Source organism: Lissotriton helveticus, chromosome 6, assembly GCF_964261635.1.
Source record: "Lissotriton helveticus chromosome 6, aLisHel1.1, whole genome shotgun sequence".
Lineage (NCBI taxonomy): Eukaryota > Metazoa > Chordata > Amphibia > Caudata > Salamandridae > Lissotriton > Lissotriton helveticus.
In genome coordinates, this window is record NC_136067.1 from 175,066,592 (window position 1) to 175,138,680 (window position 72,089).

The following is a 72,089-nucleotide window of genomic DNA, read 5'->3' on the forward strand; positions in this document are numbered from 1 at the left end:
CTAATTCCTAACTATATATGGTCTATAACCTATGGTTTTTTCAGTGAATTTCAATGGTTTTTTAATAGCAAATATCATAAGCTGTCGAATGTCAAGTACGTGGTAAGTGAAAACATTTTCGTGTTTATGCACACTGATCTGCTTTGAATGGTGCCCCCCCCCTCATTTCTATTAGGAGTACTCTCTCTTTGCAGATAGTGAAAGGTAGTTAACGCAGGCCTTTGCCCCCGTTGTAATCCGTCGTGCCTGCTTCTCTCTCCATTTGATTGATTGTTATCCAAGTATTTACTGTTTTAGAATTAGTTCTCTTTGGTTCATTCTCTATTTACAAACAAACACAGAGTCGCAATACTCTGTTTAGTCTTTGCAGATAACGAAAAATCGTGTAAAAAAAAAGAAAAGGAATCGAGCAAAATCAGTAGGCCACTAATGGGATCTCTTTTTGACCTCGCTAAAATAGAAACATTAGGAACAACCCCTCATGACAAATACAAAACTAGTGAGATGAACTGAACTCCACACAATGATGGCTGCAAAACAGCTCGGCTCCGCCACCCACCCCGCCCAAAATAACGATAAAGAGCGGCTGCCATGATTGGTTGCGGAATGGCCACGACGGAGCTACGAAATGGTGCTGCTCTCATGCTAACCCCAGCTTCAGTCTGAAACATCCAGAAACACTGTAGACTACCAATTCGATCAGTTCCGGTAGCGCCCCAATGTAACCCGGTAGAGAAGAACTAGCCCTCCCCTCTTTGACTGATGGTTCTTGTTGCCTGTCCCTTCTGTTGTCATTTAACAGAACTATTTAGCCTGCTGAAAGGGGTTGTGTTCCGACCGCTGGTTGGTGGAGACATTTTGACTATATTCTGGACCTGCGTTGTCGCGTAATGCGTCATATGACGCGCCGCGTTAGCGCATCCGGAAGTCATCCGGGGCGCGCAGCGCGTAACGTAAGCATAACAAGTCATGTGACTTGTTAATAAAACTTTTCATTGGTTCATTTTACTTTTCTTATTGTAATGATGAAAGGCTTGGTCATATGACCTAAAAATTACGCTTTTCATTACTTCCGAACATTATTTTTTCTTAAATATATGTTATAATGTTCCAGGCTAATGTACTTTCCCGGAAATTTTACAACTGTCCTGCAAGTAAAATATATTCTTTTTTCGAGAAAAAGAGCGTTTCTTCGTCCCATGACGGAGCCGTTGAGCAAAAGAGGGTCGACCTGCTGTCTTAGTCGCCGATACGCCTGAATATGAGATTCTTATCGATCACTTTATGTTGCAGGAATAGAAAACACAACAGCCCTTGACCATTTATCTTTACTGCGTTCCTTCGTATTATACCTTTTACCCTTCATGTAATTGGTCTGCTTTATTTCACTTGCCTTTTAATGATTCTAAAACAGTCACTATTATTAAAAACTTTACCAATGTATATACTACTACCATGTTTTCTTTTAAAAACCTTTATTGTGAAAATTTCATTATACAAATACGAGCCTATAACCACGTGGGCCTGCCACGGAGCAAACTGTAATCGTATATGATGAATAGACATTTACACTGTAGAGGAACGTAACGGGCGGGCCATTAGGTTGCAAGAACTAAGGTGTCTAACAGTTACGGAATCGGTGGACGTACATTTTATAATTAAAATACGACAGGGCCAGTTACAATAAAATTATCTAGATATACATTTGCGGGCAAGTACCATGGGTGACGTTAATTCGAACTTTCAACAGTACAGTAATCAATAACACATCAGAACTTAATATCAATAGGGATGTCGAAATATTCAATCAATTCTCGTCCCCGCCCGCCATGTGCTTCAAAACTGCATACGTATCTCGTGATTTCAAGGTTCTGCAACCAGTACACAACAAGGAGTTACGAGTCCCATTTATTCCGGCGCCATTTTGGGCGAGGACGGGCAGGTCCAGGATATAGTCAAAATGTCTCTACCAACCATCGACTATGATCATGTTCATATGCTGTATTTATTAGAGTAACACTCATCTGTCCACATGAAATTAATTTGCCACAATCTAAACATGTCATTTTAATCTTTCCAAAGTTCTTCTAAACATTTGGGACCGTTTCCCTTGCCTCTGAAGCTCTCAGTGCCACTTCTTTGATGAATGTACTAGCAGGTCAGGGGTTCTCCTCCAAATCTCTCTTTTATGCAGCACTATAATTAATTGGTGCCACCTCTCCATATGACGATGCATGGTATAGTTACCACAACTATATTTTTTTTCGGTTCCTCTGGAGAGTTCATCGTGGCAGATGAAGCGTGTAACGTACCGGGCATTTACCTTTTTTTGCATGTACAGGAAAGGAAAAAAAAATCGAGCGTCCGAGTTCTAAGGTGTCCCAGGGCCATTTTAGTGGACCAGGCCCAAATCCAAAGAACAGGCCGCCATTTTGAGAGTCCTCTTGCAGCCGCCTGTCGCTGTAGCATCAAGAGCAGCCGAAACTCAGCTGAATGGCAACTGAAACGGTAAAGGGGTGCCCCACTACAGCAGACGAGCCTCCACCTAGGAAGGCCCATTCACGCCGGCTCCCCCCCCCCCCTTCGGGCACCCCACGCCGTTATTCGGAGCAGTATTGTAGGATGGCCACACCAGTGCGGCAACTTGCTAGACATCACCTCGGTGGTAACCGAATCTCAACGCCTTGTGGTGTCTTCTATTCAGAAAACATTGTTGTGCTGCCTTCGACCTATTCGCCGCAAGTGCGCACACAACTCAACTGCATAGCTTGCTAGACACCACCTTGGTGCCATCCGGATCTTGGAATGTCAGCGCCTTTTGGTGTCTTCTCTTCAGAAAATATTGTTGCGCTGCCTTTGACCCCATTCGCACATCAGTCCGCTACTGACGCCATCTCACAGGCTAATGGGGCGCCCCACGCCGACTTTCAGCATTGTAGAATGACCACACCAGTACAGCAACTTGCTAGACATCACCTCGGTGCCATCCGGATCTCGACGCCCCACTGCAGATGAAGTGCCTCTCAACTATGAAACCACCACGGTGACATCCGGATCTTGGCGCGTTGTGCTGCCTTCGGCCTATTCGCACATCGGTCTGCTACTGACGCCATCTCACAGGCTAATGGGGCGACCCACGCCGAGTTTCAGCATTGTAGGATGACCACACCAGTACAGCAACTTGCTAGACATCACCTCGGTGCCATCCGAATCTTGGCATCTCAACGCCTAGTGGTATCTTCCATAGAAAAAATATTGTTACGCTGCCTTTGGCCCCATTCGCACATCAGTCCGCAACTTAGACATCACCTCGGTGCCATCCGGATCTTGGCATCTCAGCGCCTTGTGGTGTCAGTCAGAAAATATTGTTGCGCTGCCTTTGGCCCCATTCGCATATCAGTCCGCTACTGACACCATCTCACAGGCCAACAGGGCGCCCCACGCCGACTTTTACCATTGTACGATGGCCACACCAGTGCCACAACTTGCTAGACACCACCTCGGTGCCATCCGGATCTTGGCATCTCAGCGCCTTGTGGTGTCTTCAAATCAGAAAATATTGTTGCGCTGCCTTTGGCCCCATTCGCACATCGGTCCGCTACTGACGCCATCTCACAGGCCAACGGGGCGCCCCACGCCGACTTTCAACATTGTAGGATGGCCACAGAAGTGCGACAACTTACTAGACACCACCTCGGTGCCATCCGGATCTTGGCGCGTTGTGCTGCCTTCGGCCTATTCGCACATCGGTCCGCTACTGACGCAAACTCACAGGCCAACGGGGCGCCCCACGCCGACTTTCAGCATTGTAGGATGGCCACCCCAGTACACCTTACTAGACACCACCTCGGTGCCATCCGGATCTTGACGCGTAGTGAAGCTGCAGCAGCTGCAAATAAGCTTCAGACAGTGTTACAACCGCTGCTCAGAACTCTCAACTATGACACCACCTCGGTGCCATCCGGATCTTGGCATCTCAGCGCCTTGTGGTGTCAGTCAGAAACTATTGTTGCGCTGCCTTTGGCCCCATTCGCACATCGGTCCGCTACTGACGCAAACTCACAGGCCAACGGGGCGCCCCACGCCGACTTTCAGCATTGTAGGATGGCCACACCAGTGCGGCAACTTGCTACACACCACCTCGGTGCCATCCGGATCTTTGCATCTCAGCGCCTAGTGGTGTCTTCTATTCCGAAAATATTGTTGCACTGCCTTCGGCCCCATTCACACATCGGTCCGCTACTGACGCCATCTCACAGGCCAACGGGGCGCCCCACGCCGACTTTCAGCATTGTAGGATGGCCACACCAGTGCGGCAACTTACTAGACACCACCTCGGTGCCATCCGGATCTTGGCGCGTTGTGCTGCCTTCGGCCTATTCGCACATCGGTCCGCTACTGACGCAAACTCACAGGCCAACGGGGCGCCCCACGCCGACTTTCAGCATTGTTGGATGGCCACACCAGTGCGGCAACTTACTAGACACCACCTCGGTGCCATCCGGATCTTGGCGCGTTGTGCTGCCTTCGGCCTATTCGCACATCGGTCCGCTACTGACGCGAACTCACAGGCCAACGGGGCGCCCCACGCCGACTTTCAGCATTGTAGGATGGCCACACCAGTGCTGCAACTTGCTGGACACCACCTCGGTGCCATCCGGATCTTGGCGCGTTGTATTGCCTTCGGCCTATTCGCACATCGGTCCGCTACTGACGCCGCCTCACGTGCCAACGTATTTTCTCCGCATTTTATACCCTATGCCGCATAACAGGTCATGTGACTTGTTTATAAAACTTTTCATTGGTTCATTTTACTTTTGGTTTCCTAATGATGGAAGGCTTGATCATATGACCTAAAAACAACACTTTTCATTGGATGAAAACTTTTTTTTTTTCCCAAACGATGAAAGCCCCACCTTGTTTCTGGATGTTTCAGACTGAAGCTGGCGTCAGCATGAGAGCACCACCATCTCGTAGCTCCGTCTTGGTCATTCCGCGAGCAATCATGGCAGCCGCTCCCCACCAGAAGCCTGCAGGAGTCGGGGCCCCCAAAACTTTTGATGAATTCTCAAGGCGGAGGGGACGCTTTCGAGAATGGGGTCCAAGACCTAGCAGACAAGCGTCCGATTTCCAAGGTGTCCCAGGGCCATTTCAGTGGACCAGGCCCAAAAAGGAAAGAGCCTGCCGCCATTTTGAGAGTCCTGTGACAGCCGCCTATCGCTGCACCGCAAGAGTGGGCGCAACTCAGCTGAATTGCGGCTTTTGACACAGTGGACCAAAAACGGACGGAATGGCAACTGAAACGGTAAAGGGGCGCCCCGCTACAACAGATGACACTCCACCTGGAGAGGCCCGTTCACGCCACCTCCCCCGGGGCGCCCCACGCCGTTATTCGGAGCAGCATTGTAGGATACCAAAACCAGTGCGGCAACTTACTGGACATCACCTTGGTGCCATCGTTCTGCTGCCTTGGAACTATTCGCACAACAGTTTGCTACTGATGACCCACCCCCCGCGACGCCCCACGCCGTTATTTGCTGGGTGGCAACTTACTAGACATCACTTTCGTGTCATCTAGATTTCGGCGCGTTCTGCTGCCTTGGAACTATTCGCACAACAGTTTGCTACTGATGACCCACCCCCCGCGACGCCCCACGCCGGAAATCTGGACGTTGTGCTGCGTTGGGACTATTCGCACAGCCGACCGCTACTTCGTTGTTTTTCCCTAAAAATGTTTATATGTTATTACTATTTTTGTTTTCTTGTATATATTTATAAATTATTAAAGTTTTATAATCTTACTACTTTGTCGGAGTGCTATATATTTTTAATGTGACACATAATTGTAAAAACTTTGATGTACAAAGAGTCATCCCTAGAATCTTCCGCTTCACGCTCGGTCCCCTCCCCAATCACAATACAGGATGGTTTTCAGATAATAGCAACGCTTCTGCTGTGACGGATCTCATCGAGTGTGGGCCTTGATCTACTATAACTCCTTTGAAGAGGGGTGATTCTTTACAGCTGTGGCCATAAACTACATCTGCAGGGCTAGCTGATACCCTAGGACCAGCCTGGACAATCGGACACAGAGGAAAAGGAGTGTCAGAGGGTGCGGTAGTGAATAGGGCGAAAGGGAGGTGTCGGGCGGGCACAGGGTGTGATTCTCAGGGAAGAGCAGCGCAGATGGGGGGAGGTTTATTACCCATGCATAAGACAGAGAGCGGGGGTGACCACTGCCTGGGTGAGATGCTTGCGAGGGTGGGGAGCCATGCTAAGGATCGACAGCGTGCACAGAGTGGGTCTGGTCAAGGCATCTAAAATGGCTGCCGTGCACGACAAAAGTGTGGCATTTGAAAAAAGACAAGATGGCGCAGACAATGTTTTTCAACACTTCCTGATTTCCTTCGAATCGAACGTTAACAGACGTTGGGGCATATTACCAAAGTTAAGCGATATTTATCCCTAACGATGCATTGCAAAGATTTTTTTACCGTCAGAAATTATCGCAGATAAACCTTGCTATTATCAAGGTTTATCGCAAATACGATAAAAAACGACCGCAATGCATTAATATCGCTGAAAACTCAGCGATATTCATGCATTACCGAGCTAATGCTCTTAGCCATGTTATCCACCTCCCATTGGATAACATGGCTAAGAACTGCTCAGGGCAGCTGTTACTTTTTGGAGATATTCGAGCTTATCTCGAATATTTCCAAAAGTTGATAATAGGAGATAGCGATGTTAGCGACTGTTTCCAGTCGCTAACATCTTGGCATGCCCACTTTGCATGTCATTAGTGATAAATATCACTCACATGCAAAGTGGGGCCCAAGATGGTCGCTATCTCCTACTAGCCGTCGCTAACTGGTGTTAGCAACAGCTAGGTAATACAGATATAATTTTATCTCAGCGAAGCGGAGCGCTGTTACAGATATATATCTTGTTTTTGAACGTTAATTTCTCAAAATGCACTGAAGCACATATATTGAGACCTAGCAAAGGCACATCGGGCTACCAGTCCCTAATATTTTACCAAGTTTCGTGCAAATCCATTCAGCCGTTCGATTATTATTATTATTTATTTTTTTTTGCCCTGCGGGGCCCTTTTAAAACCTCCACATCAAACCTAGGGGGTCAGCGAGGATCTACTATGCCCCCTTATAGTCATTTGCCCCTTCGCTTTGGCCTCCTCTTGTCTCTCGATCCTACCGAGAGACAAGATGGCGGCCGCTACGGACTGTTTGGAATGTTTACAGACACCGGAGAGCCAATCAGCTTCGCTTCGCAAAGCTCCGTAACGCGAAAAGTACGCGAAGCGGTGCGCTGTTACAGATATATATCTTTTTTTGAACGTTAATTTCTCAAAATCCACTGAAGCACATATATTCAGACCTAGCAAAGGCACATCGGGCTACCAGTCCCTACAATTTTGCCAAGTTTCGTGCAAATCCATTCAGCCGTTCGATTATTATTATTATTTTTTTTGTTTGCCCCGCGGGGCCCTTTTAAAACCTCCACATCAAACCTAGGGGGTCAGCGAGGATCTACTATTCCCCCTTATGGTCATTTGCCCCTTCGCTTTGGCCTCCTCTTGTCTCTCGATCCTACCGAGAGACAAGATGGCGGCCGCTATGGACTGTTTGGAATGTTGACAGACGCCGGAGAACCAATCAGCTTCGCTTCACAAAGCTCCGTTGCGCGAAAAGTACGCGTCCTGGAGCGCTGCCCGGTCCGCTGTTACAGATATATATCTTTTTTTAAACGTTAATTTCTCAAAATCCACTGTAGCACATATATTGAGACCTACAAAAGGCACATCGGGCTACCAGTCCCTACAATTTTGCCAAGTTTCGTGCAAATCCATTCAGCCGTTCGATTATTATTATTATTATTTTTTTTTGCCCCGCGGGGCCCTTTTAAAACCTCCACATCAAACCTAGGGGGTCAGCGAGGATCTACTATTCCCCCTTATGGTCATTTGCCCCTTCGCTTTGGCCTCCTCTTGTCTCTCGATCCTACCGAGAGACAAGATGGCGGCCGCTACGGACTGTTTGGAATGTTGACAGACGCCGGAGAACCAATCAGCTTCGCTTCACAAAGCTCCGTTGCGCGAAAAGTACTCGTCCTGGAGCGCTGCCCGGTCCGCTGTTACAGATATATATCTTTTTTTAAACGTTAATTTCTCAAAATCCACTGTAGCACATATATTGAGACCTACAAAAGGCACATCGGGCTACCAGTCCCTACAATTTTGCCAAGTTTCGTGCAAATCCATTCAGCCGTTCGGGCTAAAAGTGAGGCCAACCGCCCTATGGAAAACTCAATGTTAAAAACACGTTTTGGGACCCCCCTTTTTTCTCAGCCCCCCCTTGACGAACCCCCCCCCAAATTTTCAAGGGCTGCTCAGAAACAAAATGTGCCATTTTCCTGAAAATTTCAGCCAATTCCGTCCACAAACGCCAAAGTTATTAGACATAGAATTTTCAAAAATCCCATAGAGAAAAAATCCTAACTATATATACCTACTGGCGACCGCCAGTAGGTAATATATATATATCAAGCACTCCATTCCAATGCTCGCTGCTGCCAAGAACGAATGCGGACCCAAGAAAAATGTGCTTCAAGCTGTTTATTTAGCCCGCACCACCGCCACAACGCGTTTCACCCTGATCCCAGGGCTTGATCACATGACAGGTTCAGGACATTTTTTAACCACTTATCTTCACCCTTGTAGTTACGTCTACACATTCTTGTAGTGAGGCATGGACATGAAAAAAAATGTATACATTTCAAACCTTTAGTCTGTTTTCTCATTTTGCTAACACTTCACTGTCAAGGTTGCTTCCAATAATATGTACTGGTTTAAAGTTCTCATGGTGTTTGCAGCATTTTAAATAAATATATATATATATACATAGTAATAAATATATAAATATATAAATAATTGCTATAATGATCTAAAACCACTTACTTTGCAAAAACCTGAATTTTAATTTTCCAAATAAGTACCATTAAGAGCAACCACAATATTCCAATAGCATGTAAATAAATATACATTGCTTTAAAACATTTTTTTTTTAAGTGTAACTAGACTGCAGCTGAGCTACCCTCTGAAATTCACAGGTTAATCCTTGGCTAGATTTGTAAAATTAATATCTATCTATCTATATATATATATATATATATATACGCCATCTTGAACCAACCCAGAGGCCTGGGCAGGAAGGAGGGATCAGGGGCAGAGAAGTGATGTGTCGCTGTGTGATAGGGAAAACAGAGACTTCCTGCCAGCCCCCTCCCCAAACTTCTTAAAAATAATTTGCACAGGAAGAGTAACTCTCTCTGGGGTGTGGTCTGCTGAAGCAGAAGGTGCTGGAGCCTGGAGCAATGGGCAGTTTGAAGGAGGAAACCCCTGACTATCCCAAGATCCTGAACTGCGCCAGGAGAAGAGACCAGGACCAGTGCACAGAATCAGGGGCCTCTGCGCAGGGAGAAGAGAGGCCCAGGAGGGGAACCAGGTGAAAGGCTGGCGCAGGGAGCCAGTGAGGAGAACTCCCTGCTGAATCCCCCCTCTCAGAGACCAAGAGGGTAAAAGGGAGTATTCCCAGTGGCTGGAAAGGACCGCCAGGAGCAAGAAGAGGCCAAGATAAGCAAAATCGGACCCTTGGGGGCTGAGATATGCCCCCCAGAAGTTAGGCAACCTTTGACTTCTGCCATGACCAACATCGAAGTGAGTGGGGTTCTGCCACCGGTCAAGAAAATGCCCCTGGGGTGGGTCAGGTGGCAGGGCCGCCCCCCAAAGAAGTGGGGCTGTGCCGTCGCGCACCCCGTGAAGGTACCCCCGCAGAAACGCTCCCCCGTGGAAATGTGGCCCAGAGGCCCGGGACCCCATACCCAGACCCGAAGGGGTGGAAGTGGTACTCGTGGAGTGCCAGGAGCCCACCCTGGCCCCAGCATTAGAGTCTAGTCAGGGAGCGCTGTTGCGCTCCCCGTGAAGCGAAATCAGGGGCCTGGGACCCCATCCCCGGGTCCCAAAGCAAAGCCGGGGCGCAAATGGCCCAGTGCCCAGGAGCCCATCCCCAGGCCCCAAAGTGAAGGAGGAGGCCGGGGAGTGCCACCACACTTCCCCCCGGGTCAGGCGGGGCCGGTGTGAGACTGCAAGTCTTCCCATCAGAGTGGGCAGACCAGATCTGCATTTGCCGGCTAACGGGCAGCACGCGAGGGTGCTGGGCGAGCAGGGAGCCGACGGAGGCAGCCGGGGGTGGGCTCCCCAGACTGCCCTCCAACATGGAGAGCCTGCGGGGATCCCAGGTGGGAGCAGGACCCCGGACACGAGGGGAAGAGGTGTTAGGGGCCCGGGTGGAATGGCATGAGCGGCCGTGGATGGGCTTCCCGAGCTGTATCACTTACCTGGGGGTCCAGGGGGACTGAACCCCCGAACGGAAGACGAAAGCGGCCGGAAGCACACATCGTGGCTCTCCCAGGTGCAGAGGGAGAGCCGCTGCTATGATATTCAAGGAAAGGAGAGGAACTGCTCCATAATGCCTTGCTGGCCTGGACAGGCCTGCAATGGAAAGCTTTGTTTTCTTAGCTTGTGGTGGCCCCAGGAGGATGGGGGTCACCAGCAAATGTGTGCAGGGGTGCAGGAGGAGCGCAGTCTCCCCAAGGTAATTCCAACAGCTTATGTATATTTGTAAATTGGTGCATAGTTGTTTGTGTGTTTAATAAATGTACTCTTACTTTTATAAAGCAAAGTACTGACTGGACAATCAATAATTGAGTATTATTTCTGCGCACCTGCAAATGGCGATTACTAGACCACACCACCTCCCTTGAGTAAGCCTCAGACTGCTCTGCAACGATACCCTCTGAGAGTCAGGCACTACAATTGGATGTTTAGTTCCCAGTGAAGGACAAATGTTATTTGTTCAGGACTCACAGATACTGCCTATTTTTCCAAAAAGGAAAGACGTGAACTCTTCAGAAGTAGTGTCTCCAGCTATTTTTTGGCACAGTAGAAGGATCGTGTCTGCTGGTGATTGTCTGAGATGAGTCCCACACCCACTAACAGTAGCAAGAGAAGCCCTGCTTTTGGGTCTCCTCCGGGCCTGTACTGTCTGGATTGTCATTGTGGTGTGGTGCATCGTGCAATACTCTTTAAATGTATTCTCCTTGCTCCAGCTGGAGTGCTAGTATTGATTAGGCTTACAGACTATGATGAAAGTCATGAAGGTGGTGGTGGTGGGCAGAAAACCATTGGAGTTTATTGGGATTAAGTTTACATTGTCAGATTTCTGAAGATCCTGGATTGTGGCCGCTGAATATAGAATGTTCTTCAATGATGTGTTAAAGGCTGGGGGAATGCTGGCCAGTACAGCCTTGCTAAGTTTATGCTGCGACGAGGTTAGCTCCTAGGTGGCTCTTTTGAAGTAGTCACTTGGTTGGAAATGTTTGATTCTTCAGAGCAGGGTCAGTTCAGATTATGCCACATAGTAGTGTTCTTGTGACTAGTATAGGTCTTGAAGGTGAGGTGGGTAGCAACGGAGAAGCTCTGGGATTTGGTGCTGTTAATCCAGTCTGGCACTCGCTTATTTCCTCACATACTCATAAAGTCCTTGTGTGGCAGTTGATGAGAATGTACTATGAGTGGACCGCTGCTGGAGCAGAATTTTATGAAGCCACTCAAAGCTTCATTGAGACCAAACAGCTCCGTTTTGTACTAATAATGCTGATCCCCCCTTTACATAAACCTCAGGAGGGCATAAAGATGTATGTTTTCTGCTGGTACAAGATGGGGCAAAGTAGCCATTTTGGGTTTCACAGAGCAGAATTGTCTCCCTCCAGCCTCTATTGAGGGAGAGGGTAAAAGTGGGATTTTGTATCTTGCATTATATGTAAGTCGAGCTGGGACAACTAACACTGGTTGTCAAGACCAGTCCTGGCGTGAGAAACGAATATGGCAGTCTTGCGCATCACCGAATTTTGAAGACTCTGATCCCTTCTACTTCTTTTGCTTTTTTTACCTGCCAAAAGAAGAAAAACAGATTCAAACCGATAGAGTACCTCTAGAGCCACAGAACATGTTGTGACTACAGGGCCTTCGATTGGTGGTATAGCCTTTCCCCATTCTCTTACCCCTACTAAAAATCCCTCTTGTGGATCCTGCATAATAACTTGTGGCAGCCAACTAAAGTAAACTGCCCACACTCTGTCTCCTCCTCTTCTCACCCTACACACTTCAAGCACCTTGATCCAAGACAGGACAAGAACACCACTTTGGTCTCTGCGTAGCACTCTTCCCTGCTTTCACATGGCCACACTGCAAATACACCCCCTTTCTAACAAAGTTTTTCCTCACCTTGTAGAATGATCCCAATCCAGAAGAGCACTTCAGCCGCTTACAAGGGACACAAAACGTTATACAAAAGCAGTTTTAATTACAAGAAATCTAGGAACAAAAAAAATGCAGTGTATGTGCCCAGTGATGCAGAAGCACGTGGTCAGAGAGAAGGCATGTTTCTGTTCTCATTTATCACCCTAAAAAAGAAACTGACAAGTGTGGACACTTAAACTAGGGGAAGTGGGTGTGGCCTTGTGAGTACATGCATGACTGGTAGTGCAAAATGCTAAAATGTTCCTACTTTGAAAAAACTTTCACACTACTAGGAATCTGGATACCCATTGGCTGGTAACGGACACACAGGACGTCAGAGAACTGCTGAATTGTCTGCCTCATTCCTGGTCCCTCAGTGGAAAATTGCACCAGCTAGAATCTTTATTTGGCTGGCGTTGTAACATTACCTGGGTGCTGCATTCGGGGCTCCGGTTGCATCATGACTGAAATTCTTTATAAACATCTAGTTTTTAGGTCAAGCCTAGGTAGCGCTTGTGTAAATGCTTTTTTTCTTAGTTTGCTTAGTAGTTCCTCCGTTTCTATTCTTGTATCCTCCCATAAGGACTGCCCCGCTTACACGTGCTCCTTCTCTGTCTGTTTATATACAATGTCAGAGCACTATATTCTTAATAATCTGGTGTTGCCTGCAAAAACCTGCCACTTCCCAATCGCACTTCCCCGCCGACAGGCTGCCAACCGGAAATCCTCCATCAATCCATCGGGCGTCTCTTTCCGGCTGAGGGATTCCGATGGAAGATTCCCACAGCCTTTTTGTGAAGGCCTTTCCAACACAGAAAGGCTTTGGAGATCTGGCTTTGGGGGCCCCCAGCAGGGCCCCCATGGGTGCAAGGCTGCCGAATGGTGGCTAAGGCAGCACCTATGGTGCCCCCATGTTTATCCCTGCACCCGGTGGCAGGCACCTTGAGGTGCCTTCCACGGGGTGCAGGGATGAACTGCACCTCTGCTCTTTGCAATGAGAGCATGGATTCCATTCGGAATGCATGCTCCCATTGTAAAGAATAGGATTGTGACTGAACAGGGTTCAGTCACATCCTACTTGCTGGGCTGGAACTGACAACAGGAGGTCATTCAGTTCCAGTTCCCAACTGATGTCGGACAGACTCAGGTCGTTCCGACATTGGAATCGGCCCCAAAGTTGTAATTGAGCCCAAAGTGGATGATGCACTAAAAATGAGAAAACAAAATAAATCATGCCTCTTAATCCTCCTTGGCCTATCCTCTGCATTCAATACTGTTAACCGTCACTACTTACTAGATCTATTGGATTATGGGATGGGAAATTCCAGTTCCGTTCTAAAATGTTTCACCTCATTTCTCCATAACAGAACACAAAAAGTTGAGGTAAATCAGTCCTTGTCTAAGACTGCTTTTGTCACATTAGGTCATCCTCAGGACTCTTCCCTCTCACCCACTCTCTTTAACTTCTTCATGGAGCCACTAACGGAAATGTTTAGGTCATCTATCATCCACTATTACAAGTATGCTAATGATATTTAACTCTACCTGTAAATCTCCTCCCCTGAAGACATTAGATCTCTCAACTCAACTCTACAAAATACCCTAAATTGGCTAACAAGCAACAACCTCAAACTTCACACACTCAAAACTGAATTTCTCCTAATCGTCACCACATCAGTCTCCCACCATTAATGAATGATTGAAACAATTAACAGCCTTCAAATGTCTACCCCAAGTTAATGATTCAGCAAGATCACTGGGATTAACTCTTGATAACAAACTTAATATGCATAAATACATCAGTGCAGCCATTAAAGGAGCTAACCACCAAATGAACATCTTCAGAAAGTTAAAACCATTCCTGCCCCGCAATGAGTTCAAGTCTGCCATCCAACCCCTAGTGATTCCCAGATAAGACTATGGGAGTGTTACCCCTATGCAGCTTGCCCAAATCCAAAACCTTCCCAATAAGGGGTTCCCTCAACTCCACTCCAAGGCTCATCACAGGATCAAAAAGAAACAATCAGAGCACCCCTGATTTGAAAGCCTGCAACAGGCTCCCCTATGAAGCAAGAATTCAACTGAAAATTGCTGGCATGACCCACAAAGCTCTTCACTTCAAAACCCCAGGCTACCTCACTTAGAAGTCTGAACTTTCAGGAGGATCTAGACCCTCTAGAAGCTCCAGAACTTTACTCCTGTAACCTTAGAGATTCATTAGAAGAAAACCTATAACACAGCCTTCTGTGGAATGCACTGAGAATTTGGAACTCCCTCCCCCAGGGATTAAAGATGAACCCTTCAACCACATCCTGCATGAACGGAGTTAAACTATTACTCATGAACACATTTCTGCCCTAGACCCTAGTAACTCCCTTTCCAAGCAGTCTATACTCATTAACCACACCTTAAGATTACTGCTAGCCTGTTCCACTATTGTTATTTTTATTATTCTCTGTCAACACTGAGTGACACCACCCTTATTGGGGATGCTGCCTGATGAATCTTGTACTGTACTAGATTATGATATTATAAGTGCTTGTTTTTGTCCTGCCTGATCCAATTGTCCTAACACTGAGATGATACTGACCCTAGTTAGGGTGTTGCCTCAGACTGTTCTAGTTTATGACACCAATTGTACTGCTCGCTTCTTATGGTATTGTCTTGTTTAATCTATTGTGTATAGCATTGAACCATCACTACCCTCTTCTGTGGGGTTGCTGTATCATATAGTACTGTATATTGTTCTAATTTTTGTACATGTTTCATTGCGTGACTATATACTTTATAGCAATTGTAAAGCGCTCTGGTACCCGTGAAGGTCATGTTCACGCAATATAAAACTCTTCAAATAAATAAAAGCCTAACCAAGCACAGAAATTGCATGCAACTACAATGTTATATGGTACTTGAATACGTTATAACGACATCAGGATTTACACCTCAGATTTTGCTGCCTCTAGCTAGGATCCATTATGTTCTTAAGGAGTTTAGGGAGGTTTCAGGCTATGGTGTTACTGTTTCTAAAACTGAAGTTATGGCTTGGGATCTGCCATGCAATAGCACTACGTTAAAAGGCAAGGTTAGATATTTGGGGGTTCATATAGTTCAAGATTGGGAAAAGCTGACATTTGTGAACTTTAATAAGGTTATGTTAGAAATGAGTGGGCTTTTCAGAGCTTGGGCGAATCTTCCTCTATCTGCAAATTGTAGATCAACTATAATAAAGATGTCGATTCTACCCAAGTATACTTTTATTTTGAACACTATCTCATTTTCTTTAAAAAAGGAGTGGTTCAGGAGCTAACAAGAGAAACTTAGAGCCCAATTCACAGAAATAACTTAAGACAAAATCCTAAACTTACTACCATTTTGGTATTCACAGAAGGCACTTACTCATTTTGGTATTCACAGAAGTTAGGAGTGCTAACTTTAGGACTCTTAAATGCCTTCTTTGAATACAGAAAGTCTTAAAGATGGGATTTTTCTCAGTTTAGGAGTAGTGAAGTTAAGACTCCTAAATGCCTTCTGTGAATACAGAAAGTCTTAAAGTTAAGATTTTTCTCAGTTTAGGAGTAGTAAAGTTAGGACTCCTAACTTTAGGACTGCTAAACTGAGAAAAATCCTAACTTTAAGACTTTCGGAATTCACAGAAGGCATTTAGGAGTCCTAACTTTACTACTCCTAAAATGAGAAAAATTCTAACTTTAAGAATTTCGGTATTCACAGAAGGCATTTAGGAGTCCTAAAGTTAGGACTCCTAACTTCTGTGAATATCGAAATGAGTAAGTGCCTTCTGTGAATACCAAATTGGTAGTAAGTTTAGGATTTTTTCTTAAGTTAGTTCTGTGAATCGGCCCTTAGTAGTTTTATCGAGTCAGCTAAAGGGGTTATAATTACTTAGAGGAAGCTGAGAAGGAAACAGGAGAAGTGGGGAGCTAGTCGATATCCAGCTACATTGCTGGTCATTTAAGTGGAAGAACTGTAGGATGCAGAAATATAATGACCTATATAAGTTTGGTGATTACACGTTTTCAAGAAGGTGAAATGAAAAGTGTTCCAAGCAGCTGACAGACTTTGGCTGCAAATTAGAAGAGTGTTTGGGATAACATATTATACCTAGTTTGCTCCTATATGGAACTCACCAGGGACTCCAGAGTGCTTCATGGAATGTTTAGCCATAACCCTGAAGATGGCTGGCATAGAGAGATGTGGTTAGCCATTGTAGGATGGTAGTTTGTTGCCATGGGAAGTGAATTTGAGGGCAACAGGGGAGAAGTTTGCTTGGTATAAGTTTTAGCACGTTGTCAAATGGGCAAAGTCATTAAGACTAAGGACTCAATGTTATTCAGTTTGGGAGTCCTGGCTTCATGAGGGGGCCCCCAAGAAGAAGGAAGTGGCTCAGTGGTACTGGGGTCTAATGGAAGCAGCGAATGTTGATTTTACAATTGCCAGAGGAGCTATGGAAAAAGGACTTGCCATCGTTGGATAATACTGATAAATGGCAAGTATCTATGTGTCTTCTATATGACACAGCAACATCAGAAGAAATCATCCATTTAGCCTACCACAGAGTGTACTAGACCCCACTGAAACTGTCAAAACTGGGGAGGATTCTGAAAAAGCAATGTCAGAAGTGCAGACTAGTGAAAGCAGATACTGTCCATATAATGGCACAGTTCCACAACATTCAACTTTTTTGGACGAACGTGGGTAAGTTAGCTCTTGTGATATTGAATCAAGAGATAAAAGTAAGCCTATTGCTGATTATTGTTGGCGTACTGGATGACAATAACTTGAATTTCCAATTACCAAGGAAGAATTGTTTCTTGCCTTTTCTTTTGATGTTGGTTGCCAGGAGAGAGAATTGTAGAACATGCCTTTCCACAGCTTCCCCAATCTATATAGAATGGGTATAACATATCCAAAAGGTTCATAGACCAGAACTGTAGATAAATCAAACTAAGGGACATGTGGCTCCTGGAGAAGGACTGGTGTGATAAAGAACAGTCTAGATGAGGGAAAGATGATAATAGAGACTCATCCTATGATCAGACCCTTAAACGAACCATTTTAATGTATGTGTTTTAAGCTGGACATTTTGAAGAGGTGTTCCTTGTGGACTGGTGGGTGCAGGGAAACAACTTTTACAATGCAATTTAAACCACAGTATACCTTTACACCATACTCTTAACCATGCAGGTTTTGACAGCTAAGATGGAGCCCATTAGGATATCTGGCAGATCGCAATCAACAGCCTTTCGGGGCCGATTTCCCAGACAATCAAACTCATCGGTGCGACCTTCTCATTACAATGCAGTCGGTCAGACCCCTGCAGCCTGGGGGAAAGACCGATGCCTCCGACAGCATCGGAGACCCTGTTGGGCCGCTGGTCAGAAAGATAATCCCCAAATGGTGGAGGTGCCTGCTCAGTTAACAATTTTTGACAGCCTTTACATGTCGGCCTTTCGACATTGAAAGACTGTCAGAAAGTGACTTTTGGGGTCCCTAACAGGGCCCTGTTCCCTTTGGCCTCTGCTATCAGGCCTGGGGGCACCTGTGGTGCCCCCTCAAAATTAATGCATCGTGTGGCAGGCACCACATGGTGACTGCCACATGGTGCATGGATGCTTTCAAAGTGTATTTTTTATAATCTGGCTTGCAATAGAAAAGATACACCTCGCGACCACTGTGAAGGTGGTTGCATCATAATAGAAGCGGGACTGCTGACTCTTTGTAGGGCTGTCCCGTTTCTGCAATGATGTCAGTCCGACGCTCGTCCAACCAACATCGTAATAGGCCCCTATGTCTTTAGCATTATTGTCATTATCACACATTACTTTACAACTATTTTTAGAGTTAGATATTTAGCACTCACAGCATTACTACGCATTTTTTTTACCTCTAGTGTTATTACTAGTTCTATGTTTTACAACTAGTGTCATAACCATGCATTTTTGTTTACTACTGGTGTTATTAGTACTTATGTGTTTTACAACTAGTGTCATTGCCGCACATTGTGTTAATACTAGTGTATTTAGTACTTTTGCGTTTTATCACTAGTGTTATTACCACAAATATATATTTATATAGGTAAGTATATAAGTAAGTATATGTTATAGGTATTTGATGAATGTTAATTTTAGAATTATATTTTATATTATTTACTGATGATGGTTTTTAGGGATGGTATGTAAGGGTATTTGATAGTGAAGTGTATTTATATTAGTATTTATTTCAATACTTTAGTACTCAGTTATGAATTGCAATTGTTTAAAATTAATGAAAATTTTGAATTTTTATATAATTAATGAAAATGCAAAATTAGTATTTAGGGATGGGATGCTAGGGATATAGGGGTATTAAGTGAGTAAGTGTTTTATACTCTAGTATAATTTTTAATTCTTTCGTATTAATAGTAATTAATTGTCATTGTTTTTGAAATTAATTATAATTTTAATTATGAAAATATTTAATAATATTTAGGAATTCATATTTAGGGATGGTATGTAAGAGATATAGTGGTATTGGGTCTGGAAGAGTATTAAGACTCAGGTAGTTATTTTAATACTTTAGCATTTATATTTATTAATTGTACTTGATATACATTATTTAAGGCTAAAAATTATTTTATAAGATTGTAAAATCATTTTTAGGGACAGCATAAAATGGATATATGTGTTTAAATAGGGAAGTGTATTAATACCCAGGAATTAATTGTCATATTTTAGTTTTAATATGAAAGATTTGGAATTTAATACAAATAATATTATTAGTAAAATGTAAAGAAAAATTAGTATTTAGGGATGGGATGTAATGGATATAAGGGTAAAAAAGGGAGGTTTATTAATACTGAGGTACTAATTGTAGTAGTTGAATAACAATAAATAAAAGGATTTTAGCTAAGTAAAAGAGCTGATGTAATTTTTTTTTAAATTATATACAGATATATTAATGAATTTCTAAGATATTATTTATTAATTTATCAGCTTTATTGACAGACGTATATTTTAACACATTATTTGAAAAAATCTAAATGTAATACACAGGTTAAATATTTAGATTATTTATTTGTACAAAAAGAACAAATATTATAACATAAGTTGGAAAAATAGAAGCACATGTATGTAGCCTCTTTTTAAAACATTTTTTGAGCTATTTTCCTATGGTTTACCATTAACTTCAATGGCAAACATTGTCCTTTTTCTGTTTTTACTTTTCAGTTGGAAGCATGTGGTCGTACATATGATTCTAGGGTCAGTGGAGAGTCACAGTCAAGATCAAAAGCCAGCAAGAGCTGTGGTCAAGTAAGAACAATTTACATTATATTACTAAGCTTATAGGTGGCTACATTTATTGTGAGGAACAGGCGGAAAGTAGTTAGATGTTAGATAGTAATATCTGGTGTTGTTATGTGTTTTTATCCTATTGCCATTCCCATGCAAGTTGTGTTCATTTGCCCACGTCAGGGTGTTTTTTTTTCAAAGTCAGTTTAGAAAAATACAAGTTAAGTTAGTACAATTTTTTTTAACTTCTTTGAAATTAAAGCAACATTTTCACCTTTTAGCCTTCTTGATATTGTTTGCACTTATCTCAGACAGAAGATCACGTGGTTTCAGGATGAAAATGGATGTATTAAATAAAGTAATACAGTGTTTTTTGGGATATTATAATTTGAAAACAGTGTCACATTGATTTTGATATGGATGTTCTCTATGAATGGCTATTTCAAGAAATCATTTTGTTTTTAGAGAAAACTCCAGTGCTACTTTCCTGTTCCCGCGTTTCCTTCCACCTAGCTGTCCAGCCCACTTTGCACACTACTTAATGGCGGTTGCTGCGTGGTGAAGGTGCAATCCACTGACCTTATCAGTAGGCCTGCCCCCTTCCTTACGCAGCTCTGCCTGATAGCTGCTGCCCCTGAGCTCCCTGCTGCTGACCATCTGACCCTTAGTTCAGTGGTTCAAGGCCCTCCTCCACCCGCCGGCTCCTCATCCTTGGAGGTCTAGTGGTAGAGCATCTCTGTTTTTATGCTGCGCTGCCCTCTGTCTCTCTTTTCTGTATTTTTCTCGGATTCTTTTTTGTCCTTTTCACCCTTCCAGCACTTTTTCCTATTTTTTATCTATTTGCATCTTTTGCTCCTTTTCACTCCTGCCGGTGCAATCCCCTGTGGCCCAGCCCCCTCCAGTTCCACTTTCCCGCTCCCTGCATTTCCTACCTCCCAGTTGTCCAGCCTATCCTCACACTACCTAATGGTGGCTGCTGCGCTGTGAAGGTGGAATCCCCAGACCTTATCAGTGGACTGCTCCCTTCCTTGCGCACCTTCGCCTGGTAGCTGCTGCCCGAGCTCACTTCTGGTGACCATCTGGCCCTTGGGTCAGTGGTTCAAAGCCCTCCTCCACCCACCTCATTCTTTGTACTCTGGTGGTAAAAGGTCACTGCTTTGCTGGTGGGGGTGCTCTCTGTCTCTCTTCTTCTGCCTTTTTCTCTGAATCATTTCTGTCCTATTCACCCTTTATGCACTTTTTCCTTTTTTTCTCCTTTAGCATCTTTTGCTGCTTTCACCCCTGAGCTGTGATTCCCCACAGACCCACCCTCCCTCCAGTGCCCCCGCACACTACTTAATCGCACCCATGCTTAGCAGGCGCGCTGCGGGCATGTCGCGAGCACACCAAAATCGAGCCTATCTATGCCCATCTGTGTCTAGACCATGCCCAGTGCCACGGGCTCAGGTCCTCGGACCTTCAACCCATATGACTCCAGCACCCTCCTCACCCTCAACACTGTACTCCACACTGCCTGCCACTTTGCTTCACCAAAGTACACTCAAGGACATTTTTCCTGCCAAAACTACAGCTGCACCCTTGCCCAACTCTGCACTCCCACCACCCAACTGACCAACAGCACACCCAACCGACTCTTCTGTATCCTCCTCAACACGTCGTTCTGCTACAAAGATACCACAGAAATCGTGGAGCTCTTCGATTCCGTCTCTCCTGACATTGCCTTCCTTAAGGAAACCTGGACAAATCCCAGCTCTGGCCCGGACATCGTCACCGCCATCCTCATTGGCTACAAGATCAATCACATACCAGGACCACAGAAACAGACTAGGAGGAAGCATTACCATAGTCTACAAAAACACCCTCCACCTGACCACCCACTCAGACGACCCAACGACAACCATGGAACACCTCCACTTCCATATCCAGACCAACCCCAATTCCACCCTCCATGGCACTCTCGTCTACAGATCTCCAGGCCCGCCCGCCCTTCACCAATGCCATTATTGACGTCATTGCACTCCAGGCTCTCGCATCCACTGATTACATCCTACCTGGCCACCGCAACTTTCACCTGGACAACCCCAATGACCAGAAAACCACATCCCTTTTGGAGAACCTTGTCAATGTTGGACTCAAGCAGCTAGTCACCTTTCTAACCCACACAGCAGGACCCATGCTCAGCCCCTTCTTCTACACCAGCAAGTTTCAAGTTTCAAGTTTATTGTATTTGATTTTCCACTGAGAACCACAAATATTAAATATACAATATTCAATTTTAAACAGTTTTGTTTAAAAGTTTCATTCTAATACAAAATTAAAAATGATTTAAAAAATGTATAAAAATTGTAACATACAAATTCGTTTGGCGGAACTTTACATAAAATAATCAGTTCCTGTACTGAGTTGATTCTACATTTGGAATAGACTGGTTGTAAAAATCTTTTCCTTGCCTTTACCACTATCGCGTTTGGGCAGGTAAACAATAAATGCTCCAAGTCCTGCTCTCCACCATTACACAGATTACAAATAAGATTTTCTTTTAAGTACCACCTAAATGTAATGGTTTTTACAGGAAGTATTCTGAATCGGAGCAGAACGATCGATCTCCTGACCCCATGGGTTAAGTTAATATTAATATACTGTTGAGGTTTCTTATACTCTATAGATTCAGTAATGTTTTTATATAAAGACAATTTAAGATAATGCTGAGAGTCAAGGTCAAAACTTAGTTTTGGAGTAAAGTGCTTTAAGAAAAGTTTCAGGTGGGCAGGAGTCCAAGATAGTAACAGCTTGATGTTAACCTCTGATAGCTTGAAAGCAGATAGGACATTTCTTGAAAATACATGCTTCAATGATTCAAGTTCCAATGTTTCTATTTTTAGCAGGGATCGGAGCGTTCCTTCTTCAGCATGGAGGAGATTTTACGCCCACCTGATGATATTGGCGATTCCTCGGGCATAGGAGCTGGTTAATGAAAACTCAAGGCGGAGAGCTTGCACTGGTACCGCCTGGGACAACTTCGTTAGTTTCCGTAGGATCTTTCCTTCTTTTAAATCTAAAAAGCTCCATTGACTTATTGGTATATATTCAAGCGCGTATGACAGTACTGGTAGAACCTTGGCACTGTATACCTTAAGCATAGCAGACAAATGTCTTTGTCCAGATGCAGCGTATAACCGTGAAAGTGCTCCCACATGAACATCAGATTTCCGGGTCAAATTCAAAGTATGGGGCCTATTTTGTAAAGACTTGGTGAAGATTCTTCCTAAGTAGGTATATTCATTTACCACTTCCACCGTTTTTCCTCCTAGGGACCAGATGTATTTAGTGCTCCTTTTTCTTCCAGAGAACGGTACTATTTTTGTTTTCGAAATGTTCGGTATTAGGTAATTTTCCTCTGTAAAATTGTGGAGTGCCTGAAGGCTTCTTTGCAAACCAAATGGAGTCAGATCTAAAATAATAACGTCATCCGCATACAGTAGAGTATGTATTTTGTGGGAGGCAATTTTTGGTGGAAAGTTGCATGTCTGCTGAAAACATTGAGGCAAGTCGCTGAGATAGAGGGAAAACAATAGAGGAGCGAGAAGGCATCCTTGCCTAAGGCCATTTGGGGTCGGGATAGGACTAGTAAGACCTTTTTCCCTCCCCATTTGAACTTGGCACCAAGTATCTGTATGTAGTGATGATAATATATGTAATATATAGCAAAAACATCACCCCTTGGAACGCCTCTGGACCGACTACCACTGCATGCACTTCGCCTTCATCAAACCCACTGTTCACCACTGCTCTCCCGGCCCCCTGCTGTAGCTGGAAATAGGTCACCAAAGAACATCTCACCACTTCCCTCAGCACTACCACACTACCAACATCATTTGATGCTAATACCTCAGCACACAACCTCCACCTATGGATCTCCAACTGCTCCGACACTCTGGCACCCCTTAAGAAGGCATCCAGCAATCAACACTTCAAGAACGCCAGTTGGTTGCCTCCCACCCTCCACAAGTCCAGACACACCTGTAGACAACTTGAGTAGAGATGGAGGAACAAGCATCTCACCACAGACAACACACTCAAGACCATGAAGAGCATACACTCCGAAGCCCCTTGGACGCATGCCTGCACCACATCTTACATAGAGCAGCCACCTCCATCACCTCAGAGCTATGCTACACCATCAATGTCTCCATCGAGACTGCCTCCTTCCCCAATGACTGGAAACAAGCCGAGATCAAACCCCTGCGAAAGAAGCCACCACTGACCCAACAGACCGCAAGAACTTCAGACCCATCTTCCTTCTCTCCTTCCCAGCCAAGGTCATCGAGAAGGCCATCAATGTCTAGCTCTTTGAGTTCATCAATTTGAACTATGTCCTGGACATCTCCCAATTCATCTTCTGTAGCAACCACAACACCGAGACCGCACTCCTCGCTGCCAGCAACGATATCCACTCCGTCCTCGACTGGGGCAAAACAGCAGCCCTCATCCTTCTGCATGTCTGAGCCACCTTCAACACCGTCTCACACTGCACCCTAATCATGAGACTGCATGATGCTGGCATCCATGACAAGGCCCTAGACTGAACCTACTCCTTCCTCACCGGTCGACCACAGCAAGTCAGACTATCTCCGTTCCTCTCAGACCCACAGATATCAGAGGTGGAGTTTCCCATGGCTCCTCCCTGAGCCCCACCCTCTTCAATTTCCACATGGCCCCACCTGCAGAGTTCCTTCAGGAACCACAAACACACCGTTGTCTCCTACACTGATGACACCCAGCTGATCTTCTCCTTCACCAACGAGGTCACAGCTGCCAGAAACAACTTCTACAACGGGATGAAGGCCATTGCCACCTGGATGAAAGACAGTTGCCTCAAACTCAACTCGACAAGAATAAATTCCTCATCCTGGGACCCTGCCCCTCAGCTTGGGATGACTCCAGGTGGCCTATCGCTCTGGGAATCCCCCCACCCCCATGACCCATGTATGAAACCTTGTCATCATACTGGACTCCTCGCTCACAATGAACTGCCTGATCAACGCTGTATCCTCATCCTGCTTCCACGCGCCTTGCCTGCTTCAAAAGATCAATTCATCCCGAACGAATCCAGAAAGACGCTCATTCAAGCACTCACATATGACTTTTTCTGTGGAGAGAAAAATAAATGTCAAATTCTCTGTTTAAAATAAAATATTTACTGTTAGTTACTAGTTTAAACCTGTGGAAAAAAATAATTGTTATTGTCAAAAAAATATTTTTTATTTACCTTGAAATTGGTGAATTTTTTATTTTTGATGACATTATTCGTTGCTTGAAATCTTCTTTAAGAAGTAAGATATAGACTTGGGACCCCTGGACCTTCTACCTTTGCTGTGACATTATTGGTTGGTGTATCTTTTTTTAAGTATTCTGTAGGTTAATTTTTCTTTTATCAATTTTGTTGGTATCTTTTGTGAAAAAAAAATCCAATTTATTCGTTTTTCAAAATATTTTGTGTTGATGGTGCTTTTCCTATTCTTTACTTTTGATATTTACAATATTTATTTGAATATTTTTGCCTTTGTTGTTTAGGATAGGTCCTGTAGTTGGGTTTATTTTTAGTTGTTTTGTAGATAGGTGGATCTGTTTAAATAAGGAAAAAAATAAGTTATTTATTTTGGAATATGTATTGTAAATATTTGTGCATTTTGTTTTAGTTCAATATTTGGTGCTTTTAAAATATCAAAGTTGTTTACTAGTCACTGTCCAGTGCCTGCTCTGAAGCAAGTACTTAGTGGAGTTAGAATAATAATTTTGCCACTTAGTCACTCTCCAGTACCTGCTCCGTGGTAAGTACTTGTGGAGTTAGAATAGTAAGTTTTCCCCTAGTTAGTGTCTAGCACCTGCGTGAGGTAATTACTTGGTGGAGGTGGAATAATAACTTTGCCCTTCAGTCACTGCCCAGCACCTGCCCACAGGTAAGTATTTGGTGGAGTTAGAATCTTAATTGTGCCCCTTAGTTACAGTCTAGCAAGTGCCTTGTGTTTTGGATTTAGTTGAGTTAGAAAGTTGATATTTTATCAAGCTGAAAATTATTGTATGTAAAATAGTTTTATATGTACGAACCCAGAATGTTTTTGTTAGATACATTTTTGTAAAGTGTATGGTCGAGGATATCAGTAAATTTAGCGAAATAAAAATTCATAAATGTGTTGTATAAGTACGCAGTGCAAATATAAGCATTTTATTAGGAGACTTTTACTTACTTGGACGGGTAGATGGTGTAGTTTGTAGTAGTCAAGTCTCTGAACTGTAATGTTTTCTGTGTGCTCTCGAATGTAATCACTATAGTAGTGGATGTAAAATTGTGGACGGCCTTTTTCGTACCTATTTGGTGTGGTAGATGAAAATTGAAATGAAGATATGTGTTGGAATGTCTGCTTTTCATGGAGTTTTTTTGTGTTTTTTGTTTGTAAAAAGAAAACGTTTATTTCACTTTCTGTTTTAAAACGAGAGCCATTTTTGTTTAGGGAAGGTGAAAGTAAGGGGTCAAAATAAAAGTAGGACTACGTTGCAAACATTGTATTAGGAAATGTGTGATTTCGATATTAGTTGTTTTTTTCTCATGTTTCATTTATGTTTATTTGTAGAATGTGATTTGGAAGACATTTGTATATTTTTGTTACTTTTTGAAATTCTTTTCATAATGTTTTTTAACTAAAGTGATTTTCTGTATTTGTTGTAATGGCGTGTTGTAACTTTATGCATGCTAATGTGCTCAATGCTAATAGTATGCGTGGTTATGACACTTTTAATAATGCCCTATGTATATGCGTTGTAGTGTCTTTCATGGTGAAAATATGCACTGTAGTAGTGTGTTGTAAAAACTGTGTGGTTTAGGTGTGCATGGTAAAGGCATTTGTTGTTCTGTCATACATCTGTGGGTGCAAGTCGAGTGCAGATTACAGTGACAGATGTGCCCAGTGCAAAGTTTAGAAGTCTAACTACCTGAGATGCTATGAGGCCTAAATAGAAAAAAATCTTTATGAAGGAATACAGGTACAATACATTCCTGTAGTTTAAAGTTAATATAAAAATAAATAAAAAGTAGACTTTCAACCAGTTTTTCAACTAAGAGAATAAGAACTATTTTTGGCTGATGTGAACAATGTACACAAGTTATGTGCAGTCAATCAAAATGAAAGAATCAAATAGGTAAAGTGGATGTTCCCATTTCCCATGCTGTATGCTGTGGTGGGTGGAAGCAAAATGACAGTTTAACAGACCTGCTATGTATATTTTTTGGGGAAAATAATTATCTGCTGAGGCCAAGTCTATAATTCAAGGTTTTGTGACTTCACTGTCCCCAACAGCTAAACTAGGGTAGGGTGAGATTGTATCATTTCTTTTCAATGATATCTGAGGACATTTTGGGAAAATGTTACAAAATTATATGTGCATTTTGGAAAATGTGATTTGGGGTATCTCAAGTGAAAAAAGACTAACAGGACATATGTTACGTTCAAAAGTAACTAGAGGCATGGGCCAAGGGAATGGATTGATAATATGTCACATGCTAAACATTTTCTGCTTGAACTGGCATCCCACAAGACTTATCTACTGGATCCTGTCAACTGCAGCTAAAAATTGTTTGAAATTTCACACCTGTGTATTTCCTTAGGTTACATCACATAAAACAAAATTCCCAATAGGTTTTTAATTGCACAAGTTTAATGAAAATGTTGTACCCTCCTACACTAAGTTAAAACTCTTGACAACATTTTTGCTCACTTTGCTTTATGGATGTTTCTGTCATATTTTAATTTATTGAACTTTCTTAATATTATAATGCACAACATTCCAATTCAGGTCGATGTGAACATACACAAATTATTTATTAGTATTAAAATAATTATATTGAAAAATATTCATTTCATAAATCTATTAAACTTCAAATGATAGTGCCTGGACCTTGTTATTTCTGAAAATCAACAACTGAGGACTTCATAACTAGAATCGGAATCTCCCATTATTATCGCAAACACACTGCCAGAGAACAAGTTTCTTTTTATAGTTTTAATGTTTAAGCACCTCCACTCCTTCTATGTTTGTTTCATTATATCAGGAAAGGTCAGATGATTTTCACTTCTCCAGCCGACATAGCATGTTGACTGTTGCAGTGAGGTTGAATTACGGAGTTACACAAGCAATTACAATGCAGGCCTTAACAGCACCGTCATTTCAAGGACGACATATTTACCACGCATGTCTTTACAACACATGCTTTTACCTTGCATATATGTCTTTACCATGCATGCCTTTATAACGATAAAGTAAGTATTTAGCAGGTAAGTATAAAGCTTATATATATATATATATATATATATATATATATATATATTATTCACTGAAAAAACCATAGGTTATAGACCATATATAGTTAGGAATTAGCATTTAAAAAACCTTATTTTACTCACACAAAACCATTGAAATTCCATATATAGTTAGTTGTACTAACTATATATCGCGCACCCGCAATCCACTGCTGATGATGTCACATATTACATCATTCATGACATGGTCAGTGACATCACTGATGACATCACTGATGACATCTCAAATGACATCACTGATGACATCACTGATGACAACATCCAGTGACTGTATGTTTCTTTAAAGTTAAAATATGTCTTATATATTGAAGAATGAGTGGATGTATAAGTGTCTGGATGATGTATTTAGTAGGTGCATGACTGACTGTATAAGTGAGTGATTAAATGTGTCTCACTGAGTGCATGGGTTAGTGACTAAACTGTTTTAAATTGTGCACCATTGTGTCTGTTGTTTTGTAATCTGATGCATGTGTTGATCATTAGCTATATGACTAACTATATGGGTTATTGATTAGTTGGCCAAGTATTTGTATGGGAGACTGAGTGTGTGTGTGGGTGGCTGGGAGGTGTATGACTCTGTGCATAGATGTGTGAGCAGTTGATTCACTAGATGTATGGGTTCAAAAGTGCATGTGGAAACAGCTGTATGGGCGGTTTACTGTGTGCATGAGTGTATTGGTGAGTGAATGGATATCTCAGTGCTACATGTCAAAGTAAGTACATATGTAAAACACAGTACATGTGGTAGTTGACATATATAAATAACTGTGCATAAGAGCCAGTGAATGTGTGAGTGGCTGTATGGATTATTGTGAACTTGTATCAGGGATTGTATAACAGAGTAAATATGTGTTATTATATGTTTCAATAAGTAAGGTGTGTTTAACTATATAGTTTTCAGAAATGGAGGTGTGATTGATTCTTTGCAAGACTGATTAGGTGTGTGAGTAACTCCATGGATGAGTGACAGTCTGTGAGTGTCTGTTTACACTGAGTGTATCTACGTTTTTATTAGAGTCTGAAGAGGTTCATCGTATCATCACATGAATGATGTCATGAGTAATGTGAAATGAGATGTCATCAGTGATGTCATCAGTGATGTCATTTGAGATGTCATCAGTGATGTCATCAGTGATGTCACTGACCATGTCATGAATGATGTAATATGTGACATCATCAGCAGTGGATTGCGGGTGCGCGATATATAGTTAGTACAACTAACTATATATGGAATTTCAATGGTTTTGTGTGAGTAAAATAAGGTTTTTTAAATGCTAATTCCTAACTATATATGGTCTATAACCTATGGTTTTTTCAGTGAATTTTTAAGGTTTTGTAAATGCTAATTCCTAACTATATATGGTCTATAACCTATGGTTTTTTCAGTGAATTTCATAGGTTTTTTAATAGCAAATCTTTATAAAAATAATACATTTTAAATCTAATTTTATATTTTATAATTTTTTTATTTTTTTTAATATTATTTTTAGTGCGCTCCCGGGGCGCGGACAGGTGAACGCACGGGTAAGCGCAATCTTGCGGCGCGCCCCGGGGCGCGTACTAATGCGCGTCCCGGAAGCGCTATTGCCGAGAACGAAAACAACATCGTGACGTATCGCGTAGCCGCCACGCCTTGCGTCATAAGACACGTATCGCGTAGCCGCGAGATGCGTCTTATGACGCACCGCGTAAGCGCACCCGGAAGCGCATACGATCGCGCAACGTAAGCGCCCCGATGCGCTTACGATACACGCCCGGGACGCGCCCCGGGGCGCGTAGCGTAAGCGCGTCAAACCATGTGACTTTAAAATAACACTTTTCATTGGTTCAGAACTTTTTTTTTTCCAAATTGTGTGAAACCCACCCATTTCTCTCACTATTGCTTTGTACTTGGAGAGAGCAAGAGCTGTTGTGTCTACTCTATCTCCTACTTTTCTGATCTCCAGCAATGGCTGCAAGAGAGTCATCCAGCAGTGATTCAGAGGGATTTTTAGATGAGGACCCTCCTCAGCAAAAGAAAAAAACCCATTTCATCTGGAAATTTTACGAAATCCCAGAAGGACAGAAAAAAGTCAACGCTCCCAAAGTAACATGCAAAATATGTGGGAGTAGTTTATCCAGAGGCAATCCTCTGAAAAAATATAGTTTTGGGAATGCTAATTTGATCCGGCATGTGAAAAGAAGACACCCTAACAACTTTGCCAGGGAGAGTGTCAGAGAGCTGGCACGGAATGTACCCACAGATGGCGGCAGCACCTCCACTGGTGGAGCAACACCTTCGGGACCACCCCGTGGAAGAATGGTTCCTAACATTCAGCCGGTGTTTGCGGGCATCAAATTTTTGTGCAAAGAGTGTGACGAACTGCTCTGCTATGGGGAGCAGAGTGTTGAACTGATTGCCCTAAAGAAACAGCAACACCGCTGCTCTTCCAGTCCCTAAATTTTCAAATTTTTTTGCTCCTGTTGAGCAGTTTTGGAATCCTTGTTTTTGTTTTTCCCTTGAAAAAAATCCAAAAAAAATATAAAATTGTTTTAAAAAGTCTAAAAAAATATAAAACAACAAAAACAAAAAAAAATATATAAAACAACAAAATAAAAAAAAAAGTTCTTTTCAGAACTACCTCCAATTTTTAAAAAGAAGCTTTATTTTTTTAAAAGTCTGTCATTTTTAATCTCCATGATACGCTCCCCCGTACGCTCCCCGGTGCGCGTACCGGGCGCTCACCCCCGCGAAAATCGAATTTTTAAAAAAAAATTTTTTTCACCCGCGGTAGCCTTTTATGGCCCCCACATGAAACCTAGGGGGTCAGGGGATGTGTACCCTGCCCCCTCTTGCTCATTTCCCCCTTTGATTTTTGCCACCTCTTGTGTCTCAATCCTACCGAGACACAAGATGGCGGCCGCTGCGGACTGTTTCGAATGTTTACAGACACCCGAGAACCAATCAGCTTGCCGTGCGCAAGTCGCGTGGCGCGCCTGAAGCGCTCCCCGGTACGCGTACCGGGGAGCGCTCCAGGCGCGGCTCTAGATATATATCTTTTTTGAACGTTAATTTCTCAAAATCCACTGTAGTACATATATTGAGACCTACAAAAGGCACATCGGGCTACCAGTCCCTACAATTTTGCCAAGTTTCGTGCAAATCCATTCAGCCGTTCGGGCTAAAAGTGAGGCCAACCGCCCTATGGAAAACTCAATGTTAAAAACACGTTTTGGGACCCCCCTTTTTTCTCGGCCCCCCCTGGACGAACACCCCCCAAATTTTCAGGGGCTGCTCAGAAACAAAATATTCCATTTTCCAGAAAATTTCATCCAATTCCGTCCACAAACGCCAAAGTTATTAGACATAGAATTTTCAAAAATCCCGTAGGGAAAAAATCCTAACTATATATACCTACTGGCGACCGCCAGTAGGTAATATATATATATATATACACATATCAATCGCTTTATCTATACTTACGTGCCTGGTAAAGGCATCCCTGTTAAAGGCATATGCATGGTAGATTTGTGCATCAAAAACACGTTGCGATCAATGTGTAGTAAAGCATGCGTTATTACTGTGGTACAACCTGAAACAGAGTTTGACCACAACAGACATGAGGATCAGTTTTCAAACAACAGATTACATGTGCATCACAGCATACTGGATCTCTTTCCTGGGAGTTAAGCAAAGTCTACTACCTGCAAGCTGAAGATAGTTTCCTGGGCATTTGAAGGCATGCAGCAGTTGCAATGTTTGCCATGAAGAAATCGCTTACAGCTGTCAGCATTTTGAACTAATTTAATACGCAGGTTTATGCATGGCTCAAACGCAGACGACTCTCAGTGGGATTTGGTGGCACTGACAATTGCAGTAACTTAGTCAAAGTAAGGGCTGGCAATTAATATTTCAGAGTCTTGAGTTTTGAGCATTGCATCAACCTAATTGTACAGCATATTTTAAAATGAGAACACGTACTCAGCAACATACTGGTCACCTGCCAAAGAATATGCACTAATTTTAGTCATTCATTCAGAGTTCAAAAGCAGCTGAGGATCATTGAGCGTGCTAATAAACAATCTTTAAATACCCCTTTAGAGGACGTGGCAACACGTTGGAACTCAGCCTACTACATGCTGCAATGGCTGTTTGAGTGGTACAAGACTATCAATGCATATGAAATTCAAAGGCAAGGGGATGCAGTTGCCAAAGTTATGACAATGGGGTGAACAAATAAGGGCTAGTAGAGTACCTGATACAAATGGTACTTCCTTTCAACACTTGAAGTCCACAAGGAGGACAGTACGATGAGCCAAACAATCCTGTTATTGCACCTGTTATAAGATCATTGGAAAAAAGTAGAACAAACATTCACCAATGTCAAGGAGGAAGCCGCTTCATTGGTGTCTAGCTTAATCCTTCTCTTGAACACTAGTCAAAGGCTTCAAAAAGAGATTGTGTACTCCAAAGAGTACATTTGGCCACAATACTAGTTTCACTTTACAAAAAAATCACTGATCGCATTAATTTCTTTGACATAAATAGATGTTTTAGTTTAGAACACTTGGATCGAAAGTAAAGCGAGTGATAAAAAAGAAGAATGATTGCAAATTCGAGCTCAGTGCAGAAGCTCTGAAGTGCATCAGGAAACCTTGTATGAAATGCTGTTGGGGTCCATGATGATTCTCTCTGCTTCTGTACTATTGACTATTTACTCCAAGTTCAAATAAACTATATTCACTCGTTATGCCATAAAAGATACAATAAATTGTTTGGCTAGCAACTAATAACAGTGCAAGTTTACAGCAAGTAAAACTATCAGAGAAACATGTCAAAGACAGATATCTTTCCTAATCCAAATAGAAAAGCCTATAAAACTAATAGCTGCATGACATATAGAAACATATGGTAGACGGTGCAAACATTTGAGACTCTCTATAGCAGATCTGCAGTAATAGGAACGTCAGACAGGGCATAAAAAATCCCTCACAGGAACAGAATAAAAACTACACAGTGACCTGAAATGCAGACAGAATTGCTGCCTGGTGCGAATATACAGACAGCAGGGAAGGGATGGAAACCAGTTGGCTTGTAATGGGTAAGCAACCAACATATTAACAATATTAAGCCTTAAATGTGTTTAGTAGAAATGGTGCTCTGCGACAGGCCAAGGTGGCAATCTCCATGTGATAGCTCAATGTATCCATCACAGAACATTTGTTTGACTGGGTTAAATTACATTTATTTAGAAAGAGGGAACAAATCAGACCCTTTGAATTACTGTCAATTACGGTGGGTGGGTGAAAAAACTGTGGTACAAGTCAGTAAAAGTTTTTCTGATATAGGCCAACCAAGGAATGTTAAGACCATGATAAGTGATGCAGTCAGAGAGGATTAAGTGGGAGAATTTTCTAAATTGTGAGCTCCAGATTTTTACCCATAGTAGAAGAGCAGACATCAAGGAAACTGTTAAACTGGGTCATTTGACAGCTTCCTTGAGGTATGCCAAGTTGACCTCTGTGTGGGTAATATATTTGGCAGTGCTCTCTGGGACACCAAATAATTGAGAAAGAAATCTATTTTACGCTGATTGTAATGGTTTGAATTGACATAGCCCTACACCCCCACCCCTTAAGTGCCCAAGGAGAGATATTTTGCTCTATATAGGGCAATTAAATCCCTTAGAAGTTCATACTTTAATTTCCTGGTAAACAAAAAGATTGCATTAACCAAATTACCCATTTTGAGGCTATCCTGAGACAATAACATATCTCCATTAGGATCCCTAAGTAATTACAATTTTAAACTTTTGTGATGGTTATCTCGTTGAGTACAAACATATATGACTGGGTATTTCTAGGCCAAAAAATCATTATACAAGTTTTGGTTGACCTTCAGACTAAGGTTAATCCGCTTGTCATGTGCCTCATGACGATCTGGGCTTGTCATGAGTACCGTGGTGCCACGCGCGGCCCTTCCCCCCCGCACAGTGGGGTAATTACCCCCGCAGCGAATGGGTTAAGGACTATTGGGAGTCTGTCCCTTCCTTCCCTGTTAACCTCTGCCATTCTCGGCACACTCATGGTGTGGAAAAGGGTCCCAGGATGCCCAACCCCAACATGGCCAACAGTGGTGCCTTTTTTCCCCCGTTGCTGATCTTTTACTTTCCCTTACAAAACCCTGCCAGGACTGTGCCTGACCTCAAGAGGACGTCTGGAATTCTCTTGGACCATGGCTCCCGCCCACCCCGCACTATACTGACATTCCCCGGAGAACACCTGAACCCCACTCGGACAGCGGAGTTCGAGCATTTTGTCCGACGCCCGATGGAGCTGCTCTGTTCAGCTAATGAGATCGGTCTTGGTTCATGCCCTGACCGTCACCTGCCCAGCCGGACCTTGGGCACAGTTTCTCCCATTTTCCCTGTCTCCCCCAGCCCCCTCATCGTATTTCTGGCACTCTGCTTTCTCCTCGTCGTCTTTCTTTCCAGCTTTCGGACAGATACCCGTTGGAGCCTCCTAGAGAGCTATAGAGGAGACTGGCTTTGGATTATCTCCCTGGCCGTCTCCTACCCACTCGGTCCTTGGGATGACTTTCCCTTTATTTCTTTTCCGTCTTCCCCCGTTCCCTCTCTTTTTGTCTCTCCGGACATTGGACACAGTTCATACTCGTCTCCCTGCTATGGCTCCTTCCTCCCCTCCTTTCCTATAAATTCTCTCAACCTTGTTGTTTGTTTACTGTACCTTACTATGCTATTGTAACTGATGTAATTTATCACACAATGTTCCTCTGTTATAGCATTCTGGTACCTACGGGTCTAGCCAGAGCTTTATAATCCTTTTGATGTACCTTCTAATGCAATGTTCCCCTGGTTATGCGCTCTGATACTTCCGGGTCTAGATAGCGCTATATAACCTTTGCAAATCAAATAAACTAAAAACTGTTTTTTCCTGAACGCAGAGACCTGAGCAACATGGCTGAGGACCTGTGAAGCTGCTTGACAGCTAATGAGGAGATTGGCCCTGGTTTCCCCCTTGACCGTCACCTACCCAGCCGGACATTGGGCATTGTTCCTCCTCATCGCCCCGCTACTACTCCTTCCTCCCCTCCCTCCTCCGAATTATTGAAACATTGTTTATGTGTACTGTACCTTACTATGCTCTTGTATCTGATGTAACTTGTAACGCAACGATCCTAAATATAAAGCGCTCTGATACCCTCTTGGGTCAAGTTTGCGCTATATAAAACTTTATAAATAAAAAAAACAATATTTAAAAATGTTCAATAAAGCGTGCTACCTATATGTTGTAAGTGACTGCATCATCGGTATATAGGAGCGAAGGCACTAGCCTGTCTCCTATACGGGGCATATCCTTCCCATTAGGCTGTGAGAAACACTACCGGGAATTAATACAAAAAATAAATTAAAAGAGGACTGGGAGGCACCACTTTCTAACCCCCTTAGTAACTTTAAAATTGGATGTGCATTCATCAGGACCATAACGGGCCTGACCCAAAGTGTCCCAGTGCATTCGTTTTAAAAGTTCAACCCCAGCATCATGCACCAAGCTCCACAACCTCATCCTGTCCACCAAATCAAATACGCTTGACATGTCCATAAAGGCCAGGTGCAAAGCACTACCTCTGTCCCTTACATAGTTCCTGGATATCAAAAACAGGTCAAGAGACTATTTAACCTTCCCACCCCGCAGCCAAAACCATATTGTACTTCAGACAGAAAACCCAATGTTATACCTGATCCTCCAATTTCTCAAGGATCACGCTGCCTAGAATTTTAACAGAGGAATACAACAATGAAATCAATCGATAACATGAAGGATTTCCCCTGTCACCCTTCTTAACTGCAGGGAATAGGGTGGATATCTTCAAGAGCTTGGCAGCTCTGTCTGGAAGCATGCACAGAGTGCATTAGCCGGTAGAGGGGTCCAAAAAGATAAGCTCTCCACACCCTGAGACTTGCTTACTTCACTCAGCCCCTTACTTTCCACCAACCGCCAGATGACTACACTTCACCTAATTAGCCCTTGGCCACGTCCCCGGCATCCACCAAAGCCAAAGCGGAGGTTGTTCCTTCTCCTAACTCACTGCCAAGTCCAGAAACGACCTCCCCCACAAACTCTGAACATCACCCTCGCTTGCAGACTTCGGAAAGGGACTCAAAACCTTTGAAGGCGGTCCTCTTGGCGGTCCTGATAAGTTGGTGGTGTCTGCGGGTGGTGCTCTTGTGGGCTGTGTGGTTGTCTGGTGTTTGGTTGAGGAGCCATTTCTTCTCCAGCTTCCGGCAGGTGCGCTTGGTGGTCCGGAGGTCTTCGGTGAACCAGGCGGCTTTCTTGGTGGTGTGGTTGGTTGCGGAGGTCTTGAGGGGGGCGAGGGTGTCGGCGCAGTCGTTGATCGACAGTTTGAGGTTGGTCGCGGCGGTGTCTGGGTCGGTGGGGTCGGCGGGTGGTCTCAGGTCAAGGGTGGCAGTGAGTTGGTCCTTGGTCACCTTGCCCCAGCTGCGACGTGGTAGCTGTTGGGTGCGGTGGTGTGTGGTGGGTTTCCTGAAGGTGAAGTGGACGCATCTGTGGTCGGTCCAGTGGGGTTCGGTGGTGTGGTTGAAGGAGACGTGGGGGCTTGTGGAGAAGATGGGGTCCTCAGGAGTGACATGGAAAGTCATTTTTAAATTATGCATCAGCTAGAAAATATGGGTGGTTTCACAAAGCTTTACAATCTTTGAATTTATCAGCAGACTGCTGATCTTTCCAAGCCGACTCTCTACTATCCTCTACTATCCTTCCTCCTAGATTTGAGGGCAACCTTATAACCTGTCCTTGCAATCCTAATTTCCCCCACATTCCTTGAAGTGGCATTGGTTACCCGCTTCAAGTTCCTTAATGAGGCAGAACAAGCTCGGTTAAACCATCTGTGCGGGGGAAGCAATTTGGTCTTAGGTTTGACGGACATAAAATTATGTAGTGCATTACAAAGGTCATTAAAACTACCTAGTATCACGTCTGGCTCAACACCCTCAGAAAGACAACACATCACCTTCTCTTCGTTAGAAGTAATCATATCAGTAAGAAGGTTGCTCAAGTTTGTGTTTCTCTATTTCAGACACAACCCCTTATTTTGTCCATAATGACAGAAGTGGGAGTGGACAGAATTTGGCGTGGCAAAATAAGGGGTTAGGACGAGCTACATAAATGGTTACGGGATTGTGGTAGATTAAAACAGAATAGCTAAATTCAGCACTGACGGTGCCAATGGGAAGAGAAAAGGATGAAATCAATAGTTAATCCACTACCCCTCTCTTTGAAAGTTGGAGGTTTTACCTGCTTATTTTTAACAAAATCCGGATTAAATAACAGTTATATTAAACAATAATATGATTTAAGGATTCGCCATAGGGATTATGCACAAAATGGGAAAGATCCTTTTCTTGCCATCCCATTATACCATAGACACTGTCTCCTGGTAAGGGACAATTGGTTATGTTTTTTTTTTTTTGTTTGTTTTTTTGGGTGTTCAAACTGCTTTATAGCATAAAATATATAGTACACTGCCACAGGTGCCTACAACCTGGGGGCCGGCGGCGTTATATGCAAAACGATAAGGAGGTAACAGTCAGTAATATACAGCCTTGGAACCGGCATCCCGGAGGCCCGGTGGCAGTAAATCTTGGTTGGTAAGGAATGCCTGTTGGCAAGTACTCCACGGAGAGAGGAGAAGTAAAGGAAAGAAAGGGAAACATAGAATTGAATCAGAAAGGAGAAGAATGTAGAAGTAGAATTCACTGCAGTAGAACAGGTTTTTCCATTTTTATCAATCCCCAACAGTAAACAATACAGTAAGGCTTAGTAAACATGTCAGTATGAGGAATTCCAGGTCGATTGGCGTGTATGTGAGCTATTGGCCGTTCAGTGCTACACGGTGATGCATCAGTTGTCATGGCGTCAGGCGGTCATTGAAAGGATGTGGGTCATGATCGATATCCTAAGGAGTAGATAACATGTAGTGAAGAGGGCTCGCGGCATGGGATGGGTGAGGGAAAAAAAAAAAAAAAAAAAAAAAAACCCGTAATGCGGACAGCTGGCGCGGTGGCGGACCCGGTACAAAAAGTGGTCCACTCACGGTGGCGCTTAGTGTGAGGTTATCCCCCGTAGATTAACTTGCAGGGGCAGTGCGCCATGACAGGAGAAATGTATCATGAATGTGTCAGTAATCTAGGCTCTCCAGCCTCCAGTGTTGTCAGTGTGGCTATGCATAGGCTTGCCCTTGCTCCGAGGCATCACTCTCATCAACCTGAGCCAGCAAATAGGTGACTAACGGACTCCAGATGTCCTTTGGTCTGTTAGGGATCGGTAACAACTCAGCAAACGTGATATGCTGTTCTTGGCAGTAAGTCATATCTGACAACCAGTCCTTAAACTTCGGTGCCCTGCCTCGGCCCCAGCAGCATGCCACACGCCGCTTCGCCAAGAGTAGCGCGGTATCGACGAATTTCCTGGAAGATTTCCGAATGTGTGGAGTGTGCCCCAACAATGTGAGGAGTGGGTCTGCTACAATCGTAACCTTGGTCATTACTGTGAGAGCATCAGTCACCTGTTGCCAGTATGCATGTACAGTTGGACACTCCCAGGCCAAGTGTAAGAAGCCCGCATGTTCAGCACGGCAGCGCTCACATCTGTCGTCAACAGCGAGACGAAACCTGAGTTTTTTCACTGGCGTATAATACAGCCGTTGCAGGAACTTATAGTGTATCATCTTAAGTCTGCTGCTGGCCGATAGTCGAGCCGTAAGGGAACAACAGTAGTGCCACTGCTCATCAGTGAGCGTAGTAGACAGGTCGGTGCTCCAGTGTGCCCTTGCTCCCGCCTCGGGAGATTCGACAGCCGATCTAAGTTGGCGGTACATGCCAGAGACTAAATGAGTCCCGTCCTGCGAGCTGAGCAAGAAGTGCAACGGGCGAAGGAGCTCAGGCTCATTTGGGTAGTCAGGCAGGATATCCGTCATCCCCTGACGAAGGCGTAGATAGTAGAACACATCGAGCGGGGTGCGGTCTCGGGTGGCGAAGAATCCTTCCTCGGATTTGAATATCTTATTTACAAATAAATCACCCCAGTTGGCGACCGAAAGCCCTTTTCCCGCAATATAGCGAGCGCAGGGTGATACGTCAGGGGCAATGTAGGAGAATATGGAAAGGTGCAGGAAAGTCTCCTAGCTATGCGGCACCATGCATCCAGAGTGCAGGAGACAGAGGTATTCGGGGTGTGGATCTCCGACTCTGGGCAATGGAGTAGACCAGAGAGCGGCAATGGGTGTACGATCCAGTCCTCCACCGCCAGTTGTGGCATGAAGGGCGTGGGGACAAACCAATGATATGCGTAATGTGCCTGTGCGCACAAGTAATACGCCTCGAGATCAGGTACGTCGAAGCCTCCGCAGAACAATCGACAGAGTTCTGACCGCAGAGTTTTGAAGAAGAAAGCGCCTGGATAATATGGGATATTGAGGAAGAGGTAGAGGAAACGGGGCAGCACTACCATTTTAATGAGGGAAGCCCTGCCAGCCATGGACAGCGGCAAGGCAATCCATCGATCAACCGCTGTCGTAAGTGCTGTGATTGCCACCCCATAATTAGAGCGGATCGTCTCTTCTCTATCTCGTGAGATCTGGATGCCGAGGTACCGGAGGTCAGTCCTGCACCACTCTAGTGGGTAGTCCAGGGGGAAGTCAGTGACCACATCAGTGAGGGGGAAAAACTGCGACTTGGACCAGTTAATGTGTATCCCCGACATCCTGCCGAAAACCACAAACTCTCTCAATAGAGGATTGAGGTGAAGATCAGGGTACTTGACATAAAGCGTAATGTCGTCAGCGTACAACGACACATCTATTTGGCCCTGGAGGCACTGGATAGCCCCCTCATGATGCAGCTGGCGAAGCCGACAGGCCAGTGGCTCGACCGCGATCGCGAATAGGAGGGGGGATAGAGGACAACCCTGACGCGTGCCTCTACTGATAGCAACAGAATGTGACAGGCGTCCATTAATGAGAACCTTCGCCGTCGATTGTGTGTAGAGGAGCTGTATCCAGGAGATAAAGAGTCTGGGAAATCCCATGCTCGCCAGGACTGAAAACAGGTAGGGCCATTCGACCGAGTCGAACTCCTTAGTGGCATCCCAAAAAACGGCAGCCACTGGTAGGTCGGGATGAACCGTGCGGAGGAGCGAGCACAGGGTACGCAGGTTATGAGAGGTGGAACGCCCTGAGACGAACCCAGATTGATCAGGTAATACAATCCTGGTCATGAGTAGGGAGAGCCTAGTGGCCAGGACTTTCGCTAATATCTTAACGTCACAGTTCAACAGGGATAGCGGGCGGTAGGACCTACACGAGTCGGGATCCTTACCGGGTTTAAGGAGTGAGGTAATGACTACCTGCCGCATAGAGCTAGGCAGGACGCCATCCGCGAGCGACTCCTCATAGACTTCTCGGAGGACTGGGGCCATGATGTCTATGTACGTTTTATAGAACTCGGCCGGAATGCCATCTAACCCAGGCGCTTTGCCATTTTTAGGCAACATGATGGCCTCGTGAATCTCGTCTAGCTCGAATGGAGCCGCCAGAAAGGCCCTGTCTCCATCACTAAGCCAGCAGAGCGCCACATCTCCCAGAAAATCTGCATAAGACACATCGGCCGCAGCGTGGGTTGTGTAGAGACTGTGGTAGTGGGAGGTAAAGGCGGCGAGCAGTGTATCCGAGTCCCGGATCTTGTGGCCGTGGTCGTCAGTGAGCTCCAGGATGGTAGTGTGATCGCGTGAGGCGCGCGTTAACATCGCAAGAGCCTTTCCCGGCCTATCCCCCTCGCAGTACCGTCTTGCTTGCCAGTGTTTACCCTTGAATTTTGCCTCCATATTAGCCTCCTCTTCGTATTTGGACAGTGTGTCCCGGAACTCTGCGTGTATAGTAGGGTCATTCTCCTTTACCATTCGAAGCTCCAGTGCCCTCAATTCCGTATGTAGCCTGCGTATAGTGGCTTGTATGTCCCGCAGGACGCCAAAACTTTTAGATATACAATATCCTCTAATGGAGGCCTTGAAGGCTTCCCAAACGTGCTCCACCGAGTCTACGGACCCCTTATTCCTAGGAAATAAGGCAGCTATTTCCTCCCCCAGCTCAGTCCGAAATAGGTCATCTAAGAGTGCTGCTGGTTGTAACCGCCAGTGGGGCCTAGGGTTATCCCACCCAGGTATGCGTGTATGCATCAGGACAGGGCTGTGGTCGGAATATGTTCTCGGCAAGTGTAAGACTCTCAGTACCTCCGGTGTGATTCCCGTGGAGACAAGGAAATAGTCCAGTCGTGCCCACGTGCCCGTTTGCGGTGTGAAGTGAGTGCCCTCCCTCCCGGCCGGGTGTGAATATCGCCATATGTCCACCAACATCCCCTCAGCAATGATACCCTCCAGGGCCTCCCACGCCCTAGGTTTGTAATGACTCGCCCCGTCTGCCCTGTCTAGAGTGGGTGCCAGCGCCAAGTTAAAATCTCCTCCCCAAATTATATGGCGGGAGCCTATGTCCATAATCTTACCCCAGAGTGTGGTGAAGAATGTAGGCGTGTCTATGTTAGGAGCATAGCAGTTTATGAATGTGATAGTGTCGCGACCCATTCGCCCCCATAGTAGGGCGTAGCGGCCCTCCCCGTCCGTCAATTCCCCGCATTTCTGGAACGGTACATTACGTCTAAGGAGGATGGTAACTCCTCTTGCATAGTGGGAATAGGATGAGAATATGCGGGTTCCAGCCCATTTACTTGCAAAGGTGGCCCACATTTGTGGCGAAAAGTGAGTTTCCTGTAGCATGGCAGCATGGCAACATGAACATCCTGTCTGTTGAGATATGCTATTACATCACGACATTTCTTAGCATTGTTAAGTCCACGCACATTCCATGACCTGCAGTGTAATTGTATATCAGATCTTAAGATCGCCATTAATAATAATAGTACACCCCCCCTGCGTATAGGAAGTTAGCGACGATCATTTTGACTGAACTAGGAATTGAAGTATAGAATGAAGTGGCCCGAAGTATCATCTGACATGTTAGCCCTACCCCCCCAGAAAGGAACCCCCCCCGCCCACTACAGCATCCCAATCATGCCTGCAGCCAACAATTCCCACCTCCCACTCCCCTCCCCCCTCCCCACCCCCACTCCCTGACTTCAACAAGTTAACAGCAAACAAGGGGTACACCCGACAGGGTAACAACATCAAGGGAACACAGTCACTCTGCCCGCCCTTGGCCTCCGAAACTGTACCGCCCTCGATGGAGGCCAGGGCTGGGAAAGTGGACCTTGGGATACATTACCACAGGAGTGATGAGTCAATGCAGTTCCGCAGCGCGTGGTCAGCATCCCCAGAGCTCGCATTGAGAGAGTGCAATATCGCTGAGCAACAAAAAGTGCAGCCCAGTTAAGTACACACAGTCAGTGTTCATTCCCCGCTGCAGATGGATCTTCATCCCCCTGGTCCGCCTCCGCATGTCGGTCACCTCCTCTAGCCCTGTGGAGCATTTTTAAGTAGTCTTCAGCTTTTTTGGGTTTTTGAAAAAGCGTTGCTTTCCCTGATGAGTAATCCGCAGCTTTGCCGGATAGAGTAGAGCATAGTCCAGTTGAGCTCGCGTAGTTTCTTTTTCACAGGGATGAATTTGCGCCTTTCCTCCTGAACCATTGGGGTGAAATCTGGGTAGATGGAGAAAGTAATGCCATCATATTGAAGGTTCCGTTGGGTCCGAGCAGCCCGCATCGCAGCATCCCGGTCGCGGTAATTCAGCAGTTTAGCAATGATTGGTCTAGGTGGCAGGCCAGGCTTAGGGACCGGTGCCAGCGATTGATGCGCCCGCTCAATGATAAATTGTGGTGAAAAAGCGTCCTCACCTATAGACCATTTGAGGAGCTTCTCAACGTAGAGTTCCATTCTACCCGTGTTTGTGGACTCCGGAACGCCTGTGACGCGGATGTTGTTGCGTCGACTACGGGCTTCCAAATCTTCGTTCTTCGCCGCTATGATCCTGAGCAGATTGTCCATTCGGGCCAATTGCGTGGTATGAGTGGAGGTAATGTCATCCACATCAGAGATCCGCTGTTCCGTGGCCGTGATCCGTTCTTCGTGACGGTCCACCTTGTGAACCAGGGCATCGAGTCTGGCGGTCATGCCGTCCACTTTTTCCACTACAGTGGCGAAGCCCTGCCGCATTTCCTGGAACAGGTGGTGTAGATCAAGCTCCTTAACAGGAGAGGAAACAGTGGGCGTGGTAGTAGCGCTTGAGCAGGGGTCAGCAGGGACCGTTTTCGCTGTCTTTTTAGCGCCATCGAAGCTGATTTTTGATTGGCGGTGTTCGGGGCGCACCATCCTGGCCTCCAAGCCCGGAGCCGCCGCCCACCAGCACCCCACCGGCTCAGCCCCCTCCGGTTCTGGTTAGGGAATATTGCGAGATTAAAGGCAGGAGTATTCCACCTCAGGAAGCTTCCAACTGGGGTGTCCAGCGTCGGGCAAGGAGGGCCGCGAGGTGCACTGGTCCTGATGTCAGTAGGAGCTAAGGGGCACCGACCAACAGCCTCCGACAGCTCCAACGTGATATCTGTGGTATAGAGGCGATGGCAAGTATGGGCAGTGCTGCCACGCCGTGAGGATTCTCTGTCCAGGCTGCTCCGGCGTCGGTTCCACTTACAGAGGAGGCAATGCGGCCCACAGGTGCGCGGCGGGATTACAGGCCGGCAGCAATAAACACAGGTTCGCGGCAGGATTACAGGCCAGCAGCAATACGGGCCCCACTGGAGCTAGGTCCGAGCGCAGTGCGCCCCGAACGTAGGTGCCGAGAAGCGGTGCAACCGCCAGGGCTCAGGGACCGCAGCAGAGTTCAGGAGGCAGGCAGGTAAACAGGCAACCGCAAGGCCCGGCCCGACAGCACAGTGAGGACGTGGGGGCCCACTTCACCCCTTGGACGCAGGCCTCCAGCAGACAGTTGCAGCTACGGTGTTTAACTGTGGGATATAATTACAATAGCCGTGCGCAGCGCCTTGGTAGTGGCCTCACGCTGTTGTCAGTGTTCCGCCGTCTTCCCTCAGCCGTGCAGATCTACGGTACCATCGGGGGTGAAGTCCCTCAACGCGGGCAGAAATAAAGATAAAATCTCCCAACCTGCACTCGTAGTAGGGGACTGGAGGCCGGTGATTAAGTCCTCAGTACACGCTGGTCCGAGGAGCACGGGTAGGCGCCGCACAGATGCCGGGTGCACAGGCTCGTGGCGGGCCTACCACCACATGGCAAGCCCCGACCTTGCGTGGCCTCTCGCAGCCGTCTCTCCCGACTCGCGGGCTCCAGGGTCACCTCCGGTCAAACTCCAAGCTGCTAGAACTCCGGCTCCAAAGGCGCCAGCAGACCAGGATTTCGGTCGAGTGTAGGGGACTATTCTCCGCGCTGGATGCCAGGTGAAGCAGCGATGTTTGTAGCCTGTGCTAGAGGATAACTACAGGCTGGAATCGTGTGCCGTGTTTGGCCGCTCTGCATTATTGCGAGCGCTGCGTGACGAGCGCCTCGCGCTTTTAAAACTCCTCGTTTTCCTATTTCTGTTAGTTTTTATTTTATTTTCCCTTGTTCTTACCTGGGAGCTGGCCCTATACTTGCACCATAATAGGTCCTACACCGCTGGTTTAGCGGATCCGGTTCTGGGGTTGGTGGTGTTTTGCCTCGCCTGTCCTCTGTAACTTGTGCGCCATCTTGGGAAGGGCTTTGACGCTTCCTGAGCGCCATCTTGAGCATCCTGGTGGGGTGGTGTGCACCTCACCTGGAGGCCCTATTTAAGGCGGTCCTTTGGATTAATCCGCCTAGCTGAAATCGTGTGCCGGGTTTGGCAGCTCTGCATTATTGCGAGCGCTGCGTGACGAGCGCCTCACGCTTTTAAAACTCCTCGTTTTCCTATTTCTGTTCGTTTTTATTTTATTTTCCCTTGTTCTTACCTGGGAGCTGGCCCTATACTTGCACCATAATAGGTCCTACACCGCTGGTTTAGCGGATCCGGTTCTGGGGTTGGTGGTGTTTTGCCTCGCCTGTCCTCTGTAACTTGGGCGCCATCTTGGGAAGGGCTTTGACGCTTCCTGAGCGCCATCTTGAGCGTCCTGGTGGGGCGGTGTGCACCTCACCTGGAGGCCCTATTTAAACCAGTCCCTCTAGCGCAGCGGGATCGGGCAGCGGGGTTGCCCTCGCTGTTGCCTGAGTCTTGCCAGAGTCCTGCCCGTCTGCGCCCGTCAGCGTCCCGGAGGTGGCGGAGCGGTGTAGGACTCTGCCTCGGCTGGGAGAATGATTTGCTATTCTTCCATGACTCTCCGGTCCTTGCAAATTACTTCTTGTGCGTGTCGATCCGTTTTCCCGGGTCGCTACAGGGGTAAACGTCTCTGTCCTGGCTGTGGCTGGTCGCCTGTTTATGTCCCTCCCTCCGATCTTCGGATAGGTGAGGACCGTGTGAAACATCTGTGCTTATTGCTTAACACGAGATCAGTAGGTAGGCATGCCCTTGACATTTTTGATCTTTTGGTCAGGGAAAATCCTCTATGCCTCCTGCTGACTGAAACCTGGTTGGGGGAGGCATCCAATCCGGACATTCTAGCGGCCATCCCACCGGACTACAACATCTTTCGCCAGGATAGAGCCAAGGGAAGGGGGGGGGGGTAGCGGTGGTCGTCAAAAAGAGTGTCTCATGCTCTATCCTCCCCTTGGATACTATCGTAGGCTCTGAGTCTCTCGCCTTCACTATTAGGTTGTCCCCGCACCAAGCCTTGAAAGGGCTGCTGGTATACAGACCTCCAGGATCTGTGGGCTCCTTCTTTGAGGACCTCCAGGTGGCCATATCAGGTCTGGCTTTGTCTGCACAGCATTGCCTGCTGGCGGGCGACTTCAATTTTCATTTGGATATAGGTGAGGCCCTGAATTCAAATAAATTGTTTGATATCACTGCCCCTTTGGGCCTTGTTCCTTCCCTGACGGGCCCCACACATGACAAAGGACACACCCTGGATCAAGTGTTCTCCTCGATCCCTTTAGTGGACATTGAACTTCTCCCGGTGCTTTGGTCCGATCACAGGTTGGTCAGGTTCTCCATACGGGGGAGCGAGCATTTACCGATGCGGCGCTCCCACCCAGCCTGGATCAGCCTCAAGGGCTCTACATAGAGTGACGCCAGAACTATTAGCTCAGGCGTTTGCTGACCACCCCTGCCCCATTTTGGGTGACCTCGAGTTAGACACTGAGGCCATGCAGGTGTGGCTGGTAGAGAGGCTGAATGATCTAGCCCCTGTTAGGGCCCCTCGTCCTACGGCCAAGCGGCAGTCTGCGCCGTGGTTTACGGAGGAGCTGCGCATTGAGCGCAGCCAGTGCAAGGCGGCCGAGAGGAGGTGGCGCTCTCAGTATGATGGGGAGGCCAGACTTGCCTATAGGTCGCCGGTCAAAGCTTACCACCGCAATATTCTCTGTGCAAAAAAAGAATATCTTGCCAGAAGGATTGAGGCGGCCTCCAACTCTTGTAAGGAGATCTTCACGGTGGTGAGGGAGTTTACGGCCCCTCGATCCAACCTGCATCAAGTAGTGCCATCTGAGTCATGGGTCTGTGACCTCGCCAGGTTTTTTACGGATAAGATCATATCGATCCAGGCCTCCTTCTCAGAAAGGTCTGCCGAAGGGTTTCTTAGCATCGGGGTGGGACCTGTTCCATCGGCCACACCAGACGTTGTTTTGGCGGAGTTCCCTTCTGTTTCCCCCGATTCTTCTCTTACGCTCTTGGCCAGCCTTAAATCAGGCTCGCCTTTAGATCCATGTCCGGCCAAATTTTTGGCCACTATGGCGTCGCTGATGAACCCTTTGGTTAATCCTCTCCTAAATTTGTCTTTGAGGGAGGGGAGGCTCCCTCGATCCTGGAAAAGGGCAATGGTGATCCCTCTCCTCAAGAAGCCTGGATTGGATACTGAGGTTTTGGCCAACTATCGGCCAATCTCTCTTCTCCCGGCCCTGGCGAAGCTTACGGAGAAGCATGTGCATGGCGTTCTTTCTGGCTTCCTTGAATCAAATGACCTACTGCACCCCTCGCAGTCCGGATTCCGGCCTAACTTAAGTACGGAGACGGCACTTCTTGAGGTGTCAGAGGTCATCCGGGAGACACTGGATGCAGGAGGGAAGGCCATGCTTGTCATGCTAGACTTGTCGGCAGCCTTTGACACCGTCCCCCATGAGGCGCTTCTTGCCAGACTCTATGACATCGGTCTGAGGGGGACGGTGCTTAAATGGTTTACATCTTTTTTAGAGGACCGTCGACAAACGATCTGGGCCTCTCCGAGCTCCGCTGAGATGCCGCCATTGGGAGTCGGAGTTCCACAGGGCTCTGTGTTGAGCCCGACTCTTTTTAACATCTTTTTGACCCCTCTGGCGGCACTGGGGGAGGCTTTCGGGGCCCAGATCGTGTCTTATGCGGATGACACGCAACTTCTTTTCACCTGCAGGAAAGATCAGGCTTTCGATGGAGAGAGTATTCGGGGGTGCTTAGGGAGGGTCTTCGATTGGTTCCATCAGAACAGCTTGAAGGCCAACTCCAGTAAATCGGAGGTTCTGCTCTTTGGCTGCGCCTCGGACCCGGAATGGCGTGAGTGGTGGCCTTCGGACATGTGTCCTCCTGTTCAGTCATCTCTGGTGGCCAAAAACTTGGGAGTCAAGTTTGACAACAACCTCACGCTTAGATCACACATTCTTGGTATGACGGGCACCTGCTTCGGTATCTTAAAGATGCTCCGGAAGTTCTTACCTCTGCTTACAGAGGAGCATAGAAAGATCACTGTCCAAGCCTTAATAGGTTCTAGATTGGACTATGCTAATGCCCTATATTTAGGGCTCCCGGACTAACTGGTCCAGCGGCTGCAAGTGGTGCAGAACTCTGCGGCTCACGCCATTTTCGGCCTTCATAGGCGAGCGAGAACATCCGGGTTGGTGCAGTCGCTTCATTGGCTGCCCATCCGAAAGCGGATTATGTTTAAAACCCTGACTCTGGTGCATAAAGCACTCTCTGGCTTGGGTGCAAAGTATCTGCAGCGAAGGCTTGCCTTCTATCGCCCGGCCCGCTCACTTCGGTCGGAAACTTTGTTTATGGCCGTGGTCCCTCGAGTGAGGAAGGTTCGCACTGGGGGTCGCTCCTTCAGTCTCAGGGCCCCCCAGCTGTGGAATTCTTTACCTCTTGCCCTACGCAGTATTCCCTGTCTGCTTATGTTCAGGAAAAGCCTGAAGACTTGGCTTTTTAATCTTTAGATTGTTCTGTCTTTCTTCTGTTTTTATTTTTGCTGTTATGTTTTTTAAATGGTTGAGCTGCCGACATAAAGCGCCTGGACACTCTATTTGAGTAGCCGTGCGCTATATAAATAAAAGTATAACATAACATAACATAACATAGATGGCCAAGGTGCGGGAGCTGCTACATTAGGCAGCCATTCCGCTTGTGCGCACTCTAGCGCCCCCGACAATTGGTTATGTTAAAGTCATCCCACCAAATGATGGATACCCTCTCTGATCTATTCACCAAAAACTGGATATCTAACTCTCTAAATTTCCAAGCTGATCAGTGGGAAATTTGTAAAAAAGTTTAAATAAAAATTGATCAAAAGGGGGTGGCACTAGAGAACCGGCAAGCAAGATGGCGACACTCTTGTGAGGCTCTTGCAGTTCAGGGCCTCTATCCTACAAGATCCTGCCCACATTCGACCCATTGCTCAATATAAATCTGTGAGCTGATCCCAGAATGGAGCCAGGCACTCGCCAAAGCTGATTCTAGCTACAACAGTGTTGCCATTATAACCTAACTGCCCAGCAGGGAGACTGCATTAAGAGGAAATGGCGGTGATAGTGGCCATCGAGACACCTGACCAAAGCACCCGATCTAGCCATTGTGGAGAGGTACGGAGCTGGGGCTTAATCTAGAGATCCTATAGCATACTATTGTTGCTGGCTGCCTAGTACAATTAACCTGCTGGGGGAGACAGAAAGATTCTCTTTACAGTGAGATGTCTGGAGCGTGCTGAGAGTAGGTCCATCCCGGTCATGATGAGGCCCATGGTAGGGTGGGCTGCAGAGTCTGCTTTGACTGGACAACTGACAGTGGCGTTTCACCCCATTGCTGAATGGCAGCTTTCTCTCTTCTGCACAGGGCATGTGTTGCTTGATCGACTGGTCTTGCTGGACTGCAGGGCCCAGTAAAGCTTGCTGGAGAGCAGGAGGCAGGCCGGATACGGGTGTGATGCTCCCCAGCCCATGGCCCGATTGACACTGGCCCTGAATGTGAGACTTTGGGACTTGTCACACCATTACTAGATCCTCCACGCCCAACCCCTTTGATCCTGATGGGAGGTGAGGAGACTGGAGGTGCAGGGGAGCACATCTGCCTTTGAGCCCTATGAATGTACATCCCAATCCAGGACCTTGGACTCATGGGCCAATGATATTTCTTACACCTAGGGCCTGAAGGTCACATTCAGGTGCGGTGAGAGACATATGAACATGTCGCACTCTAGAAAGCATCACCCCTGATAGAATCAAAACGTAACATTGTCATCTTACTCGTGTTTTACCCAATACTATGTTAGCATTTATGTGGCTAATACATTATATCTGCATATTGTTTGTAGAAGCAATCAGTAAATACATATGTTGCGTTAGTTAGGTTGACATCTGTGACACCATTTTAGCTCTCGAAGACGCCAGTTTCCAAAACTGTTACTTGCTCATTTTCGAGAAATGGTCTTTGATAAGTTTTGTTTCTCCAATGCTGAAACTTGCTCATTAACGCATACTTTTTCTGTCACATAGACGCCTTTTCCCACCTGTCTAGAAGTGAGGAAAGGCCAGGCGACCTTGGATAGCCGATAGCTTGTACCAGGCTACGAAATGAAAACTTATGTTCTGTACACCCATTGTATTATGACTTTTCCATAATAGTTGAGTCTTTGTGGGTTCCGCAACCTACATAATGTAACTTCATGCTTGTTAGAGTCAGTCCCTCATCTGCCATCATAGGAGGCTGATCAGACTGGACTCCACTGCAGTGTACTTTGTGAATAAACAAGTTTGCTTGTATTTTCCACTGAGTCATCGACACTTCATTACTGGAAGGCAAGAGATGGTCGAGAGTGACGCGGTTGACCCTAGTGGGTCACTTCCTTTACCCCATACACTATTCTTGCTCTTATCTATGGGGTTAAACACTTATTGCCACTATACGAGTCTTCTTCTGCCCCTCCAACTGTTATGTGGAGAAGAGGCGGGACTGAACAATTACGCTGGCACCTACTTTGTACTTGGGATAGACTTGTGAAGTCACCAGCGTCCACACCCTACAATATTAACTATTAAGGGACACACCCCACTGAGGTACTACCTGACTTCTCTGATCAATATCAGTATGGGAAAAACAGGCGGGCCCCAGCCAAACATCCAATTTGATGGGCACAGGTTTAGGTCAATGGCCAGTAATAACATGGATCAGAAGAATACAGATGAACGGCCCTCTGGAGACGCAGCAGTGAAGAGAGACATGAAAACTCTTTTAGCAGCTATGCAGCAAAGCCTAACCTCTATTGAATCAAAAACTAACACTATGTATTTCAGAATGGACTCTATTACACATAAACTGGAGAAACAAGATGGCAGTATATCAGCAATGGAAAATAGAATCACTGGCATTGAAGAGGCCTCCTCTAGAAGAAGCGAAAAATTGTTCAACATAGAAAAAGTTTTGAATATCAAATCTGCAAAAATGAAGATTTAGAAGCCTGCTCTCGACTGAACAATTTGCGAATAATGGGTATTCCCGAATCCCCCAACATGGGTAAGATGAAAGAGTTTATTGAGCGCTTCCTAACTACACTATTTGGACCAGATTCTTTCTCCAGGATGCTCATTGTGGAGCGTGTTTGTAAATAAGGGAACCCGGTCTCGATTAAATTCTGCCACTTTTTTTATTCTGAGCAGGTTTTATACCCTAAAGAGTTAATCCTTGGCTATTAGTAAATTTTTATGTCGTATTTAAGTTACATCACTTTATACACCTTTAAATTTGTCCGAGGTTTACATGTTGCAATACAAAAACAATAATTCACTACATACAAATATACATATACACTTTTTACACACAAAGCAATTGCACATTTAACAATTCACATTACATTTTCTACAAACCTATTCTAAGTTGTACCCCAGTAACTAGTATAACACCAGACCGCGATGGTTTATTTTTATTAGATAGAGGACTGGTCTCACAAGGGCGAGTTTTTTTTTAAAAGCGTTACTTTATTGACTGTGTACACCAGTAGGTGTACACCGTTCTATTTGTTGCCCTTTGCGAGTAAGATGTTCGTGAACAAGCCGATGCGTTTCCAAGCCCGTTTTCCTATTCGTCGGACTTTTCTTCAGGGCTATTTACTGGGTACCTATGTGGAAACAATGGGGAAAACGATTCGGTTTGTGACCTTCACCTTTATCCATTAAGTGGTGAAGATCATTAGTACACCTTATTACCTTATTAGAATTTGTGAATACGTATTTTCTAGTTGATTGGAGTTCTTGAATGACGCTTGTATTGTTCTGCAGAAATAAAAAACACATAATCAGAGAGGAGGAGCTACGTGCGGATCCAAGATGGACGCGTGAGCAGAGGGTTCCCGAGACCCCTTCCGCCACCCTTCCTTATCCTGACACAAATCCTGATTTGGACGACGGGTGCTTCTTGTTGATGCCCTGCTGATATCGAAAGCTTCTTCCAGAATTCGATTTGGCCGCCGGGAACTGTACTTGCTGCACTTCATAATCTGAGGCCTGCGGCAGAGGCCATCCAGGGGCTTGAGTTCCCGAGGTGCCCAGGTGGCAATTGAACAACAACGGCTGGAGTGACGCCTCTGCTGCCCCTGTGGTACTTTCGGTTTCGATTTCGGTCTTTGTTGGTGCCGACTCATTGCTGGTGGACACAGCTGCCCTGCTCTAGTCGCACACTCTCCTTCGGCTGTCGTTCCTCGACCTCTCGCTTCCTTTTGCTTGCCATAGGGGGACTTATTCTGCCTAGATCTTGGAAGACCCTTTGGAGCTCGTCGACCATCATGACGGGCAGGACGGACACTGAGCGGCGCGCCACTAGAGGCCCGAATCGAGGGGGAGCCGCTCAGACCCAGACTATAGAACGCTTTACTCGCCCGAAGGGTTCCCCGGGTGGGTCGGGCAAATCCCCCGGAGAGGCTGGTGATGGTACCCCTGCGACTGAGGAGCCGACTTTGGCAGATGTCATGGGTGCCATTGCCAATATCCAGACTGCGATGGGGCAGCAATATGAAACTCTGGCTACTAAGTTGGATACGGTTGCGATCGAGGTCAACCTTATCAGGACCGACCTGGGGAAAACCAACGAACGGGTCAAATCTTTGGATGTGAAGACGGCGAGCCTAATCACTGATGTCTCCGATCTTCAAACCGAGTTCCGTGATCTTCGCATGGCCAGGGACTCGTTTGCCCGTCGGCTGGATGATTTCGAGAGCCGGGCCAGACGGAATAATTTCCGTATCGTGGGCGTTCCGGAGACTTCCAGGGATGTACCGACGGATCTTCTGGTTGAAGACCTTATCCAGAACTATTTGTCGCCAAAGGGCCTTAGTGGTCTTTTTGCAGTGGAGCGCGCTCATCGTATTCCTGGCGGGCAGCCCAAGCTTGGGGCCGCTCTGAGGCCTATCATAGCCAGGATCTTTAATTACCGGGACAGAGACGCTATCCTGCAGGCCTTCCGGGTCAATGGTCCCACTAAGTTTGAAAATATTTCGATCAGCTTCTATCCGGACTTCACCCAGGCAGTGCAGAAGCGACGTATGGCCTTTATGGGGGTGAAACGACGCCTTCGAGATATGGAACTGAAATATGCCATGCTTTTTCCGGCTCGCTTGCGGATTGAGCACAATTACCGTACTTTTTTCTTTGATCGCCCTGACGCGGCCAGTGACTGGCTGGACACTTTGCCGACACAGCATACCAGCTCGGAGGGTACGAGGGGTGCCGAAGGCGGCCTGGAGGCTCTGGAGTAGTGAGTCGGTGCCGATGAGCCGTTATTGGACACTTTGCAGTGGCTCTGTGATAACGATGTTTATACGTTGCGGATACCCGGGGGTGGTGGGACTCGGGACTCTTCCTCCTCAGGGGACTTTTTTCTCTCTTCTTGTAGGTTAGTTTAATGGGGCGACAGGCACACTGCAAGTTGGGGTGGCTTTTTGGTCTACCGCAGGGGTGCAGGGAGGGGGGTTGTGTGTTGAGGGTTCTTTGGGGGGTGGTGGGGGGTCTTTCCTTGTTTGTTTACTTTGAGGCTCTGATTTGGTCGCTCTTTTATCCTTGGTGCTTGCTCTGTGGCGGGGGAGACGATTGGTTTTTGTCTGGGATGGGGGTAGGGGGCTGAGGGTGTTGAGCTGGAACGTTATTGGTCTCGGGGATCGCATTAAACGGGGGATAGTTTTGCAGTACTTGAAGCGGCATTCCCCGGATATTGTTCTACTACAAGAAACGCATTTGGTGGGAAATACGTGCCGCGCACTGAATCGTAGATGCTACCGTTTGGTGGCCCACTCTGGCTTCACTACTGGGTCGAGGGGGGCGGGTGTCTTGGTTAGGAACTCCCTCCCCCTCGAGGTGGATGACGAGGGGCTGGATGATAGGGGTCGCTATGCTGCTGTCGTGGGTTGATGGGAGGGGAAGACGATCTCCATTTTGTCTGTGTATGTTCCCCCTGGTCTCCAGTCTACCACATTCTCTGATCTGGGTGGGGTGGTCCCGGGGCTCCCTGCTGGTTTGCTAGTTATGGGTGGAGATTTTAACTCGGTGGTCAGTGGTGAGGAGGATCGCCACCCTTGTAGAACCCTCCCCACGTCGCAGTTATGGTTGGGCCGTTTCATGGATACCGTGGGATTAGCGGATTGTTGGAGACAACTTCATCCTGGCCAGCTCCAGTACACCTTTTTCTCGGGGGCCCATGGTAGTCTCTCGAGACTCGATTACATTCTTATTCTGGCGAGGGGGATCTCAGATCATTCCCCGCTATGGCTCACCATTGATGTGCGGCTGGAGTCCGGGGGTCGTGTTGCTCCTATTAATCCGTGGCATCTTCGTAACCCCAACATTAGTGTGGAAGTGGTTAAATGCATGGATTATCACTTTGCTGAGAATGAAGGGTCAGTGTCCTCCCCTGTTACTTTGTGGGAGGCGTGTAAGACTGTGATCCGGGGTCAGACACTCTCCTTGATTGCCAGCGAAAGGGGGCGCAGAACTAAAGAAGTGGTACGGCTTGAGAATGATATCTCTGCATTGGAAGAACAGGTGGGATCTGTGATTACGCCTGATAGCCTACATTCCTTGGCGCTTAAACAGTTTGAATACAGAGCTCTGGTGACTGATGCGGCTAAAGCGATGAATCGTGAACAGCAGGGACGCTTGTATGATTTGGGTGATAAGGCGGGGAAATTGCTTGCTTGGCTTGATAAGTGGGATAGAGTGAATCGGGTTGTGCCTGTTATTGAGCGAGTGGATGGTGTGCGAGTTGTGGACCCGGTCGAGATCGTTGAGGTCTTTGCCCAGCATTTTCGGAAGGTGTACTCGCCGGTCTCGGACAGACCTGAGGAGGACTCGCACCTGTTGCTCCGCGATATCGCGTTGCCTATTCTCTCGGATTCGGATAGAGAGCTTGTGGAGGCAGATTTTTCTACCGATGAAGTAGCGCTCGCTATCCGTGCACTCCGTTCTGGTAAGGCTTCGGGCCCGAATGGTTTGCCAGTCGAGTTGTATAAGTTGTGTCCTGATAAAATGGCGCCCTATCTTCGTCGGACGTTTTTGGCGTCGCGAGATCTCGGGCTTCTTCCCCGAGATCAGAGATTAGCGTCCATTGTGGTTATCCACAAGGAGGGGAAGCCCCGGGAACATTGTTCGTCGTATTGGCCGATCTCGCTTCTGAATGTTGAGCCTAAGGTTCTTGCTAAAAGTTTTGTGAACCGCATGATCGCAGTGATAGGCGAGTTGGTCCATCCTGATCAGTCTGGGTTTATCCCCCACCGCAACACTGCACTCAATCTTCGCCGTCTACACGGTGTTTTGGCGAGGGTGGGGTCTCTTGCGGAACCGGCCATCTTGGTTTCCCTTGATGCCTCAATGGCCTTTAACACGGTGGAATGGCCTTATTTGTGGGCTGCCCTCGCTAAATTTGGCTTTGGTCCTTAGTTTATTGGGTGGGTTAAATTGTTATATGCTCAACCGCTTGCACAGGTGGTGGTCAATGGAAGGGCCTCAGATCCCTTTGTCCTCGGACGTGGCACACGACAGGGCTGCCCTTTGTCGCCTCTCCTTTTTGCGCTTGCTCTTGAACCCCTGGCCGCGTGGCTTCGCTGGGAGCCTTCGCTCAAGGGCATCCGGTGGTCTCCTACCTTTGAAGATCGGGTGTCGCTTTATGCTGATGATATTCTGTTGTACCTCACTTCTCCCCGTAAGTCGTTGGGAGTCCTGTTTGATGTCCTGAGCTCCTTCGGGAGTAGCTCTGGTTTGGTTATTAACTGGACTAAATCCTGTATTTACTCGCTTGTGGGTGGACAGCCTTCTCTGCCTCACTTCTGCCCTATACCTGTCTCCAGTGGTGGTTTCAAATATTTGGGGATCTACATCTCTATGGATGCTAAGGTCCGATTTGAGCGTAATCTACTGCCTCCGCTCGCCCGACTTCGGTCGGATGTGGCGGCATGGTGTGGATTGCCTCTTTCCCCCCTGGGGAGGGCGGCCCTGTTTAAAATGATGTCTCTTCCCCGATTCTTATACGCAATCCAGAACACGCTGGACCTGGTTCCAGCAGGTTATTTCAGTGAAATCGAGGGTCTCCAGAGGAAATTGGTTTGGGGCGGGAGACCGCGTATAGCGCTGGCGAAGTTGACTTTGCCCTGGTATGATGGTGGGATAGCGTTACCAGATGTCAAACGTTATTATTGGGCGTCCCAGTTGAGTGCTATTAACCATGCCATGTATGGCCCTGTCCCTAATCCCGCTTATGATATGGATAAGTGGCAACTCCCGGGGGGCGATTATAATAGAGCGCTTTATTCCAAGAGTGACAGGAGGTGTTTGACAGGCCCCACTGCGGTGGCACTGCGTGTATGGGCTAGTGCGACGTCGGCCACGGGATGGACTTATAAACTCACTAGGGCGACTCCTCTCTATGCAGCTGAGAGATTGGGTGGTCTGTGGTCATCGAAGGGATTCGATAGATGGGACCTTATCGGTATCAGTAAAGTGGGTGATCTTTGGGCCACCAATAGAGTTAAAACTTTTGACGAGTTACAACGCGAATAAAAGCTGAGTGATAGGGAATATTTTCGATACCTTCAGATCCGCCATGCGCTTGATTCGGTCTTCCCTGCTGGCACCTCGATCCCTGAGTCTTCTCCACTGGAGGATAGAGTGCTTGATGGCCATATCCCCGACAGCACTATCTCCCTCATATACAAAAAACGTATTAATGCCCGTTCGGACCTTCTTATACAACTGCATGAGGCTTGGACTGGTGACGTGCTGGAGTTAGACGATGAAGACTGGCAGGCTGCAGTCTCCTCCCCAAAGGAAGTTGCTATTCCGGCGCGTCTCCGACTAGTGCAGCTAAAGATTCTTCATCGCACCTATGTCACGGGTCCACGGTTGATACATATGGGTTATTCGGAGGATGGGTTATGTCGGCGTGGTTGTGGTTTGCTTGCTACTTTCCTCCATATTCTATGGGAATGCCCGGAGGTAGTGGTCTTTTGGACTCGAGTGCATGAGGTGATGAGAGAGGTGATAGGCGTCGGGCTACTTCCTGAGGCCCGGCGCTGTTTGCTGAATATTTGGGAACCGAATGACTGCACCGTTGCCCAGACTCAGTGGGTCACGCTGGGAAACGTTATTGCAAAAAGAGACATTGCTCAACTCTGGGGGTCTCCTAGGGCACCACTGGTCTCGACCTGGGAGGAGAACATGGACTGGTGTATGTTTAGGGAAAAAATTGTATACGTCTCCCGGGGTAGGCCTAAGAAGTGGGGTAGGATTTGGGGTCAGTGGAATTCGTATCGTGGTGAGATTTGTGACCCGCCTTTTACAGAACCCCATGGTGATACAGGATTTCCCTGATCGTCCGTTCCAGTATTTTTGCTTTTTTGAATTCCAATCGAAGCCATGTTAGATGTCTTTACATCTAACATGGGCTTCGATTGGAATTCCATAGAGCATATTATCAAGCCCATTATTGCCGCTTTATCGGCCGTTTTCGGCCGATAAAGCTACGATAATTTTATCGCACAGGCTTGATAATATGCCCCTAAATCTTCACCACTGAATTTCATGTGCCCCAGTGCTGAACTCGTCTTCCCTACGGTTTACCCAGTGTCAACATCTAGACAATCTGCGCCAATGTTGGACCCAAACCAAAGCTACACTTGATGGCATTCCACAACCTGAATGCTTAATTTTCCATCTAAATAGAGCCTCCTATTGCGCCACTGCTTCCTAGTAAATGAGGCAGGTGCCACATAGAGACTAGCAGGCATGACGCACCAAGCAACTATTATCTTGTTTTTCAAACTGGCCCACCCTGGGCATCTATCTTGCCTCACTTTGTCTGTCAAACCTGCAATGGGAACTAATGCCAATGCACTTGCTCCCTTGGATACCATTGTCTGAATAAGGAAGACCCATCTGGCTCTCTGGCTGATTTTCTAAAGGACAGCCCCCTACTAATCTACTGAATACATATTGTTCTAGCTTTTACACTACTTCTGTATGTTCAGCCAACACTTCTCATGTCATTATGCACTTACTACTTTTTTTCCAGACCATTTCTCTTTTGCTTTGGTATTTACTTAATTTCTTATCTTTTCACTTTGTTTTTCCTTTACTTTCTTTCTCACTGTCTCTGCTCTGACTGATTGCTACTGATCGTACACTTGTATCACACCAGATATGCCACTGCTATGACTTCTGTTTCAATGTTTTCCAGAGTTTTGATTGATTGAGTAGGACATGCATCCCTGGTGGGATTGGGCCAGTGGAGTGGGAGGAGGGAGGGTTGGGATTGGTTTTGTTTTATATATTGTACTCATCCTTTTATGCTGACCTTACCAGATTTTCCCATTATTGTGTACCTCACTATTCTACTATGACCAGGTTCACCCCCCCTCACAAGATGACAGATAATGAGCTGATACAGCACAATACAACATGAGCCAGCTATAATGCCGTACATGGAACGCTAGAGGCCTGGGAGACCCTGCAAGAGGTCACATATATTGGGCATCTAGACAGACAAGATATACACATAGGCTTTTTACAGGAGTACCATTTGGTGGAATACACCTGCACTTCTTTTGTTGTTAGGTGGACGTCATATAGGTAATTTTCCACCTATTCATCAGACTCGCAGATCTGTTACCCTAATCCACAAGGGCACGGAATTCGTCCTGCAGGGTTCACTAAATGACCTCCAAGGACGATATACATTGATATAGGGTAGATTGGCCCTCATCCTTGTCATTATAGTAAACTGCTATGGGCCTAATACTGATGATGCTACCTTTTTTGATAGGCTATCTGGAAAGATAGAGGGCATTGGATACACACATATACTTTGGGGAGGAGATTTTAATGTGGCCTTGGATGTGACAGTCAATAGATCCCAGGGAGTGACTACCCATCACTCCACTGTGGCCTGACATATTTGTGATCTAATGGGACGCATTGATAGACACTTGGAAGACACACCATTCCATGGTATGGGAGGGCACATATTATTCTGAAGTACACAATAGCAATTCAAGATTAGACTATTGGCTACTGTCTAAAGGGATTGACAAATGGATACATAAGGTTACCCATATAGCACGCACATATTTGGACCACTCCCCAATCCTCCTTAAGCTCTGCCCTCCAGATAACACCCAAGCCACATATTGCATTGTGTTTATCTCCCACAGACACCCCTTTTCGAGAGGAGCTGTGTCAGGAGATAGGTATAAAGCCTTGGTGGGAGCTGTTTAGGAGGCTTTTAAAGTTACAATATGAGGTAACAATGCTATGCGGTGAGGGTTCCCTACTTAAAGCACTTAGTGAAATCTAATTCTTCACACAATCAAATTATAATTGTTTTAGACACTCAACTTGGAATGGCCCACCACAAAGCCCACTACAACTGAAAATTATATACAAAACCAAGGAGTATCTTGTATTGAAAATGCAATCTATCAAAAGTCATATGTGGACATAATTCGTACAACAATAAAAGAAACTCTTTATAGCAGGCTTGCTTCTTCTTTTGTGTTTCCACTTCAAGTATTGTTTTTCAAAGATGCTTCAGAACAAAAGATAATCAAATACATCTAATTCAATTGATGGTCAAATACATCACAATACAGCCTACGTGTTTCGTCCTCAATGGGACATCATCAGGGCTGTAAAGATAAAGAAGAAAAACAAATATAACTAACCATTCAAAAATATTCTGGTTAACAAATCTACTTTTCATAGTACCTTCACTATAAATTCCTTCTAATTCTACCTATATAACAATCTAAAACACCCTTCTTATTAATTTACCAAAACAAAAACATTTACATTTTACCACAAAATGATTCATTTCGTGTCCACGTGCACCTTATATTTGACAATTGTCCCCTATTTATGAATCAATAGGTAATAAATGGTCGCTCACCTAAATTTATAGAGAAAAACGGGAGAAATTCCTCCTTTAAAATAAAATGGTTTTCAACGAGGCGGTTGAGAAGTCTCCAATTCTAAGAACACGTCACTCTTTTGGTCCACTAGTATAAAACAAGAGGAAAATGTGTATATTTGAAAATAAAATACATCCTAATATAATCTAAAATCAATGTTTATAGAAAAGTGTGAAATGTTCTCAGTCCCTTTAAATTCAATCAATCTCTTTTTAATATGAATATTGTGCCTGCACCTAGAAAAAACGTACGGTCACCCTAGATCCAGTACCAGGTAACGAATTCTAGGTTCTTAGTGAGACACTGTATCTATTCAACAAAAAATTCAAGTTTAAATAACTTCTACCCTTTAAATCTTGCTTGTGCTGTCTGTTCAATCAAAATGCCACAAAATTATCTTCTATACGATATTTCGCAATTCAAACCGCTGCGGGAGAAGCTGACCTTTACTGATAGAGGTAAGCGCTTGATAGACAGGAGATCTACTTGGCTGACAGTCTCGTTTTGAATAGAGATGACATGGTTATATTTAAAAGGAGACTATTAATTATTTTGTCTCCATGTTTGCCCTTGTGATTTTTTTTAGGAAATCGTTTGAATTGCGAAATATCGTATGGAAGATAATTTTGTGGCATTTTGATTGAACAGACAGCACAAGCAAGATTTGAAGGGTAGGAGTTATTTAAACTTGAATTTTTTGTTGAATAGATACAGTGTCTCGCTAAGAACCTAGAATTCGTTACCTGGTACTGGATCTAGGGCGACCATACGTTTTTTCTAGGTGCAGTCACAATATTCATATTAAAAAGAGATTGATTGAATTTAAAGGGACTGAGAACATTTCTCCCTTTTCTCTAAACATTGATTTTAGATTATATTAGGATGTATTTTATTTTCAAATATACACATTTTCCTCTTGTTTTATACTAGTGTACCAAAAGAGTGACGTGTTCTTAGAATTGGAGACTTCTCAACCACCTCGTTGAAAACCATTTTATTTTAACGGAGGAATTTCTCCCGTTTTTCTCTATAAATTTAGGTGAGCGACCATTTATTACCTATTGATTCATAAATGGGGACAATTATCAAATATAAGGTGCACGTGGACACGAAATGAATCATTTTGTGGTAAAATGTAAATGTTTTTGTTTTGGTAAATTAATAAGAAGGGTGAAAGGTTACATGTCACACTCAGGAATAGTTGTTCTGTCTAAAATTCTCAATTAAATAACATTTTTTGGTAGAATGTTAAATAGGCAGGCTGTGTTTCACATTGTTTTAGATTGTTATATAGGTAGAATTAGAAGGAATTTATAGTGAAGGTACTATGAAAAGTAGATTTGTTAACAAGAATATTTTTGAATGGTTAGTTATATTTGTTTTTCTTCTTTATCTTTACAGCCCTGATGATGTCCCATTGAGGACGAAACGCGTAGGCTGTATTGTGATGTATTTGACCATCCATTGAATTGGATGTATTTGATCATCTTTTGTTCTGAAGCATCTCTGAAAAACAATACTTGAAGTGGAAAGAGAAATAAAACACAAAAGAAGAAGCAAGCCTGCTATAAAGAGTTTCTTTTATTGTTGTACGAATTATGTCCACATACGCCTTTTTATCGATTGCATTTTCAATACAAGATACTCCTTGGTTTTGTATATAATTTACAATCTGAGGTATATGCATTGCTAAGGGTGGAGGTGTGTTGCTCTCCATTCAGAGATCAACTGCTTGAACTAGAGGGGGAGATTAAATCTCTGGAAAGACAGTTGGGCCCATCAGACAATCCAGAGGTATCTAGGCAGATTAGAATAGCATTGGGAGAATTCCAGGAGATGGCCAAAAGAGAATACTTGAACCATGGAAAATGTGCCAAGGGAAGGGCATATGGGAGAAGGGAACGTCCTGGGCACACATTGGCCACAATGACAACACTTCACCAGTGATTTTCTTGAGATACAGGATGGTGATGGTAATATTATTAGAGACACTCCGGACAATTTACATACCTTTTCCAAGTTCTATGAAGACTTATACACTTCACGTAGAGCGCGAAATGTAGATATTGACAAGTATCTAGATGGTATGGCATTGGGCTGTTTTTTTTGTTGAAAATCTTTTTATTAAAACATCATTGATAAATAAACATCAGGTGACAATTAAACTGTTGTAAGCTTCATCATTTCTTTCCATACATCAGAAATTACAATACAGAATAGTAAAAGTGGATCAAGGGGGTTCGTGCACCTCTTCGTCATCTTGGCGTACCGGGGGCCCACAGATATCTCCACTCTAGTGATTCCAAGCCTCCCAAATCTTCCCCCACTTTGCAGGACATCCCCTAGCCGCATTACTGCACATTCTCGAAACATACACTAGTCCAAATCCTCTGCCCATTTCTCCACTTGGGGTGACTGACTTGCCGCCCACAGCTGGGCAATATTACGCTTTGCTATCATGCGTGCTTATGTCGCCCACTGCTTCCTGTGTGTATTTAGATTTGTGGGCTCCCAAACATTTAGGATACACCTGCGGGCCTCTGGCCTCATCTCCACCCCCTGGACCTCCCGCATCTTATCGTGGATCTTTCCCCAGTATGTCTGTACCCCAGTGCAGTGCCACAAAATATGCATAAACGTTCCAAGTGCTCCGCATCCCCTCCTGCACTCCCCACTCTCCGAATGGCCCATACGGATCAAACTCGGCCCCGTAACATATGTCCTGTGCAAAATATTTAACTTCACCAGTCTGAGCTGCATCAGTATGGCTACCTCCCGTGGAGAGGAAACTGCCTCCCTCCATTCCTCCTCATCAAATTCCACCCCATCCTCACTCCAACGCGCTTTAATAAGGGTCAAGGGATCCTCCATATTATTTATGAGTTTCCTGTAAATTAAAGAGATGGTCTTCTCAGGGAGATGACCATCCAACACCCGGTCTTGAAGGGGGGAGGCATCGGGAAGCGATGTATCTTTGGGAATATGTGCACGCAATGCATGACTAATCTGAAGGTAGTGGTAGTGTTCCCGGTCGTGAAGGTGGTACTGCTGCTGAAGAACTTGAAATCTGTGAACCGTGCCCCCTCCCCAGACATCTTTAATCTGTGTGATCCCAATGAGGTCTCATTTATCAAAGCCCCTAGACTTCCACAGACTGCCCAATTTCGCCGAACTCCACAGCGGGGTGGCAAGTGTAAGCCTCCCCTTCCATTTCAGATATCTGTTAGTCGCGTGCTACACCTGAACAGCGTGTGCCGTGGGTCCCGCTAAACAGAAACAAGATAACGTGATTCACCGCAGCCAGCTGCGAGGCCCAATAATATTTACGTAGGTCTGGTAGACCTATCCCTCCGTCGTACCATGGAAGAGTAAGTTTAGTGAATGCGATACGGGGCTTTCCATTCCACTGTAGCTGCCTCTGTAGGTAATCTATATCTTTAAAATAGGAGGCTGGGACTGGGTCCATCACATTTTGGAGAGCATACAAACACCGGGGAAGGGCCAGCATTTCAAAAAGCACTGCTCTAACCAAAAGGGAGAGCGGCAGCGCCTTCCAGCGCGCCACATCTCCCCTTAGCCGAGTCAGTGGAGGCCCCAGATTGTTGGCAAATCGTAGCTTCGGGTCAAGCGTTATGTAAATGCTGAGGTATTTAAACCCTACCGGCTCAATTTGTATCGGGCAAGTATGAGGAATTTTCGGCGGATCCCCCCTGAGTACATAGAGAACCGATTTCGACCAATTAATTGCGAAGCCTGAGTATCTCCCAAAAATCGCAAGCACATCCAGAAAACATATCAGCAATCTCCTCTGGTCAGAGAGATAGAGCAGAATATCGTCCGCGTATAAAGAAATCTTGTCCTCCCAGTCCAGCATCCAGCGCAGGCCACAAATTGACTGGTCCTACCGAACCCAAGCCGCAAGAGGCTCAAGGGCCAGGGCAAAAAGGAGCAGGGACTGGGGACAACCCTGCCGAGGTGGGAGTCGGAGAATTTCAGATTATTAACGACAACTCTGGCCAGTGGGTGCGCATACAGGAGAAGCACCCAAGTAGTAAACTCAGACCCAAAACCCATCTTCCCCAACACCGCAAATAAGTATTGCCATTCAACCCTATCAAAAGCCATAGTGGCATCTAAGGATACCAGCACCGCTGGCTCCTGTAGCGTGGGTGACCTGCCTAGCACCCCATGTAGGCGGCGCAATTGAGTGCTGTATTGCGGCGTGGCATGAAACTGGACTGATCCGCATGTATCAGGGAAGTGATAACTTTGACCAGTCTTGTTGCCAACAACTTCGCCAAGACCTTGGGTTCGGCATTCAAAAAAAGAGAAGGGCCTGAAAGATGAACAGCAAGTTTTGGATTTGCCCGCCTTGTGTATGACCACCACATTGGCCACTCCCTGGTCATATGGGAGTTGTCCCTTTTCTCTGCTCTCCTCATACATAGAGCGGAGGAACAGAGCGAGACGGTTGGCGCTCAATTTATACAGTTCTATGGGAATTCTGTTCGGGCCCGTGGCCTTCTCTGATTGCACACCTCTTATGGCTTGCACCACTTTGTCATCTGTAAGTGGCGAGTCTAGATATTTCCTGTCGTCGTGTGAGAGTTCAGGTAGTTGGATGTCTCTGATCATTGCTCTATTCTCAGCCTCTGTATACCTCCCCTCAGAGGTATATATTCCCCTGTAGTATTCTGCGAAACTATCTGCCACTGCCTGTGGGTCTGTAATTTTACAGGCATCCTCCTTCAACAACTCCGATACTAGCCGTGATGCCCATTCTCCCTTCTCAAGCCAGGCTATTAGCTTCCCCACATTATCCCCGTGTTCATAAACTTTACTTCTCAACCCTTCCTCCTCCGCCTTTTCTAGGTCCGCCAATCGTTCCTTCTTCTTTTTGGCTATCAGGGACTAGGCCTCCCCCCGGACCACCGTTTTATATGCTTCCCACAGAGTCTGGGCCGAATCTACAGTTTCCTTGTTTTATTGAAAGTACCTGTCCGTGGTTTTAATCAATTCCTTCTTGGTGGCGGGGTCTTTCAGATGCCACTCACTAATGGGAGCAAGTCTACCGATATTAAAATAGTCTATCTCTAACCGAATCCAAACCGGTGCATGGTCCGAGATGCCTCTCCCCAAGTGGCGTGCCTCTCGGACATTGTGAACCTGGGCTGCTGGCACCAGCATGTACTCTATCCTAGACAGGCTACGGTGTGCAGCGGAAACATGTGTGAAGTGTATCTCAGTCGGATTGCGTATACGCTAACCATCACTAGCCCCGTCATTTCGAGTAAGTCTTGGAGCCACCTCTGCGCTGGCCGCAGAACCCGGGCGAGTTGCCGATCTACCTCATCGTCCATGACTGCATTAAAGTCACCTTCCATCACTAGGAGGCCTAAGGGTAGAGTCAAGTAGATGGACCCCAGATCTCGAAATGTTTCAGAGTGCAGACCTGGTGGGACATAAATGGAAACTACGGTAATTGTCCTCCCCTCCCACTGCCCTGAAAATCCGATGTATCTGCCTCTCTTGTCGACCCAAGTAGCCTGAATGGTCAGAGGAAGGGCGTTTTTAATCAGAATACCAACCCCCTTGACCCTTAAGTGAACCCTGCATGCGCCCCCAGTTTATATCCTCCTTAATGCAAGGCCATGCAACGGTTCCCGATATTCTAAGCTATGAACTAACTAACTAAAAGTAGAAAAGAGGAGGAAGTCTGGACCCAGTGACCTCCGTCCCAATCCCCCCACCCTGCCAGGAACATCATTGCGTATTTCAGTCCTGCATCCCTGAGCTTCTTCTTCACTCCAAGGAAACTTAGGCGCTGCTTCTGAACAATTTGGGTAAAATCCGGGAAAAAAGGAAGAGGGGCATTTTCATATCGGAGGGGACCTCCCGATCGTGAAGCTTGCAGGATAGCGTCTCTGTCCCTAAAGTTTAGCACCCTGGCAATCATTGGGCGAGGGGGGGCCCATACTTGGGCTCTCCCTTCATATTCATCCAACTTCCGAATGGTCAAGGTGCCGGAGGCCTTAAGATCTCGCACTTCCTGCTGGAGCTGTGCGACGTCATCCGTCAAGCTGGCGGTCTTAATATCCAGAGACTTAACTTTTTTTTTTTTTAAACCTTTATTTTGAGTTTTTTAGCATACATACATCAAGAAAACCGTAGGTGCATCAACGTGTACACATTCCAATCATCATCTAGTCAGTTAATGTAGAAAAGCAGGCAATCGTAGAGCAAACATTTTCATCATATCACAGTCAAAAACAGTGGGCGTAGAGAGACAGGCAATTGTATTGCAAAAATATTCACCATATTATCATTATGCATCAATCATGTAGTCTCCTATATAACCTGCCAGTAGCCAGTCTATACCTAGGTGTGCCCTCCGTCTATTGATTTTTATGTAACACTAACATGGTCCTGCAACCTAGCCTCTACAGGGGGAGAAAACTGCTAATGTGCATTGTCTGTACAGCCGTAGTTTGAAGGCGGTGAGTACGTCCACATGTTTCCTAGTATTTCAGGAGGGAGCCGCTAGCATGTATCTATGTGGCTGTCCCGTCGGCAGCGGCATTATCACCCCCTAGTAAATAGCAATGTAATGGAGCCCAGATATCTGTGGGTCGTGATGCTATTGGTAAAAGTTCAGAGTATGTGCTAAGTTGTTCCTGACAAAAGGTAAGATCTCTCAACCAGTCCTTGAATTTCGGGGCTCTGCCCCTGCCCCATCTACATGCAACTCTTCTTTTAGCAATCAGGAAGGCGAGCGCAGCAAATTTGCGGTGTGCAGCTTGTATGGGTTCCACGTACCCCAGGAGGGCAAGGATAGGGGAGGGCTCAACCTCCGTGTTTCCAGAGACTTAACCTTCTCACTCACCTTAGTGAGATCTGCTCGTATGAGATTTACCTCGATGGTGACAGCATCCAATTTATGGTCCAGCAACTCCATTTTCCCCCCCCAGAGAGGTCTTTACCCCATCGATCGCCGCCATCACATCAAGCAGGGTCGCTTCTGCCAGCGGGCCAGCAGATTCCCCACCGGCCGAGGAAACACGTTTTAGATCCGGTGGCGACCCCCGAGGCATTGTGTACCAATCAAGTTTGTTGGTCTGGACCTGCCGCGACCGTTTAGAAGTTCTTTACTGCTGCCTGTCACCTTCAGATTTGGATGCCATTACGAGTGGGGTCTTGGTGAACGCCGGGCTACTTCAACCCGTCTGGATGTCACAATAGCTCACTGATCACCCTGGCAGAGGGGGCAGACAGTCAGATGGTGCATTAATCAGCTCGGGCCCTCATACAGGTAGGCAGACCATCACAATCACTAAGATGCAGTCCCCAAATGCAACTCAGACATCCAAGGTATATATCCACCATCACAGGGGAAGCACAGGGCCAGAGAAGTGCCGTCCAGTCCACCCTGAATCTCCCAATCCAGGACCCACCCTGGCAAGCCAACTCTGCCGCCACCAAAAGATGCTCTGGGGTCTCCGTAATACCTCAGTCCTTGGTTGTGTCAATTCTGCACCTCCAATGAAAATCTCTGCTTCCAATGGGGATAGTCCGAAAAGTGTTGGAGCTAGCTTTGTAGAAATGCGCTGGCGTTCAGGTGCAATGGTTCGGTACGGGAGGGGGGTGGCGGTCCCTCCCCACTTTGCACGCCCCCTGCTGCAGTCACTGCACCTCCTCCACTCCACACTCCAGTGTTTGTTCACCGGGATCCAATGATGTCGGCTCCCGGCCAGTGCAGCAACCAATGCAGGTATGGGACGAATACTCAGGGGTCCCGGCCAATCACCACCATCACCAGCCCTGGAGGGCCCCAAGGTGCAACAGCCCCATCTCCTGGGCCCAGCGCCCCCCAGCACCACCTTCTCCGGCACCACAAACTGAGGGGCCTTTCAATTCAGGGCACAAAAAAAAAGGGGGCCTCTCCAATCAGGATAGTGAGCGGGCGCCTGCTGGGGACACCACTGATTTCTTGCGCGCTGCTCTAAAGGGCAGGCGCGCACTTTTGGTTGCTACTGCTCCTGCAGGCAGCCCTAACACCAGGAACGCCAATATCTTCTCGCACGCTGCACTGACACGGCAGATGCACTCTCTAGGGCCGCTAACGCTCCTACGGGTGAGCTCGAACACCGGGACCACCAATGTCTTCCTGTGCCTGCACCGATGCGGCAGGCTCGCACTCTGAGCCGCCACTGCTCTTCAAGGACTCACCGCCGCCCCCTCCACTGCCTCTACGTTGTTGGTGAGTACTCAAATGGGTTGGCTCCATCCCCGCTGCCTGCCGCACTGTTGGCTGCACTGCAGTCGTACCGGGGCCCGACCAACGATTTCCGGTCCGCGGCCCCGGTGTTGTTAAATTATTGGCTGGCTCCATCAGGAAATGGAGCCCCGTGGGAACTCCAGGCAGCACGTAGGCCTTGTTGGGCGAGAGGCGTATCTCCGGCCCCCGAGGTCACAGTGGGGTCGGAATCGTCGGAATCGGTACCTCTCACCTTCAGTCGATTAGCGGTGGGGGGCTGATTTCAGTATAATAGGGATGGGGGACAGGTCCGGAGGAGCTGAGTCTTCACTTGGCCATCTTTGACTGGCGCGTGGCTCCTCCCAGCATTGGGCTGTTTAAGTGATACCCAAAGATGGTTTTTGGCAGCAGATATTGAAGTTGATGAAATCTAAGAATCAATTATGCAATATCAGTCTGGAAAAGTCCCAGGTCCTGAGGCCTCCCTGTGGACTTTTATTAGACATATATTGGCGTAATGATGCCAATTTTGTAATCTGTCTTTCGGGAAGCGAAGGAACGGCAAACTCCCCCCACGAGGGAAGCCAAGATAATCACCCTTCTCAAACCGGGGAATACCCCTGAGAGTTGTGAGTCCTGCCAGTCCTTGTCACTTATCAATTATGACATTAAAATACTTGCCAAGGTATTAGCCAACCTTCGTATCCTTTCGATGGAATTCCTGGTCTGGCTAATCCACTCCGGCTTTATCCCCAGACGGTCCACCTCATGCTATTTGTGCACCTTATTTACTATATCCCAGGATACAGACCCGGATATTTCTGCAGTGGCAGCATTTTTAGATGCCACCAAGATATTTGACTCAGGGGAATGGGGTTACTTGATGACCATCCTGCTGTGTATGGGGTTCTCCTTACCCTTTCTGGAGTTTATTGCCCTTCTTTTTTCCAGACCAGCAGCTAGAGTGCAGATCAATGGTGCTGTTTTGGCACAGTTCCTAATAACCCAAGCTACGCGATAGGGGTGTACTCTGTCACCACTGCTTTTTGCTCTGCCGGTGGAGCCTCTGGGAGCCAAACTAAGGCAACATCATCGCAAATACTCGATCAGATATTCAACGAAAGACCTATTGTTATCTCTGTCTGCAGATGCTATTACACATTACTTGAGGGACCCACAAGATAGCGCAAAATGGGGTTGTGAGAGAATTTGTTCATTTTGGAGGACTTTCAGGCATACAACAATTAACTGTGATACAGAACTATGCCACTTGGGGATAGTAGTGTTGCGGGATAAGGAAGAAACCCTTAGAGGAAACTATGGCACAGCTCTATCTGCTATAACAGATGACCTTAGTTGATGGATATCGCTTCCCCTTTCCTTGGTGAGACGTATCTCGGTCATGAAAATGGTCCTCCTTCCCCAAATTATATCTCTTTCTCAATATTCCCTTTCTGTCGGGCCCAATTTCTTTAAGACACTACAAATAAAAATAAAACATTAAAAAAAACACATATCATGACTGGTCTAAAATCCAGCCCCAGGCATTTATAGACACTCTATGTTCATCTTATCCAACTTTAGATACAGACAGCAATAAAGCCTGTAAACAATTCAATAAGTGGCTGGAGAATGCAACTTACAGTTCCACAAAAGAAAGTTACTTTTAAAAGAAAGACCCCTTCACAACCATGGTTCTCAGAAGCTTTGAAGGAACAAAAACAATCATGTAGAAGAGCAGAAAAAAAGTGGAGAGCCAATTACGACCTACAGCAAAAAGAACAATATAAAGCAGTATTAGCCAGTTATAAAAAATTAATAACATCAGAGAAAAGCAAATACTTCGTCCAAAAAAATTAATGAATCAAAAAACTCCAGTAAAGCCCTCTTCTCTATTGTTAAAAAACTTTTTAAAATTGAAAATAATACTTTAGAAGAAAAGTAATCAGAATTCTGTAAGACTCTAGGTGAATTTTTCGTAAAAAAAAATTTCCTCAGTTTATGAATCCTTCAAAAGCTATAATACAGAAAGGACTAACCAGACAGATCAGGCCACCTCACAATCAACAAATTTAGTGGAACAATCAGTCCAACCCACACTATTCCAATTTACCCCTCCAACAAAGGATCAAATTCAGAAAGAATTACTCACCATGAACTCAGGTAGTCCAACTGACCCTTGTCCGCCCAAAACAATGCAAATCTGCTCAGAACAACTGAGCCTGGTATTAGAAAAATTATTTGGTCAAATACTCGGAACTAATACCTTTCCAGATGAATGGAAAAAGATATCAATCAGACCATTACTAAAAATATCAAATCTGGACTGTGAAGAACCAAGTAACTACAGACCAATAGCCAGGATCCCTTTTGCCGCCAAAATATTGGAGAAACTCTTAAACAAACAGCTATCCCGATATCTGATAGATGGCAATTGGCTGGACCACTCTCAGTTTGGTTTCCGTGAAGGACACGGAACAGAAACTGCTTTAATTACAGCTGTGGAGGAACTCAGGAAACTGATGGACAACGGAGCGAAGGCCGCCTTGATACTACTCGACCTATCGGCGGCCTTCGATACGGTCAGTCATGAGATTCTTCTAAATCGCTTAAAAACAGCAGAAATACATGATTCAGCATGTACCCTCATCGCATCCTACCTAGCCAACAGAACTTTTTCAGTAGAAGTAGGAGGAGCAAAATCCAAATCTTTTAATCTACCATGCGGGGTCCCGCAGGGATCCTCGCTGAGTCCCACCCTTTTTAACTTGTACGTTGCCCTCCTTGCAGAGATAATAAGAAACTGTGACTTTACCCCAATATCCTACGCTGACGACACTCAAATTGTGGTGACCATCAGCAAGGAGGTAGAGGAAACAGCGGAAAAATTCCAACATTGTATGAAACAGGTCAGTCAATGGATGGAAAGGAACTGCCTAAAGCTCAATGGAGATAAGAGCGAAGTGATGATACTAGGGGGTGACACAAACATCTGGTCCCCCGCCTGGTGGCCCAAGGATTTGGGTAGATGCCCAGGATCATCAGAAAAAGTGAAGAATCTGGGCTTCACTCTTGACATGAATTGATCATTTGAAGCCCAAGCCAGCAAGCTGTCATCAACACTCTGGTATATTCTAAAAATGATAAAAAAGCTACTTCCCTATCTACCACAGGATTCACGCAAAACAGTAGTAACAGCACTAGCCTTGGCGAGACTGGATTACGGAAATGGTCTATATGCCGGAGCTAGGACAAAAGTTATAGACAAATTACAACGTCTGCAAAATGCAGCAGCCAGACTGGTTCTGGGCATACCTAAGTTTGAGCCAATCAGTCACAAACTAAAAACTCTACACTGGCTGCCAATTGCAAAGAGGGTGAAATTTAAATCACTCTGCCTGACCTACAAGGCATTTCAGGGAAAAGGATCACAATTTTTGAGGTATCATTTGAAACAATATGAACCAACGAGACCTCTGAGATCCGGCCAATTGAAACCAATTACCGTTCCCAGATTTAGACGAGCTAGCTGGGGCGGTAGAAGTTTCCTTGTGCATGCAGCACGTACCTGGAATCAGCTGCCTCTTGCCATAAAAATCAGCCCATCTTTGGAATCCTTTAGAAAGGAAGTAAAAACATGGCTATTCTCTGCATAACGTTAGACACCGCTCAAGGGATGGAAGGATTCAGCATAGCGCCAAGACGCCCATGGGCATTCGCGCGCTCTACAAGTTAACAAATCAAATCAAATCAAATGCAATTGATTCAACTGGCCTGGGACAGAGGGCAGCCCCAGATCCGGTCGGAAAACGTACACAGCCTTTTTCAAGGGGGGGGGGGGCTTTGAGGCAGCAAACATGGAACTTTGCCATTTATATGTCCAAGCACACTATGCTACTCATTGGTATAGACCTGCTTCTTTTGACCATTGAACAGGGATAATATATATATATATGTGTCAAAGAGTTGGAGTCC